Consider the following 53,290-nt stretch of genomic DNA (forward strand, 5'->3'; position numbering starts at 1 on the left):
GATAGTTGCAGGCGCATGTCAGATAATTTTTAGGATAGTTGCAAGCGCATGTCAGATACTTTGCAGGATAAATGCAGGCGCTTTTCATATACTTTGTAGGAAAATAGCAGGCGCGTTTCAGATACTTTTACGGACCATTACAGGCGCGTTTCAGATACTTTAATTTGTACGATAATTGCAGGTGCTTTTCAGATGCTTTTTAGGATAATTGCAGGCGCGTTTCAGATACTTTTTAGGATAATTGCAGGCTCTTTTCATATACTTTGTAGGATAATTGCAGTTGCTTTTCATATACTTTGTAGGATAATTACAGGCGCGTTTCAGATACTTTGTAGGATAATTGCAGGCGCATTTCAGACACTTTTCAGGATAATTACAGGCGCTTTTCAGATACTTTGTAGGATAATTGCAGGCGCATTTCAGACAGTTTTCAGGATAATTTCAGGAGCGTTTCATATACTTTGTAGGAAAATGGCAGGTGCTTTTCAGATAATTTTTAGGTTCATTGCAGCCGCACTTCAGATACTTCGTAGGATAATTACAGGCGCGTTTCAGATACTTTGTAGGATAATTGCAGGTACTTTTCAGAAATTTTTAGGATAATTGCAGGAGCATTTCAGATACTTCGTAGGATAATTGCAGGCGCTTTTCATATACTTTGTAGGATAATTGCAGGCGCTTTTCATATATTTTGTAGGAATATTGCAGGCGTATTTCGGATACTTTGTAGGATAATTGCAGGCGCGTTTCAGATACTTTTTAGATTAATTGAAGGCTCTTTTCATATACTTTGTAGGATAATTGCAGGTGCGTTTCAGATACTTTGTAGGATCATTGCAGCCGCGTTTCAGATACTTCGCAGGAGCATTTCAGATACTCTGTAATATAATTGCAGGTGCGTTTCAGATACTTTGCAGGGTCATTGCAGCCGCGTTTCAGATTCTTTGTAGGATCATTGCAGGCGCGTTTCAGATACTTTGAAGGATAATTGCAGGCGCGATATAGATACTTTGTGGAATAATTGCAGACGCGTTTCAGATACTTCGCAGGATCATTGCAGGTGCATTTCAGATACATCGCAGGATCATTGCAGGTGGATTTCAGATTCTTTGTAGGGTCATTGCAGGTGCGTTTCAGATACTTTGTAGGATAATTGCAGGTGCATTTCAGATTCTTTGCAGGATCATTGCAGGCGCGTTTCATATGCTTTGCAGAGTCATTGCGGGTTTTCCTATCAATTATTGTGAATCAGTAGCCTTATATACCCTAAATTTCCAAAAAAAATTAAAGAGGCTTACGCTTGAGTTCAAACGTCAACAATAGCTATGTTTAAAATGATTTTAGGAATAAAGTTTCTTAAAACGATTTAACTAGAATTAAGGTAAATTTATGACGATTAAATTAATAAATATCATTTATATTTATTTAAATATCTAAAAATAGCCTCTAAATTGCGTCTCGACTTGGAGAGGTTTATTTTGGATTCCCATCTTGTACTCATCTCTTACAAAAATATTAAGCTGTAATTCATCTGAATACACGCTTTTCTGACTTGCTAAAGTAATATCTGAGATGGTCCAACTGTTTAGGTACATGTACATTAAGTTCTCACCACATCTAGATAAGAAGGTCTTTTCGTCTATCTAACATCCACAACATACACACTCACAGAACGTAATCGAAAAATTCTTTCAAAGTTATAGCTAAAAACCGATTACAACTGAAGGGAAGGGTCCCGACAGGCTTGTTTTACGTCTATCCGCAACCAGGAAAACTGCTGTAAACTTATATGATAGCGCTAAAGTACTTTGGTTCGCAATTTCCTTCAGATTTCGAGCGCCATGGTGATAGTAGATCTTGTCTTAATCGGTTTCTATCCACGCTTGTTTTTCGTGTACCCGGGGCCACAAACACACACATGCACACACACACAGAAAGCTAGGTCTGGTCTCAAAAACTGGAATAAAATCACTAAAATAAACTGAAATTAATTTTATTTACTTTTTTTGGATGAAAAATTGTTTTTCTACGACTTTTTACCTCAAATAGAAGTAACTCTTATTTTATTAGGTTTTGAATCTATAGAACTTGACTGCCAACACCTTTGAAAGCTTGGAATCCTTATGTTGTTAGTATTGGATACACCTTAAACATAACTGCATAAGTTCGTAAGATGTGTTCCATAAGTTTGTCACTGGTTACTTCATGAAGTGGTGTAGGTGAAACGTCATATTCTCGTAAAGCGACGCCTGTTGAGCCATTGTCAAAGGCTTAATAAGGCTAAATAGGAAGTTGGACTGCAAAACCGAGTGTATTCAATTCTCGCGTCATTCTCGAACTAGCTCTCAGTAAGTCTCTAGCATTACGAAGTATAGGCAGTGTCATACTTATTGAAACATATCTGATAAACTTATGATAACTGTACATACAATACTGGCCCATTTATGACCAAAAAATGTTTCAATTTTCTATCTTTTATGGTGGTTTAAATATTTTTAGGATCGAGACGTGACAGTATTAGATCAAAAGATTTTATTAAGATGAATGAGTAAAGCTTTTTTAAGATGCCTTTTTAGGCCTAACCAATTCTTTATTCAAATTTTAGAAAAATAAAAGCAGTAATATTAATGCCTAACAGAAGCAGATAAAAATTTAGGGTGCGCTCGAAGTTGACTTCCCGTAAAAAAATTTTAAGCTGTAATTCATCTGCATACGCGCTTTTTTTATCGCTACCACGCTGTAATAGGTATACATTAAGGCTACATTTCTGCAGCTCAAAAAACGGGAAAATTTCACAGCAATTCTAGAACTGCAAATTGACTGCCGTTTCTTCATTTTCTGTTTGTTAACTGTTAACTGTCTAGCCTGGCAGAAATATGCAGCGCAATTCTGCAAACGCTAAGCAAAAGTAGAAATACCAGCTGTTAGTTTAAAACTGTAATTTGACCGTTTTTATAGATATGATACAGGTCTGCAAAAGTGATGGAAAAGTAGAAATCCAGCTGCTAATTTAGAACTGTAATTTGACCGTTTTAATAGACATGTTACAGGTCTGCAAAAGTGATGGAACAGTAGAAATACAGCTGCCAATTTAAAACTTTAATTTGACCTAAATTGACCATTTTTATAGACATGTTACAGGTCTGCAAAAGTGATGGAAAAGTAGAAATTCAGCTGCCAATTTAAAACTGTAATTTAACCACATTTAGAGAGATATTGCAGGTATTCAAAAGTAGGAAATTCTACTTTTGAATACCTGCAATATGTCTATAAATGTTGAATAGTTACAGTTTTAAATTGGAAGCTAGATTTCAACTTTCCCATAACTTTTGCAGACCTGTAACATGTGTATAAATGTGGTCAAATTGCAGTTTTAATTTGGCAGCTGGATATCTACTTTTCCATCGCTTTTGCACACCTGTAACATGTCTATAAAAATGGTCAAATTACAGTTTTAAATTGGCAGCTGAATATCTACTTTTCCATCACTTTTGCAGACCTGTAACATGTCTATATAAATGGTCAAATTACAGTTTTAAATAGGCAGCTTGATTTCTACTTTTCCATCGCTTTTTCAGACTTGTAATATGTCTATAAATATGGTCAAATTACAGTTTTAAATAGGCAGCTGGATTTCTACTTTTCCATCGCTTTTTCAGACTTGTAACATGTCTATAAATATGGTCAAATTACAGTTTTAAATTGGCAGCTGGATTTCTACTTTTTCATCACTTTTTCAGACTTGTAACATGTCTATAAATATGGTCAAATTGCAGTTTTAAATTGGCAGCTGGATTTCTACTTTTCCATCACTTTTTCAGACTTGTAACATGTCTATACATGTAGTCAAATTACAGTTTTAAACTAGCATCTGGTATTTCTACTTTTCTATCGCTTTTGCACACCTGTAACATGTCTATAAAAATGGTCAAATTACAGTTTTAAATTGGCAGCTGAATATCTACTTTTCCATAAGTTTTGCAGACCTGTAACATGTCTATAAATATGGTCATATTACAGTTTTAAAATGGCATCTGGATTTCTACTTTTCCATCACATTTGCAGGCCTGTAACATGTCTATAAATGTGGTCAAGTTGCAGTTTTAAACTAGCAGCTGGTATTTCTACTTTTTCATCACTTTTGCAGACCTGTAACATGTCAATAAATATAGTCAAATTGCAGTTTTAAATTGGCAGCTGGATTTCTACTTTTCCATCACTTTTGCAGAACTGTAACATGTCTATAACTGTGGTCAAATTACAGTTTTAAACTAGCAGCTGTTATTTCTACTTTTGCATCGCGTTTGCAGAATCGCGCTGCATATTTCTGCCAATACAGACAATTAACAGATAATAAACAGAAAATGTAGAAACGGCAGACAATTTGCAGTTCTGGAATTTCTGTGAAATTTTCGCGTTTTTCGAGCTGCAGAAAATGTAGCCTTAATTTATACCTATTACAGCGTGGTAGCGATAAAAAAGCGCGTATGCAGATGAATTACAGCTTAAAATTTTTGTACGGGTAGTTTTAAAGATTTTTCCAGGTTTATCTTGAAATATTTTGATTGTTGTTAGGACATGCGTCAGTTTAAATACATAGGTCGAAATAAACGCGTGCCGCTTCTCGTGGGAAAACATAAAATTTCCGTTGAACTTCAACTTAGCTTTATTTAAACGCTTCAGTAGCATTGCGCCGAATCCCATTCAACCGAAAAACCCTCACTTTGGCGGATTTACGATGCTGTCCAATGGGACAACCCCATTGCACCGAAAAACCAGCACTTCGGGTTTTTCCCCATGGAATTTAAATTAAATTGACTTAATTTGAGGCCTACGTAAAATGAACACTAGATCCAAAAATTTTCTGAATTATTATTTTAAAACTAAGGATTATAAGAACAAAATAGTAATAAATCAGCAATGTATGATATAATAAAATCAATTACTAATATTGATTTATTATTCATGTTATATTCATCATGAAAATACTTTAAGCCAGCCGTTTTACTGTACTTGAAGTGTATAACCGCCCTAAAGAGGAAGAGACGACCTCCTAACGAAACTAAACCTAACCTCACATAACATAAGAGTAATTTTCGGAAAAGGTATATTATTTGAGAAGTCAATGAAGTTAAACATCAATATTTTGGAAAAGGCGTAACATTGTTAAATGATTTATAAAAAATAAATAACCTAACCTGGTTTTGAACAAGAACGTTTTATTAGACGAAAGCAATTTTGTTTAAAGTCCAATTTTCGCGTAATCTTTAAAGCCAGGCCCTTGACAGTGCTAAAATTAATACGCTTAATGCGTAAACGGAAAACGTGAAGTAGTAAGGGGTGGTGACCTTTCAAATTTGTGATGAATTCTGACCAAGACACTCTGAAGTACGGAAGCGGAACTTCCTTGATAGTGGCCACAAAAGAAATCAAGCATTAGACATTAGAGGTTGTCAGGTTGAATAAATTGACGCATCACCCTCATTTTGTATCCGCTATTAAAAAATTACATTTTCGTTTTGAAAAGATCGCTTGCTCTTTTTAAACAGTCTGTAGAATATTTCAAATATTCAATATTGATGCCTCAACACGTACTCCCTTCTAAATAATTAATATCACGATAAAATGTTTTCGGAAAAACCAATTTTAAATCGTGTTTTAAACAATGAAAAACACAATTTTTTTTAACTAAATTTTTGCCAACACTGGCACACCTTGTAATTCCAAATTTTAGAAGCTCTTGATTTTCGTGTTTGATTTCGCAGCATATGTTCATGGTCCGTTCACCGTTGGTCTAGGGGTATGATACTCGGTGCGAGTGGTACCGGGTTCAAATACCGGAGGGTCCCGTCTTACAGCTTCATATTATAAATTTAGGAGTTTTAATTTTCGTGTTTTTCTTCTCAATACGTTTTCGTGGTCCGTTGGTCTAGGTGTATGATACTCGCTTTGGGTTCTAGTTCTAATTCCACACGGGCAATTTCTTACACCTTGAAATTTTAAATTTTTGGAGTTTCTGCTCTTTTTAAACAGTCAGTAGATTATTTCACATATTCAATATTGTTTCTCAACACGTACTCCCTTGAAAATAATTAATTTCATGATAAAATGATTTCGGAAAATCTAATTTGTTCTTGAAAAAGTGTAAATATGTTTTTTTTTCAATTAATTTGGAGCAAAAATAAATAGGGGAAAGTGTCGGACTGCCAAATTTCCCTGCCTTTACCTTGGCTTGACATGCATTTCGAGACGCTCGATCGCGCGAAATGGTATCAGCCAATCAGATTTGTAGTTGATGATGTCATTCTTCCCGAAAATAACGCTCGTACGCCACCAAACGGGAGAATTTGGCATAGGCGTATCTCAAGGAAGAGTCACAACCTCGGACCTCCGCGCTCTGTTCTATTTTCTTTAGTGTTATTTTCGCGTTTGAAGTTTGAACAAGGTTATTTTGTTTAAAACGTTAGCATGCTGAAATTAAATTAAAAATGCCGCAGATGTTCTTTAAATCATCATTTAATTAAAAAAAAACACATCGTTAAAATCCTTCAGAATTTCGTTTAAACTTAGGCCCAGGGTTGTCATTATAAGCTAAAACGTTTTAATATTAGTAAATAACATCAATATTAGCAAACTAAGTTAATACAATCATGTACATCATCAAATTAAATTGCGGCGATAAACTGCAGTGGCCATGGTTAGCCTCAGTCAAAAGCAGCTAATGTAAAATAAAACCGCACTATTTCTTCACGCGCAATATCACAAATTATCTTAGGTACGTGGTGAATAGGCGAGGGGGATGAAACAGATTTCGCGAGTATGCATTCACCCCTCCAAATGCATGTCACAGACGAAGGAGAGAGTCCGACACTTTCCCCTATTTATTTTTGATTTGGAGGGAATAAATCGATTAACAGGTAAATCAGTTGATTGAATTAAATAGGTGATTAATGATTAAATTAACATAAATAAAGAAAAAATTGCAATATCGCAAGTTCAGTCAATTGATAAACGTCACTCTCGTCGTTTGTTTTTTCTGTCTTGTCCAAACCAAGACCTTTTTTAATCAAGTAGGCTGTGAAAATAAGCGCCTTGCGCTAGCGGGAGTATTGGCTTAAATGGAGAGCCGCGATATATAATATATAGACTATTAGATTTGGAAGTGTTTTTAAACATGTTTAAAACTAGTTTTTTTGTGTTTTTTACTGGTTTTTTCTACTTGTTTAAAAAACAGTTTAAAACAACAAATCATGTTTTGAACAATAAAAAACACTACTTTTTTTTAAACTAAACTTTTGCCAGCCCTGTCCCTCAGGGAAAAAGATGTCATAGAACATTTTCGAGTCAAAATACTGTGTAGAAACTACAGTACTACCGTCCTTTTAGGAAGACCCTGCACAACGCTTTTTACTGAAGAAAAATACCGGTCTCACAATTATTTACGCGTCAGTAATAATACAAACAATTGATTCTTATACTTCAATCTCCTTGCCATGACCATAGCTAAGTCTATTATGGGGCCTGTTGAATCTTTGAAGTATGTGCTTTGATTAGCGCCAAATGTTTCATATAAGAGAAGCCTGTACTGATAAGATAAAATGTGATGGAAACAATTTGAATTGATTTAGAAAATTAGCATAAATGAAAGACACTACTAGACTACAACACTTTTAGACACTACTAAAGGGCATTACAATGCCATTCCAACAACTGTATGACCCTAGGATCGGGATGACTCCAAATTTCTCGAATTACACAAAACCATATCCATCGATTATAATACATTGAAAAACGTACTATGCATTTAATGTTACTTTTTGTACTTACGTATGACGTTTGTTTAACGCGTATTTCCATTATTTTAAATGTTATCTTCTAATCAGTATGGTTGTACAACAAACCAATGATTCACAGTCTGTAGAAACGTTCACAATTGTTTTAATTTTGGGTTGTTTTCATCAATACATCAAATACATTTCAAACGATTATCTATGAAACATTTCATAGTTTTGTATTCGTTAAATTCTCACTAAACGTATTACAAAAAGAAAGAAGAAAGAGTGAGGCAGAAAGGAGATCACGATAACCAATCTTGCGCCTTGTAATTCATGTTGCATCTCAACGAAGGAAACCATACATACTAGCGTCCAACGGAAGGCGTTTATCCCAGAGACCTGCACGAGCCGAGTTTTTCAGGCCCGACCCAAGCCCGGCCCGGTTTCAGCATTTTGAATAAGCCCGAAGCCCGGCCCGAGTCCGAGTACATAGTTGGTTTTTCGGCCCGGTCCGGCCCGGCCCGTTACATGCATTAACCAAGCCCGGCCCGGCCCGACACATTGCATGAATTGAACAGGCCCGGCCCGGCCCGGCCCGTTACACGTAGTTCAGTTGTAATTTTTATATTTTTTTTACATAAAATCAATGATTTGAATTCATATTTGCTTTAGCGCTGTGTATTTTTCATTTCTTTTGATAATTGTTCGTTACGTTTGTCCTTAGAAGCTTATACTCATTTAAATTATCTTTCATTTGAAATTTGGATTAAATGATAATCAACAAAAGCCCGGTCCGGCCCGGCCCGTTAATTTCCAAAATTTTAAAAGCCCGACCCGGCCCGGCCCGTTAATTTCCAAAATTTTAAAAGCCCGACCCGGCCCGGCCCGATAGAATTTTCAAAAGTGGAAAGCCCGGGCCGGCCCGACCCGATCGGGCCGGGCCTCGGGCCAGACCGGGCTTGAGCCCGGCCCGTGCAGGACTCTGGTTTATCCTCCCCGGTGACTCACTTTCATTGCTTTCTACGTACAGTTTTCCTTAACCATTAAACCAAACATAATTAGCGTATTGTATTGGCGAAAATGTATATTCTGTTTGCTAATGTCAAATTTTGGGAGTTAAGTTTAGGTTCATTTCTGAATTTTCGTGTAAACTGTCATTAAAGCAGGTAATTAGATCTAGAGTGTGCGCGAGAATTAATTTGTCCACACTTTCAAAACAACTTAAGCACTTTAAATATGCGAGTGGCTTTGGAGAAAATGAGTGTTTTATGGTTCTTTACAGAACTTTTATTCTTCTCTAAAGTTGGAAACGGGCTTTACAAAACTTAGGATTGCATTGCACTCGATATTGAGTTACAGAAAATGTAGATACGAGTTCTTTAAAAGTAAATAAACTCAGATTGTCAAGAAACCAACTGGGTCAACTGATGCAGGGTTATATGGAATATTCAAGTGTTCCACTCTTTCTAGGTGTATGACAAAGTGCGCTTTTCAAATGACTAAATACTTTATATGAATCTTTTAAGAAATTAGTCTGATTTTAATATTTTTCGTAGTAAAACTTAATTATAGTTTTACTTACTGTTTTGTTTTATAAATGAACGTACAGAATTTTAAAAGCTTGAACCTAAAATTTATCGAATCAACAGAATAATTTTTCACCAAAACTTTACTCTTGATTAAGATTTTGGACCACAATTTCCAAAGAATTAAGAACACCCAAATGTGCTGAAAATTGGATCACGATTATTAGATTAATCATTTTTAGATATGTTTTGAACAAATGTGCATAAAACTTCGAAAGTTCTTGATATCCTTAAGAAGTAACGTGTTTCACCGCAAAATAATTCATGAGCTGAGTATTTTAAATAAAATTTCGTATAGCATATTGACTCATCATCAAAATTTTAATCATTGCGCCATCTGCCCTTCTCCATCGACGTTGTCCAAAGAGAAAAACGAAACTAATCGCCCCAGCCTTCCTCTCGTCTGTGATTGGTGCTTTTCTCGCGAAGGCGCGAAATTCTTGGCCTAGTCGCAAGAAATTTGTATCTTCGCGAGGTGAGGACGCAAAGTAGCGAAAACCCAATGTGGACAGTAGCGCGATCTTGCAAACAAGCTAAGCGAAGATGCGAACTCGCAAAATGTGTCAGTCTGGACAGGCCTTAACTGATGATGCCAAAATTACTTAAACCGCAAATTTTTCTGTTTGGTCCATATTTAACGATCGATTTACAAGTTATTTTCAATTGTCCACACAAAAAGTTGGAACCAATGAAGCAATATATATATATATATGCGAGTCACGGAACGAAAGCAATAATTAATATTTTTCACGTTAAACACCTATTATGAAAAGTAAAACGAATACGTTTTCACTAAAACTTGTAATATTAAAGAGTGCGAGCTCGTTTAGACCAAGGCTTACCAGTTATATTGAAAATGCTTCAATAGCAGCCTATCAATTCTCTTAGAATTTATTGTCTTTCTAAAAACGTTCGTTTTTATCATATAGGCCTAAATAACGATTAAGCCAAACTTCTTCAACAAATCGTTAACTGTACATTTTTATAAACTTAACTAGACAACACAAACGCCTTCAATTAAAAAAAATGGCGTCGAAAATAAACCTCTCGCGAGCTGACCAAAACAAACCTATGACGTCACACATTCGTTGATTCCTATTGACCACCGCTTTCCTTTCCGAAAAAAATTGCGGAAAAGTAAAAAACCAATTCCGCGCTTGTCGCCCGGAAAACGCGAAATTTTGCGGCAAGTTATCTCTGAAAAAACGACGCGGAACGCGATTTTTCTTGCGTGTTGGGCCAGTGAAAACCAGGGTTTAATATGTATATGCCTTGCATACGAAATATTAAAAAAATAAGAAAATCAGTCTGAAATTTTAAGCACCGTAATATTAGAATATACAATATAAATGGTTTACAATAAGAACATTTAGGCTTTAAAATCAAACAGTATTCTAATGAACGGTCAAGCATAGGGATGATAGGGTGTAAAATTAAACCAATTGTGTGCTGCTCTCCCTATCTATAACTTCTAATAATTAAGCGTAAAACGTTCCGGGCTTCTAGTTCTTGACAAAATTTACCTATTCATTAGTGGTTTCTTTTAAATTTTTTATGTTTCCAGTACAGTAAGCTGGCTGCAATGAGGCAGGTGGGACCACTAAACGGGCTACTATAGGGTTGTAGAGCGCTTTTCAATATTCGCAAGGTGTCTGTAAGTGGGCTGAATAAACTCTAGGAAAAAAACGTAATTGTAGTGTTCCAGCCAGATTGCAACAAGGTTGCAGTTATTAATTAATTTGGTATTTTTAATTGAAGTGCGGCGCGGACATTTCAGCTGCATCTAAACATCTTGTTATGCGAGAGGCAAATTTTATTGGTGAGAAAGTGATATTTTGCTCCATAATTTGTTCACATGAAAACCGTGATTAACGATTGTCTAATAAGAAGTAAAGCAATATTTCGCATATGAGTGTGAATATTGCTGAAGCGTTTCCATATAACCAAACAAGAAAAACTTTGCGCAGAAAAGTCAAGCTCATCGGTTCCATCAAAATGGCTACGCTTTTAGGTTCGACCAGTATATTTCGAATGTAATAGCTGATCCAGGATCTCTGTGGAGATAGTTGACGGGTTTCAAATACTCTCGTTGTTCTGTAATATTTAGTAAAATTTTAATTTAAGTTTAATCTTCAGTCTCCCTATAAGATGAATAGTAAAGGAGAAGGTTTGGACATTCATGGGAAAGAGAATATAAAATTACCTTAGCTAGAACCAAGAAGTGATATCTAGTTTATAAGGGAGAAGTTATAGGATGCCTAAGTATTCGCTTGCGTCCCATTCGACCGAATCCCAATCGACCGAACGCGTTTCCCATTCAACCGAAAACAGCCCAAATGTGCGGTTTTGGGAAAATATATATCAAAGTTTAAAAAGCAAACGTTTTCACTTTTTTTAAGGCTTTTTTTTACCCTACAGTTTTCCTTGTATATATATATATATTGATGTTTGAAATGCAAAATTTAACTTTAAGAGTGATTGATAACGGAGAGAATTGCTAATAAAGGCGGCTTTCTTTACATTAATAATGGCTACTTGTTTCAATTGAATAAGAAAAAGGATAAAACTAGTTACTATAATTGTAGAAATCCCTCCTGTAAGGTTCGAATAATAGAAGTAACCTAACCTAACCAAACCAAACCTAACCTAACCTAAACCTAACCTAAACCTTACCTTACCTAACCTAACCTAACCAAACCAAACCAAACCAAACCAAAACCTAACCTAACCTAACCTAACCAAACCTGACCAAACCTAAACCTAACCAAACCAAACCAAACCTAACCTAAACCTAAACCTAACCAAACCTAACCAAACCTAACCAAACCTAACCTAACCTAACCTAAGCTTACCTAAGCTAATCTTACCTAACCTAAGCTTACCTAAGCTAATCTTACCTAACCTAACCTACCCTAAGCTAATCTTACCTAACCTAACCTAACCAAACCTAACCTAACCAAACCTAACCTAACCAAACCTAACCTAACCAAACCAAACCTAACCTGACCTAACCTAACCTAACCTGACCAAACCTAACCTAACTTAACCTAACCTAACCTAACCAAACCTGAACCTAACCTAACCTAAACCTAACCAAACCTAACCTAACCTAACCAAACCACACCTAACCACACCTAACCTAACCTAACCTGACCAAACCAAACCTGACCAAACCAAACCTAAACCTAACCAAACCTAACCAAACCTGACCAAACCAAACCTAACCAAACCTAAACCTAACCAAACTTAACCTAACCTAAACCTAACCAAACCTAACCTAACCTAACCAAACCTGACCAAACCACACCTAACCTAACCTAACCTGACCAAACCAAACTTAAACCTAACCAAACCAAACCAAACCTAACCTAACCTAACCAAACCAAACCTAACCAAACCAAACCAAACCAAACCAAACCAAACCTAACCAAACCTAACATAACAGTAATATTTTGGAAAAGGCATATTATTTGAGAAGTCAATGAAGCTAAACATGAACATTTTGGAAAAGGCGTACCATAGTAAAATGATTTGTAAAATATTACTAACCTAACATAACGAACCCAAACCTAACCTAACATAACAGTAAAGTTTTGAAAAAGGCATATTATTTGAGAAGTCAATGAAGGTATAAGACATCAATATTTTGGAAAAGGCGTAACATTGTTAAATGATTTATAAAATATTACTAATCTAACTTAACCAAACCAAACCTAACCAAACATAACAGTAATGTTTTGGAAAAGGCATATTGTTTGAGAAGTCAATGAAGCTAAACATAAATATTTTAGAAAAGGCGTAGAATAGTTAAATGATTTATAAAATATTATTAACCTAACCTAACCTAACTTAACTTACAATTTCCTTCTCTGGGTTTGAACCCGAGCCTCTGAATTAAAAGCCTGATATTCTACCATGCTGCTGCGGTGATTCGAAATCCTCACAGACATTTAATTAACTAATTCTTTCAAATAAATTCCCATTCAGCAGAAACCCGCCATTGGGCTGGAAATTTAAATATATTCTCCATAAAAAACCAAAAAGCGGTTTCGGTCGAATGGGATTCGGTCCAATGGGATAATACCAAGTATTCGCGCGCCATAGTCCCAGTCCCCTTTTCAAAATACAAGGGAGGACGTAAAAGGAGGCCGGGCTATTTCGCCTCTCCTCAGTCGGAAAATACGAAATTTTTGTCATTCGCGTCGCGCTGACGTGAGTTTTCAAGAACCAATGAGATATTGGTTGCAATTTAGAGGCGTGGATTAACTCCGGACTTACGTTTGGACTGGAGTTAAAGCTAGAAATGTGGCAAATTTATACCTACTCCCTAATACACTAGATATCACTTATTGCTAGAACTATAGAATTAGATTTAGGTTTTGTGATAAAATTATATTATCTTTGTGTCGATAATTTAAAATCATCCATTAAATGATTGGTTAATTAAAAACTTGTTTATAAAAAGAACTGCTACTTCATGGATAGTAGCAGTTCTTTTTATAAACAGATTTTTAACTGATGTATTTAACCATGGGACAAATTTTTAACCTTTACGATATGATTGGTTAAACACCAGTTAAATAATAGCCATGGTTAATTAATGTTAAAATCGCCCACTCACAGGTAGTCTATATTTTCCAAGATGCTTTTGGGCAGTCTTTTGTTGAAATACATATGAGCGTAAGTAGTTTCGTATGTCGTTTTTCCGATATACAACTTTCTCTTATTTGCAGTAAGTTGTTTCTTCAGTTTATCCAAATGTAGATAACTTGGCTCCAAAAAGGGAATTTTCTGGTTAATGATTACCGCTTTGCCATTTGCCAACCACTCCGTTACATTTGCGTCCGTAAGACCCCGAAATAGTGTCCCGCCTTTTTTATTCAAAGCCGGGTATGCACTATAATCCCTCTAAAATTCAGAATAGTTGCCCTTAAATTACATAATTTTAGACTTAACCTGCAGGATTCGGACCGGGTCGAAAATCTCAACGGAATGCGGACTATGGCCGTTAAATTAGTGCTATTTTCCATAGAATAATTAAATTAAATTAAACATTTCTCTAACTTTCATTACATTGCAGCTAAGTCTCCTTAAATATTACTACTAAGACAATCTTCACCCTATGGAACAAAATTGGCCTAATTACCTATCATGCTTTCTAAAATCCCTATCACTACACTACCTTCCAAATTCTTATTCCCAATCGAATGGCAGAAGTTCCTTGTCGATGTAACATTATTATTTTTCAATTTAATGCCGACCAAAACTTAAAAATAAACTTATATTGTGTCAATATTTCGGACAGATTTTAGTCTGTATTTTCGGCTTTTGAACGATAGCTGACTTAAAAAACGCCCATTAAACTAACGAAAATTTTGACCTTTACGTAGCTTCAGTGTATAATGGCTCGATGGCGAGAACAACAAGTCGACCCAAGGGCTCGTAATAGTAGCCACATCGTACGAGTGAATAGCCCCTCTACAGTATACCTTACCCTAATGAGTGAATAACGCTATCTTTTACAATGCTTAAATGATTTGCCGTGCATAAAATCAGAGTGAATAGCCCCTCGATGCCCTACCCTAAACAGTGATAAAAACTTCTGCCCGGTCGGTAAAAGTTTATTTAATATGATTTTGCCTCTCCAACCGCGAAGTTATATCTCCTGGCCTCGGATAGGATCATGACTCCTAGTTGAAGAGATAGAGGGAGAGAGAGAAGGGGACGGTGCCTGTGACAAACCTCTTTCTCCGAGTATAGCGCTTTATTCGAGACCGTTTCTTAACAAGCGATTTTAGGCGAGGCTGTATAGTACTGGGCTGGCAAGTGAACGGTCCGCGGTTCGATTCTCCGTGGAGGAAGGAAAGTTAAAAAAAATAATTTCTTCCCTGCACTAAGTTTAAAACTCCACCTGTGAACTGTAACGTTAACTAAAAAGGAAAATATTTTCACTCGACGTTCAAAAATGACGAACGAAAAATTTGATACTGCCAAAGGCAGGACTGTGACACCCCTACTACTACTACTACTACTACAGGGCAGGTCAAACTAAGAGCCTCATCGTAGATATACATCATACGATGTGGCTAAAAACTACTTAAAAAGGCTTCCCGCATTTATTAACCCTCGCAAAACGCTTATTCTGCTGAACAGAGATTCTGTGCTTAGGAATCAAAGATCAGTCAAGGTCGACGAAAAACATTTCCGTTGTGTTTTAGTCCAAGTGAGAATCTACCTTAAGTAAATAATTATAATTTTAGATTGTATTGACGTACCGATAATATGGCATATATTTTAGAGCTAGATGACATTAGAATTAAATGATTTTGACTCGATATCAAGTCCTCCAAGGTGTCGATTCTCGATGACTTTTCAACCATGACGGCCCCAGTCAAATTTCCAGACCACGCCCACACCAAGACCATTGTCCCCAGAATCCAAAATATACGCAGACATTTTCTCACTCCAAATTTCTCTATCAATGTAACGGCTATGTGATGAAGAAAAAACATCAAGAATTTGTTTAAATCAAGAAACAAATCATCATAAGCAGTTAGCTAAGTTGTTCGATCTTGTTAAAACCACCAAAGATTTAGATATTATAACTATGCCCATAAGCATATAATAGCACCCGTAAGTGTGAATTCACAATACGACCACGGGTAATCACCATTGTACAATAGCGCCAGAGAGAGATTTGAGGTCCTACGCCACCTCGAGGGGAATCGAAGCATTTCTCTCCTTCCCAGTATCCCCCTAGTGGGCCCCTACTATCTTTTAACTTGGCAGTCGTCTGCTTCTGAAATAATAATTGTCATTTTAAGTTTTATTGAGTGTAAATTATTTTGAATTTTTGTTCAAAATAGAAAAAAAATTATAGAGATAAGTTAAAACAGTACATATGGCTTCGGATGCATTGGATAAAAGAGTTGGTTGTAGCATGCGGTTAAGCCTTTGGAAGAAGTTTTATAATGGCCACTTCAACTGTTATAAAAATTCTGTTTACTCTCCCATCCGAGAAAATAGATGAATAATTAAATTTAAATAAACATTAACTTTGCATGCCTCCCCCTCCCCGATCATTAGCGAAGACTCGAACATCAAAATCCACGGTTTAAAATGTTTGTTACTATTACAAGTATTAATGCAGGTAGAGCATATAGTTTGTAAGAATATATTAACCCTTGTATTTGTGTCCAAGCTTCCGTTAGCATCCCTTGCGCGATTTGAAAATCGTTTCCCTTTGGTGCCACCAGGAAGACCCGTGTCGCGAGTTTTACTCGGACAACGCCTGTGGATCAATCCCCCCCCCCCTCGATTCACGCTTACGGGAGGTATGATATGCTTATGCCATGGATGAAGAATGCACGTGAGGAAATTTGTTTTCACTCTACAGGATCGGCAACTCCCTATATCGAACGACAGCTTATTCCGTATATACTCTGTTACAACATCGGTTGTCAGCACGCGCAAAGCTAGGTCTCTATGTAACCTAGCTTTGTACGTGCTGTCAAGAGACGAAAAACTCGCGGATATTAAAATCCTGAAGATCCTGAAGTTTTTTTGGTCTCTTGACACCACGTACAAGGCTACGTTACATAGAGGCCTAGGTTTGCGCATGCTGACAACCGATGTTGTAACAGAGTATATACAGAATAAGCTGTCGTTCGAGATAGGGAGTTGCCGATCCTGTAGAGTGAAAACAAATTTCCTCACGCGCATTCTTCATCCATGCTTATGCTATGCCATTAAGAGTAGTTTTATGATGCCTCACATTATCTTATTTGAAATTGCTTTTGGTGATCGGACTCACGTTTTTGAAAGAAATCCGCAATGTAAATGAAAATGAAGTTGGTAAAGAGGTTCACCAAATCCAAAAGGTAGTCTTTGTATAGAGTTTGGCGAACGGAGAACAACGATACGAAGGAGACACTTATCAACGACACAATAAAAAATCTCCATACTGAACTTTCTATTCCCTTGAAGGGTTGATTCTCTTGAGAACGCTCGGTGTTAGCAGGTACGCTCGAAAATAAGGCCACCGAATCGTAACTGACCATTGGAGACAGGTGGCACAGTAGTGGCTCATTATTCATCGCGTAAAAATAGAGCATGACCGTATCTAAAAACTGCAATGGATTCAAAAAATATACTTCAATCACCGCATGAGTCAACAATGTTTTTAATATCAATAATGCAGCTATAGTGCCATCACGTGGCAGCGAAACAATGTTGACGAATAAAACGCGTTTTGCGAGTAACGTCACAGATTAAAAAAAAATAAGAAATGGCGCCTCATATCTTCAAAAATAAATAGGGGAAAGTGTCGGACTGCCAAATTTCCCTGCCTTAACCTTGGCTTGACATGCATTTCGAGACGCTCGATCGCGCGAAATGGTATCAGCCAATCAGATTTGTAGTTGATGATGTCATTCTTCCCGAAAATAACGCTCGTACGCCACCAAACGGGAGAATTTGGCATAGGCGTATCTCAAGGAAGAGTCACAACCTCGGACCTCCGCGCTCTGTTCTATTTTCTTTAGTGTTATTTTCGCGTTTGAAGTTTGAACAAGGTTATTTTGTTTAAAACGTTAGCATGCTGAAATTAAATTAAAAATGCCGCAGATGTTCTTTAAATCATCATTTAATTAAAAAAAACACATCGTTAAAATCCTTCAGAATTTTGTTTAAACTTAGGCCCAGGGTTGTCATTATAAGCTAAAACGTTTTAATATTAGTAAATAACATCAATATTAGCAAACTAAGTTAATACAATCATGTACATCATCAAATTAAATTGCGGCGATAAACTGCAGTGGCCATGGTTAGCCTCAGTCAAAAGCAGCTAATGTAAAATAAAACCGCACTATTTCTTCACGCGCAATATCACAAATTATCTTAGGTACGTGGTGAATAGGCGAGGGGGATGAAACAGATTTCGCGAGTATGCATTCACCCCTCCAAATGCATGTCACAGACGAAGGAGAGAGTCCGACACTTTCCCCTATTTATTTTTGATATCTTTCCATTTCTAATTTGATTTTAGACCCATAACGATTTACGAGCATTTAACAGACAATATTTCCGAAATAAAAAGCATGTTGTCAGCTAAAAGCTCACGTCGGGGCGCTATTTAGTTAAAAATTCCTTTGACGCTTTTCTTCAGAAAATGAGTGTAAGGTCACGGTACTTTAACGTTAAGGTAACACATATTTATGCTTAAATAAAGGTGGTGTTTATACAACATGTAGGTCAAGTAAATCTTTAGTAAAACAATTTTTTTTTGTCTACAGTAATGGATGATTGTATGACTATACACATTTCGATTGGGCAAAACCATTACACCCAGTATAATTAAAGTTTCTATCTATTCTAAATCTATTTGCCAGTAAGATTTATAAAATTGGTAATAATTTATTCTGATATTTTAAAATAAGTTTAATTTTAAATTAAAAGCAACCAGATATAATGATTTTTGAAAAAATTTCGCATGAGTTTGAAAGTAAATGGAATTATCCTTTAGGCTGCGGGTCCCTCGATGGCAAACATGAGAGAATTCAGCAGCGAATCATTAGAGGAACAACCGAACAATGTTCTTTACTTAGAAAGTAAATTGTCTGAAGAATTTTGTGGATAAAAAATGTGTGCGCTAAAAACCAATGACAATTTTTTCACGTGGCTAAAACCAAAGCTATAACTCGATTGTTACCCAACCCAAGTACGAGTTTTCCCACCTTTGGAAATTCAGATTTTCATATATGATGCAGACAGTGTACGACTTAATATCCTCTAAACGACACGGGATGGGCTGATTTGGCTCTATCCCTAAAGGGGTTTTATTGTTCGGTAGGTAAACGCGCTCAAAATCTAGACCCATTGCTAAGCCTAACAAATTTCAAAATATTTAATTTTCATTGAAAATATTGTTTGAAAAATCTGAAGAAATAAAACACGTCACCAAAATTTCCAGCTGAGAGTATCCCTTTTAGAATAATCATGACATCTTTGAAACTTTTTAGTTTAAAAATCACGGAAAAGTTTCTAAAAAGTTTTTATCTCTCCGAGTGACGTATGTCACGGAGAGGTTCTAATTTCGACGTGTCTGTCTGTCTGTCTGTCTGTCTGTGTGTCTGTGTGTGTGTCAGTCTGTTGTTATTGACTTAAACCCCAGGGGACCGCGTTCGCAGTTTTCAAATCGGAGCAAACGTTTTCCCAAATTCCGGACCGCATTTACAGTTCCCGGAAATTTGGAAAATTCTATTCCACTTACAATGGCTATTATCCATTGCCTGTCTAACACCACTATCCTCAGGCCATTTGTCCATCTTACTAACTTCTATAATCCACCTTCATCTGCTCTTTGTCCATCCCACATGGACACCAGTCTCTACACACTGGCTTCTATTCACCACCATCTTCTGGTTATTGTCCATCTCACATGGACACCAGTCACACCACCATCTTCTGGTATTTGTCCATCCCACATGGACACCAGTCTGTACACCTGGCTTCTAACACCACCATCCTCTGGTCATCGTTTTTGTCCATCCCACATGGACACCAGTCTGTACACCTGGCTTCTAACACCACCATCCTCTGGTCTTTGTTTTTGTCCATCCCACATGGACACCAGTCTGTACACCTGGCTTCTACTCCATCATCATCGTTAAGGTTAAGACATACGCGGCGATCGGCCAGGGTTACGAGAAACGTCTGGCCTTCCAATGGCGGGGCTTCCACCAAAGGTTCACGCAATTGCGCTGTTCTTATCCATAGCTGCGATTCGACACCCTTATATACTACCTATTTGAGTAAGGCGACGCAACCGGCGTATGCTTCATTTCAAACGCCAATATTAGTCAAGTCTCTCAAGAATGTTTAATTATTCTTTTTCAAAACGATGTAACGCTCAATAAGGCGAACAACTATCGAAGAAAATATTTAATATTAATTATATTTATTTTAATATTTAAGATAATCATGTCTCTAAACTCAAAATGAATACGGAAAGGGTAAAACAGCAGTCTATGTGTTTGTCTATATGTGTCCGTCCGTTGTTACACTAGTGCGCTGCGTTAGAAGTTCGTTTTTGTTTTGATGTGTTAAGAAATCCTTTAGAACCTTAATATTCCCGTTTTCCATAATATAAAATGAATATGTGGAAATATTTTTCGTAATTATGATGCATTTAGTACTTTTGTAGCTTTAAAGCTCTATTTCATTTTGATATTCCAAAGATTTGTTTTAATATTATTATTTAAAATGGATGTTTATATATTACTTAAGCTATACTACATCTGTTTATAGCATAATCCTTCCTAAAGTGAATACAAGCGCAACGCTACAATGTTGGTCAAATGAACTGTTAATTGTCAATAGGCCTAGTGAACCAAAAAGTAAACGCTTGGGTTTGGTTTTCGTTTCTGTAATGCAGAGACACTAACGGTTCAGAGTGAGCCGAAAGTTAAATACACTTTTAAATAATTAGGCTTAGATTTTATAATCATGGTGGAAATCTGAACCGCGTTCAGCAGAGCCCAGCGCTGTTAGCAGTATCCTACATAACGGGATTTTGTTTTTAAATTTTGACGTCACGGTGCTTAGCGCTGAGCTAGCGCGGTCTTCAAAGAAAATAGGCGGCTTTTAGGATAACGTGACGTATAAGGCGTAGTTCTCAGCTTGGCGAAAAAACCATGGAGGAATTAATACAAATAGGTCTATGGGACTATAGCAATTTAATTGGCGTGAAACCAGTTGATCACGCGAGAATTTTAAGAGATATGTTAGTTTCTAATTTTAATTATAAAAGTTGTTATCTATCTCTATAAATATGTTATCATACAATTTTTGTTAAGCCTTGGTACCTTACACGCTTTATTGCGCTAGCGTCATTTATAAAATGCCCATGACCTGAGAAACGCTATGACCACAGACCTCAACGGTAAACATTTCCAAAATCCGCTGTTTTTTTTGGTGAGCTCTGCTGAACGCAGCCCAGACCAGTGAAAGGTCTAATCGTAATCGGATAATAGCTTCGTGTTTTCATGCTTTTTATGGTACGCATTTACTTTCAGTGTGTGTAGCCACAAATAAGCTTTGGTGTTATGTAACGTTAACAGTCATGTTGACAAACTAAGAAAATAGTTGAGATGAAACGAGAGGATAGTGTTTACATGGCAACCCTGTTGTGAATATGGCTTTGAACAAAGAGGGCATACAGTTGAGGAGTAGAAAATTGGGCCTTTACAAACACGTAAAGGTAATATCTCTCCAAAGTTTTATCTCTTCATTTCCCGTTTTTCCCCCATCGGATGATTTTAATGTCTACAAGTATATCATTATTGGATGTAAAATGTCGTCTGATTTACAGTATATTTGCTATGCTTTGTATACTGCTTTAATATTTCATAAATTTTAACTTAAGAAACATTTCCATATCTGGGTAAATAAGTTTGTAAGTAGTCGTCTTGACTCGGAGAGGTAATATTTTGGTTTTCCCAACTTGTGAAGACATTTTTTGGTCAAAATCGATTATAATTGTGTTGTCTGGCCACAAATTTTACCAGTTAAGAGCTAATCATGTAAAAAAAAACGTTTAGCGCATACTTAGGACCTTATGAATCACTTAGTTAAGATAAAGTTTCTCATGACAGAAGTTAAGTCTAATTTGAAAACGATTGAAATCATATTACTCTGACGTTGCCAAACTTGACGTACACGTTTGCATACCTCAAACTCAAGGTATGCTTTAAGGATAGAACCATTTCGATTTGCCACTTACTTCATTATATATTGCGTAGGAATGCTTATCGTGGTTTGAAAACCAATTGGTGATGTTGACCTCCTTTAAACGATCTTCAATGGCTTTATTGGTCATCAATTCAATTCTGTAATTTATCCGGCAATTAACAAATATCCAAAATTGTTGAACTCAAGTTCAATTGGTGCACTTGATAAGTAAATATTATACTTTCTGATACCATTAAGCATTGAAAATTTCAACGTATTTTTCCCTATCACCATAGCTGTCTACAATAACCTCATTTCAGTGAGCCGGAGCGCGAAGTGAGCGGGGTTCTTCAAGGTAATTGATAAACTCACGAGCTCGTAAGTTTATGAAAAACATTTCAGAGCTTGAGCCTGTGCTCACAATACGTCACGTCGAAGTGAAACTTGAACTGAGCCCAGGTTTCACTTTAAAATTATAGAGCCAGGGCCGGATTAAGGGGGGGCAGGGGGACACTGGCCCCCGGGCGCAAGGCTTGTTGGGGGCGCATTGAGTTTAACTATTCCCCCTTAGGGACATTTGCTGTTCCGTTTTTCCGACTTAAGGGGGCGCACACTATCTCGGCCCCCGGGTGCAAAATTGCTTAATCCGGCCCTGTATAGAGCTTATAAATTTTATGGGTTTCTTGAGCTCGAGTGGGGCCAATTAAAAACTATGAGTCAGTTCATATTGAGAGGGCGTTCAATGTTTTGATACCGAGCTCAGGGGTTAGCACCCATTTAGTGCAAAAGGAAACTGGTGTAACACCCTCTCAAAAACATTTTTAGTGGCAGACCCGGCTTCGGAAACTAGTCGGAAAAGGAGGCGTTGGAACAAAATTTCCACATTGAAGACGGGCCAGGGTATAAACCGTTGCATCTCAGTACTTCGAGGGGGTTATGGAAACGTAAATGTTCGTGGTGGAGGCACTCTTCAAGACGACTGTCCATGTCTTGCAATTTATTTGCAAGCACTAAACTCATGAAGCAGTAAGTTCAAGTAAATGTCTTCAGTGATTTTCTCATAAAAGAAGGGTCTCATAATTCGGTTTCAAGAATGTACACCCAAACATTTAACTTCCATTGCAATTTGTGGTAATGTCGAAACCAGTGAGAATTTTGTTGGCTCCAGTAATGTACGTTTTGCCTCGTCAAACAGCACCTTTCGTAAAAATAATGGATCTGCTTCAATTCGTTCATGATAAATTTGTTCTGGTTGGAATAGACTGGCATTTTACTAAGACACGAGACTAAATACTGTAGTTCAATCTTAGCTTCTACGTAACGACGAGCACGTTAGATTAAACCACGGCCTTTTTTCTCGGTGCCTTGGACCACTCGGACCTTAAGAATACTTTATGTATTCCTTATTTAGTCCAGGGTATAAGATAAGAGACGTTTTCATATTAGCCAACCATTATTGCTATGGTTTTCTACAGTATTTGTGAATTCTTAACATGCCTATTGATATAATTGTATCATTGCAGACCTTGTATTTCTAATGGGACCGGCAATACCGCAGCGTTGAGCCTAAAAACAAAGATGGTTAAAGTTTGGACCTACCGGGTCACCGCATTGGAGGTTCAAACATCCAGCGGTGTCACGTGCCGAACGTTAAAGCGACTTTCACCACAATAAACAACATGACCTGCTCAAGCCGGCAATATTTGTTCACTCAACCTTTAGATATTTCCGGTCCTTCTAGAGTATAGGGTCTGTAGCGTAGCAGATAAGTTCGAACCCCAGTATAGTTATTCTAGCGTTTTAGCAAAATTCCAGCCTATTCCAACAAGGGCATATTGGACAGGATATTTATTTTTGGTCATACCGAACGCTTTCCACATCGGCGACATCCTGTGCGAATCAACCTTCGTTATTTTTTACGTTTCATCATGCAACTACTTGAACGTAGAAGAGACAGTATAGTCTGTAATGTGAATAGAGAATTGGACATCCTAGCACGCGTTGAAACCAATCCCCATGTTAGTAGTAGAGCGGTGCCACAAAGAGTTGCATTTAGTCATTCTACAGTTCTTACCAGTTTACAAGGGTATCACTATCGGCTCTATCATATCGCCTTACATCAATCCTTAACGGACGAGGATTACCTAACACGGCAAGACCTCTGTCCCGGTCTTACCATACGTGAACTAATTGAAGCCGATCCATTATTTTGAGAAAGTACTGTTTTCTGACAAGGCTATGGCTAAATTTCACAGGGGTGGTACGGTAAACCGAAACAACGTATATTATTGGACCCAACAAAATTCTCACTAGTACTTACGACATCACTACCATCAAATGCGATTGAAGGTAAATGTTACTTGGGCATTCTTGGAAACTGAGTTAAGACATTTACATGGACTTCCTGCGTCATGAGTTTCTTCTTCCATGAGAACATCACCGGAGACATTTACATGGACTTCCTGCGTCATGAGTTAGTGCTTGCAAATGTATTGCAAGATCTGGACAATAGTCTTGACAAGTGCCTCCATCACGATGTTAAGTACAGTGAACATTTACGTTTAGGTATTTACCAAACAGAGTAGAGGTTCCAATTTGAGGCCTAAGTTCTAAGACTACTCATAGAACTGAGTTTTAGAATTTTTTGTTGCATTCAACATATTCCCCATTTATATTATTTATATTTATTTTATACCTTCTCAATTGAATATAATTAAACCTGAATTTCAAACTTTTATTTACATCCTGTATTAGAGAATTATAATTTAATATAATGACGTCATCCGTTAGCAGTATTGGGGGTTGTACACAAATTAAGTGTTGGTCTGATTTGTCTACACTGTATGATTTCCGTGGCTTGCTTTTCGTCAAAACTTTCATAGAAGCAACCCCTGTTGAAGCAGATTCAATAGCCATAAACACCAAGGAGTTTTGCAATAAGTGTCATATTGTTACAAATGGCGTTTCTTAGAATTGTCTACGTTTTTACCGTCGAAATGTTCTATTGATTGCTTACTTGACATTTTTTAAGCTTCCAAGAACGAGTTTTGCCATGGAAATTCCATATGGTAGATATGGGTCATAAGGCGAGTTGATGAACGTGTTAGCGTAAGGCTCATGACCCTATAAATACAATTAAAAAATTCATATCCAAAGAATGTGCAAGTGTTGAATAGGGTTGCCTTAGATCAGAGAAAATCTGGATTCTTACAGAAATTTAAAATGGGTCAAAAATATCGGGGAAAAGTCAGATAATTTGGTTCTGGTTGGAAAATGTCTAGGAAAATTGCTCTTTACAATAAACGTGATTAAAAATGACTCAAAAAGTTGGTTTAAGAATAAAAAAATAAATCATTTGGCCTTTTAATAAGGTCACGAAAAACTATCGGACATTTTGGCAACCCTGTTGGAGCAAATTTTAATTCAAATATCAGCAATGAAGATTTTGTGTTATTAAATACAGCATTGTGCGTGTTTGGGTTTCCCATAATCCAAAACGACGACGTCACAATTGCTGTTAACGTAATTGGACAGGCAATAAGCAAATATTCAAAACGGTGCAAGGGAGTGTCAAATGTCTAACTACCGCTGCTTCTCACTCTGCAACATTACTTACTCACCAAGGGAAAATGAGGCAGTTCATGAAAGCAAAATTTTTAATTCTTGCGGAAGTACTTACAATTGGAATTACTTTCTCACCTTGGTTTCAAATGAAAATTTCAGGTGGTACGGATGACTTGAATTGTAAGTTATAACTTCCATCGTACACAACTCCGATTAATTCATATTACGCACTCTTGCACAACTTCTTCTTGATCCTGCAATATGAAGCGATATTTGAATTTTCTAAAATGAAATTCATTACGTAATCTGTTTGAAATACTGGATTTGAAAGAACCTAAATATCAAAATCCCTTATCTTCTATGTGCCTGGCAAACCTTTACGTAGGGATTGGGTTGAAAGACTGACCACTCACTGTGAGTGAGAAACACTAGTGTATTCTTAGCGACTGTACACGGTTTTAATTCCTTCTATTCCTTTAAAAGGAAATACGAATTCACAGTAATTGTCAGGTATTCTAGAAAATCCCAGCTTCTGACTTTTACATCCAAAGGGAGTCAGTACTTTAAAGGAAAGCCCCACCATTGAAAATCTTTTTAAACAAGAAATATTATACGTGAAAAATACGAAAATAAATAATTTGTTTATAATTACTTTTGTTTTTATTTTTAACATACCAAATAACCGATTCAGATTCGAGCCATCGTGGGAAATAAGGCGGTGGCGCAGGGCAAATGACCAGTTTAAAAATTATATCCGAGGGGGTAAAATTTAAGGGTATCCAGAGGTTAGACATTAACTCAAATATTTTAATTATCCCCTTCTTTAGTTTACCAGACGGCGTGCCCTGGTCAATGATCATGGACCAGTTTCTTATTCCAGGCAACGGGGGGGGGGGTCGCTGGCACAATGTTCAGATTCAAAAATTCTTATTTCTCACCCTGCTAGAGCCTTTATTCTAATAATTTAAAGAGACTGTGATGTCACACGAAGGCAAGGTTCTTAAACTCGCATCCGCTTATATAGGTTGGCTTATAATGGGGGGTAATTTTTCGGAGTTTTGGAACGGATGGTGGGGGGGGGGGGCACGACACCTATGTTTTCCCTAGGAGAGACGTCACTGAATGTCTTAAAAAATAAAACAAGACGTAGCGTTTTTGCCCTCGATTTTTCCCATTCCCCTCTCCTCGCCTCTCCCATCCTCTACCCGAGAGTCTCGAGTAGAGTACCCGTCAGCTTCGGGCCTTCGGCTCGGCCTCCGCTCGGGTTCATGTCCGTTGCATTTCATAGATATTAAAATATAATGATTCACAGAGTTCAACCAAGGTAAATAAATACCAATTAGGCTATTATTTAGTATTTATTATTTAGTTTTCACACTGTCCATGTCACGCCTTAATTTTAGACTGACAACCAATGTAATCTAATTTCTAAAGTGTAGTTAACCAAGGCTTAATTCTTACAGGTAACAGGTTGATATTTTGTATTTGATTGGGAATTTCCTAAGGCAAATAATGCCGGGTTTACACTGCGCTGTTTAGAAACTTCAGTTGAAGCAAATAAATTTTTAAAATATCCATGGTTGTGTTTTATTTAATATAGTAAGGTATCAATTCACTTTTAATATCTCAGTTGAAGCAAACACCCTTTTGAAGTCCTAAGCTCAATAGAGACAGACAAAGTCATACATACTATGAGCCCGCCTTACACGTTTTGGAGCTAATCCTAGACATTCAGCTACGTCACTCACCCCATGCAGGCTCGAGTGCGACGAATTTCGGAAGAAAGCTCAAAGTTTGAGAGAGATAGTCCCCCCTTGACACGAAGGTAGCATTTGGATTCGCTAGCACTTGGTCCAATGACAGGAAAAGAGCAAATAGCTGGATACTTTCTGACATGCTGCGGCAGTCGCCGTCTCGCGGCTTCGCGTCGAGTCCAAGAGGCTAAGCCTCTGTTGCTTTCTATCGAAAATCATATCCCTCCACTCTCCTACCTCAATTTCTATTAATTTTGTTTTTTTTTTTGTCTCGTCTATTTGAGAGAAAGGTGTATGATGTACCAGCTGTTGATATATAAAGAATGGGTAGATTTTACTGATGACTAATATTTTTGTACCACCCAAGGAGCGAAGGCACTCGGAGTTGCCCGTCAACCCGTCGGGACGTTTTTTATTACTTTTCATGCGGACATTATTCCATAAAGAAGGGTTTTTAAATTTCTGGCCGCCATTTAAAAAGATCGAACCCAAAAGACCATTCAGCCCGTCTATAGGTTAAAGGTAAACAGTGTACTAAATATTTGTGAAATCGGTTAAAACGCGCGGACGTTGTTGCATAGAGAAACTTTTTTCCATTTCTGGGCTCCATTTATTAAGATGGTGGCTAATTGGAAAAATCTTTCTTAGTACGCACCTACTACTTATGAGTAACGTTCCTGCAAATTTTCAGCTTTCAGGGGCAAGCTGTTTGGGCTGGGCGTTGGTTACCAGTCAGTTAGTCAAAACTTTGATTCATATAGATATAGATTTTGGTAGAGAAGTATTACACCTCTTCATAATATAAGAGAACACAATTTTTTCTACGTAAACTTGTCCAACGTATGTTGGCGAAAACCTAATATCCCGTTTAAGAGATTTAGAAAATTGCCACTGTTAAACGGTAATTAAAAACAATATATATTTCGTCTATATAGATTATCGCCGTTTTCGAGAAAAAAGCTGCAATCAGAAGTAATATAAGAAACCTCCCTACGGGAGGGAAGTATACAAGACGCCATAGGCACAACGTTAAAACACGCGAGACATCCTCGAACCGCCAAATACCATATTCAGACACTATTGCTCATGGACAATGTAAGTAGTGTTAGTCCTTTGATATGGTCGTTGGAAAGGGAAAGAGGAAAAAGCGCTTCAAACTAGTGTAGTCTTCTTAGCCGTCTGTCGTAAAGAAATTGAAGATTCCCGATTTTGCTAATAAATATTCACATACGGTTATTTCGAAACGAAAATCTAGTTTGTTGTGAAGCCAAGAAGAAGATGAAAATTATGAATACAAGAACAAAATTTCGAGATAGATAATAACACCATTTTAAAATCTATCTATGTATAGTGTTAGTCATATACCTTGGCAAGGTAAGGGTTTAATTCAAATTTTATGCAAAGACCTATGAAAATCCTATAATCGAGTCACTGCCTGTTTATTAATGATTGATTATCATCAAAATCTAAAAATGCTGCATGAATTATTTCATTGGAAAAGTTGAAAATTACAACGAGTCTGTGAAATTGACTTAAGCAGCCGACGCAATCGCGAGATCAGAGAATGTATTCCATTTCCTACGCTCTACGCGGCGCGGCCCTATTTTTTAAACTTTGTTTACGGCCGTATAAGTGCGCGGGGACATTCGCGGTACGAGGATGTATCGGGAAAAATTTGCCTTTGTATACTTTCCTCCCGAAGGGAGGTTATTTATATTTCTTATATTACTTTTGGTGTCTGGAAAAGTTCTCACTGGCAGAGAATGTCGAACCCATAATTATCACGACAGTATTTTTGATACGGGCGCATTTGTAACACCAATTCAGTCAGTCTGGAGTTATTGTTAAAGAGTATGGGAATTTACAATTTCATATCATATTTTAGCACGAAAGTGGTATTTTATTACAGAAGTCTCTACTTTCAAAATATCAAGTTTTTAATATAATTGAACCAAAGTTTCTATTTTTAAAATCCATTGAAAAATCACGAAAACTCAGTTTCGATATATCAACAATGTTATTTTGTCGAGCTTGTTCACCTGCTTGATGACATCACTATGACGTGAGGAAAAAAGCGCGGGAATCCTACACGCGCGAGGTATACGCGTCTCGAGCTTTGTCCATGCTTCTCCCCTGTCTAAACTCTGAGTCTGATGTACCAATTAAAATTATTTAATGTTGACCCAAAGAGGAAATTGACCTGTCCCTGGAGTTTAAAGGAAAGCGCGGCTCCGTTGATGCCCCTTATAGATGGCTTTTCTGCTACACAGTGGCTAAGCTTGCTGAAGGCTAGTTAAGCCAAAGGCAGGAACCAATGGGAACTAGTGCATTAGGTCTGATTGGTTCCTGCCTTTGGCAAGGTAAAATTCGTGTCCAGAAGATTAGCCAGAATGCTAGGGGTGATCATGGAGCCGCGCTTTCCTTTAAACAAGTGTATATGCAAACAATACGAACTAAAAATAGATGTCCATAATTTCCATAAACATGTTTTGCAATCGGAAAAAGTAACTTAAAAGTGTATTGGAAAAAATGGTGACCTATATTTTCAGTTCAATGTTAAACATTCGCGGAAGAACAGAATACATAGGAATAAACGTTAATTTTATGCCTATTCTTCGATTCTAGTTATTCTACAAGCTCATGGCCACAATCGAAGCCCAGTTCCTTAGTAATTACTTGTAACCCCACAATAAAAAATCGTTGGAAAGGACTCTAAGAAGTTCTGTTAAGGTCTTAATAAAATTAAGAAAAACTGTCTTTGTAGACAAAGACGCGAAAAGTAAAAGAAAAGTAATTGCCTGAGTAACAGATATTGAAGTTTTCAGTTTTAAAGGCATGATTATAAAACATCAATTATTAAAAAAAAATCTCCTACTATTTTCGCCAAAATTCCACTAAAAACTATTTTATTATGAAATAAGTGAATCATTTTAAAAAATAGTGTATTAGTTTTAGATTATCTTAAAGGGAAGGTGAAATGAAAAATAAAGTGATTTTTTATCGATACTTCTACTAATTATAAGACCATTCCGGAAATATCTCCGAATCATTTTAAAATTCAAACTAGGGGGTATTGTTAGGGTGGGTTTCACGTGTTAAGTAATAATTTAGTAAATTACGACAACTCTTTAAAGTTAAAGGTAAAATAAAGTTTATTCCGTTCCGTTTACAATCCAGTCGTATTTTCCTTTTTCCCGCCAAAAACTAAAATCTCTCCAAAACTACCTCGACCTTTCACTCTCACTTCCCGCGCGCTTCTCTCTCTCCTTTCCCTTTTTTAATCCTTTCTCTTCTTGACCCATCGAGGTCCCCTGCTTCCTTCCCCTCTCTCTTGCCCTCGCTGTCCTAGGTGTCGTTGATCTCGCATTTCCACGAGCTCAATCGCTTGACAAAAGCGCAGGTGTTGTTATTGCCCGTGAGGTGAAAGGTCGAGCCTAATATGAAGCGTATCGATTATCATTGTAACATTTCTCGGCCATCCTGTAATACGAATGCCCTCATTCGCGAGATTATCAATTAAAGCAAAACTAATTATACAAACAAATAATTACAAATAAATAATTACAAACAAACAAATATTAACACATTAATTGTATAGTCTTCCAGTCCTTAGGTGGGTAATAATTAGAATAACATGAAGAGCATTAACACGCATATCGTTACCATCAGCGTTTGTGCTGACCAGCATATGGGGTTACCATAGCGAGCTATTGGGAACTTTCGTCGTTGCGGCCTGTTTGGAGTCGGATTAGGCTTGAGGGGAGGCATAGCAGCGCCCGCTTGGCCATCGGGGAGGGTGGTTTTGAAATCGCGGGGGTCGTAGGTAATTGTGTCGTCGGAGCTGCTCTCACTTTCGCTTTCATCATCCCAACTGTCGTCCAGCGCGTCTCCATCGTCGTCAAGGTTACGGACCCGGTATGGCTTCATATGGTCTACGTGAACGGCAAGAATCCTGTGTCGTCGTTTTGTCCTCAAGTATGGGGGGTCTTCCACCTTGTAGCTGATGGGTCCGGTTTTCTGTATGACTTGGAACGGACCCGGTACTTGGGTAGCAGTTTTGCCGTTCTTCCCTTTTTTTTGGCGAAGTTACGAGTGAGGACGAGGTCTCCGACGTTAAACGCGCGAATACCCTTTTTCTTAGCATCGTAACGCCGTTTCTGATGGGCTTGACTCTCGATTATTCTTTTCCGCGCTTCACTCCGGATGTCTTCGGCTTGTTGCGGGAGAGTCTCAACTTCAACTGGCTCTTCTAGTGGCCTAATTATTTTTCCTTCGCCTGGCAGAACCGGTAATCTCCCATAGACTAATTCGAAGGGCGTTTTCTTTGTGGTCGATTGTACGGCAGAGTTACTCGCGAAAATAGAGGCTTGAAGGTGTTTGTCCCAGTCAGTGTGCTCGCGGTTGACATAGTTATATAAGACGTTAGCCATTGTACGATTCGCTCGCTCGACTAGCCCATTGGTTTGGGGATGGTAGCTGGAGCTAAACGCCGCCTTTATTCCCCATTTCTCTAACTCGGCTTCCGTCTCCCGGGAGACGAAGGCGCTCCCACGATCGCTGATTAACAAGCGAGGACTCCCGTGTCGGAGTACGATGTGGTTCCTAATAAAGTCTGTGACGTAAGACGACTCTGTACTCGGTACCGCTTTGGCCTCAATCCATTTTGTTAAGTTGTCAATAGCTATTATAATGTGTCGGTTCCCGGATGTTGATTCTAAGAAAGGCCCACAGTGGTCGATTCCAACAACCTCGAAGGGTTTGGTGGGGGGTATTATCGGATGCAGTAACGCGTCTGACGTGCCTGGGGGTACTTTACGGAATTGACAGGGTGGGCATGATTCGACGTACCTTTGAACCATTTTTATTTGTCTTGGCCACCAGTATCGTTGTCGGACTTTAGAGAGTGATTTCTACTCCCATGTGTCCTCCGGTTTCTGAGTCGTGGGCCAACTCGAGGATGGTTTTTCGAAGGGATGGGGGTACGACCAGAAGCTTGGCCCGACCTTCTCCGAAAGGATTATCTCTGTATAGGATCCCGTTCTTCATTGTGCACTCGGCTATTCGGGGTTCGGCCTGGTTTTCTTCTTCTTGACGGTATAGCTTCATCATAATCTCCTTTAATTTAGGTAGGCTTTGTTGAGCAAGGGCTAGTTCATCAACGGGGATGGCTTCAAAGTTCAAGGCACAGGTGGGGATTTGACCCGCAGTGCTTTCGGGATCGTGAGGAAGGATGGGAGCTCTTGAGAGGGCGTCCGCATTTAAATGAGTTTTTCCGCTACGGTGGACGGGGGTGTATTCGTATTCACCTAAGCATACAGCCCAACGGGAAAATTTAGCGCTATTGTTTTTCTTTCGTTGAAGCCACAATAAGGCACTGTTGTCAGTTACGACTTCAAAGCGGCGACCGTGTAGATATGGACGGAAATATTCGATCGCGTGGACTACAGCCATAATTTCTAGTTCACTAGAGTGTAGCTTTTCCTCGGATTCGCTAAGTCTCTTGCTGAAATACGCTATCACTCGCTCCTTCCCCTGGGGGTCGATCTGGACCAGAACGCCCCCAATACCATGTCTAGAGGCGTCTGTATGTAGTGCTGTCTAATCTCTCTCCGAGAAGTGGCCCAGAATCGGAGGTTTTAGTAGCGCCCCCTTTAGGTCTTCGAATGCTCGTTGCTGGGCTAGACCCCAAAACCAAATATTATCTTTTTTCAACAAATTAGTGAGTGAGTGCGATCTTTCACCGTAGTTTCGTATGAAGCGGCGGTAGTATGAAGTAAGTCCTAAGAAGCCACGTACTTCGCGAACCGTTTGAGGCGTGGGGTATTCGTGTACGGCGCGGATATTATCGTCGTTGGGCATAATGCCTTGAGCGCTGATGACGTGACTGAGGTAATTAATTTTTTCGGACGCGAAAACACACTTGGATGGCTGTAGCGTCAATCCGGCTGCGGTGACAGCCGAAAGTACCCGTTTCAAATGGTCCATATGCTCTTCGAAGGTTTTCGAAAAAACAATAATATCATCCAAATATACAAGCGCCATGGTCCACTTTAGACCTCCGAGCACACGATCCATAAGACGTTGAAAACTAGCGGGGGCATTGCAAAGGCCGAACGGCAGCCTCGTGAATTCATACAGGCCTTCGTGGGACGCGAAAGCGGTCTTTTCGATATCACACTCGGCTACTCCCATTTCCCAGTAGCCGCTTCTTAGGTCTAGGGAACTAAATTATTTGCTCCCGCCCAATCGATCCAGGGTATCATCGATACGGGGTAAAGGGTGTACGTCCTTTTTCGTTACATTGTTTAAGGCTCGATAGTCAACGCAAAAGCGCCACGAATTGTCTTTCTTCTTCACCAATATGACGGGACTTAACCATGGACTGAAAGAGTCCCTAATAATGCCGGCTTCTAACATCTCCGCAATCTGATCGGAGATTACTTTTTTTTCATCCGGGGACACTTGCCGAGGGTATTGTTTTATGGGCAGTTGGTCCCCCGTATCTATGGTGTGTTCCGCTAGGTTAGTTTTCCCTAGCTCTTTTAGGCTAAATGCGAAGGTCTTTCGAAAACTACTTAAAAGAGAGAGGACCTTCTGTCTTTCTGATTCTGTTAAATGGCGACCGAGTTCTATGCTTTTAATCTCGTCTAATATTAGCGTCGCGCTGGCTTCACTTATATCCGGGTTGTAGTCTTCGAACTGGATGGCGGAAACGGCAAAAGGGTCGGACTCCCTTTGAGATACGTTAGCTAAATCGTCGGCTTTACTTAGCTTTTCACCACGTTTTAACGATATCTCTTGGTCGTTAGGGTTTACTACAAATACACTGACTTTGCCTCTTTCTACCTTAGTTACATTTGCTGGTACATTCAATAATCTCAAAGGGTCTTTGTTCGCGTGTGGGTGAATAAAGATCTCTGTTCATATGGTTCGAGTCTATACCTGGTATACAGGCGCTAACAAAAACACCCGACCGAGGGGCCACGGTGACAGTATCCTCATTAATGATATTAAATTATTGGCTCTTTACCTCGACTTCCGCCACGGGATTGCGCGGAGGTAGAACTCCCAAGGGTTCAAATGGATTGGCTTCTTTCTCCTGCTGTTCGTCAGCGCGGTCTACTACTTGAGGTGCGGGGTTGAGATATTGTAGGCAATGATTATTATCCAGATAAATCAGATGAAACTGTCCTTTGTCGAATACAATTCCAGCTCGTCGTGACGTGAACCAGTCCACACCCAGAACGAGGGGTAGGATGGAGTTTGGAAACACAAAACACTCTACGCGCGTCGCGTCAAAGCCGCTTACTTCAACCATAATATCTATCACTCCTTTCGGCATCGCGAGTCGCTTGTCAAAACCGATAACAGGGGGTCCGTCCCATGGCTTCACATTTCCGAGTAAATTGTTTCGCGCTACGTAAGACTCGTCGATGACCGATTTTCTGACGCCTGTGTCCAAAAGAGTTTTAATCAGGCCGATGTCTCTTACCGAGACGTCCAACACAGGCACGACAGAGGCTTCGTTTCTAGCATCTAGTGAGGGGTCTGGTATGTATGCGGTTGACAGCTCCGAGCCCCTCTGTACGAAGCTGACCTCTCGTTTCCCGAACTAGGGGCGTTGTTCCGCGCGGCACTATTCGGCTCGGTATTCCTGGGTTGTCGGCAGTCACGCGAGATGTGCCCTAGCCGGCCACAGTTATAGCATTCTCAGCCCCGGGGAAAGGGGTCTTGCCGGTAATTCCTGGATTGTGGGTAGCTCCGGTAATACTCAACTTCCCGTCTTTCCTTCTTCTGGTTTAGCGCCATATTTTCGATCATAGTTTCTAGCTTTTCAATTTTTTCGGTTAACTGCTTGTATTTTGCATCATCAGACGGATTGGTTGGGGCGTCCGCTTTCTGGGCGCTGAAGGGCTGCGGATGGGCGACAGGGGCCATCATCGGGAAGGGCTGATAACCATACGCTGGGAAAGACGTCGGCGCCGGACAATAATTGTACGGTGTGACCATGTGCGGCGCGAAGGAGGCGGCCGGGAGGGCGGCACGTGGTGTACACGGAAAAGGCGAAGCTAGTGCGGTTATATTTCCGTTATGAAAACGGTCAGATTTCTCAAGATCCTTGGTCAGTTTCAAAATTTATCCAGACGTTTTGGGTTTAGACGAACTAATTACCGCCGCGTGGTTACGATTTGCGAGTCCAGTTAAGACTTGTCGGATTGTTTCCTGATCGTCCGGGTCGAGACCGCTCCTTTTACACAGATCGAGTTTGGCGAAAACGTAGGCTTCAACGCTTTCGTTCGGCTGCTGTCCGCGGGCTCTCATCTGTACGCGCCATTCCTCCTCTGAAAACCGATCGGGGAACGCTTCTAGGAAACTCTTTTTCCATTCGTCGAAGTCCGCACATTTTTCTCCCCAGACGCGATGCCTGTTATATGCCGTACTGTTCGGTAGCATATACCCCGCGGCAGCGCTGAGCTTTATGGCGGCCGTCCATTTTAGTTGGGTGGCGAGCATCTCATATTGAACCAGCCATTCGGCGGCTGATTCTCCGAAATCGGCCGAAAAGTATTCAATTTGCAGACTAGGGTTACCGTTACACGACATTGTGGCCGCGTGGTCTTCGTCAAGGGCCGGAATTTCGTTGTTTGCAGTTTCAAAGAGTTCGGTATCGTAGACTTCTGTAGAAATGTCCGTTTCGTAGTCCAAGGAATCGTCCGTTGGATTGGCTAGCATTAGTTAGTTAACACTTCATTCAGCTCCAGGCGTAGCAAAGCACCTGTGTCATACCCCACTTCTGACACCAAATGTTAGGGTGGGTTTCACGTGTTAAGTAATAATTTAGTAAATTACGACAACTCTTTAAAGTTAAAGATAAAATAAAGTTTATTCCGTTCCGTTTACAATCCACTCGTATTTTCCTTTTTCCCGCCAAAAACTAAAATCTCTCCAAAACTACCTCGACCTTTCACTCTCACTTCCCGCGCGCTTCTCTCTCTCCTTTCCCTTTTTTAATCCTTTCTCTTCTTGACCCATCGAGGTCCCCTGCTTCCTTCCCCTCTCTCTTGCCCTCGCTGTCCTAGGTGTCGTTGATCTCGCATTTCCACGAGCTCAATCGCTTGACAAAAGCGCAGATGTTGTTATTGTGTTGTTATTGCCCGTGAGGTGAAAGGTCGAGCCTAATATGAAGCGTATCGATTATCATTGTAACAGTATTTAGTCCGTATACCATAAAAATGCGTATTTAGAGGAAATTAAGGGAGAGATATAATCCACTTAACTTGGATAAGTAATATTTCGTTTTCTCAACTTGTTTTCCATATTTTCGTTTTCACTCAAGAATCAAGATAAAAATTTACTAGCTTTTTTTCTTCTTGAAATTCTCAGGTAACCCCATTTTTTAGACGATTCCCAATCCGATTTGAAGAAAATATTTGATATATCAAGGACACACTAAATTTCAAAGTTTTGTTAAAACCTCCACTGTTTTCAAAAATTGATTATCATATTCAATTCTCTGAGGTTGGTGTTTAAATTTTAGTCAGGATTACTTTTTCAAAAACAGACTAAGGGGAAAAAGTCTCAAAAATGAAGCAAAATGAATTCTAATCCTAAACAAAATGGGGAAAGTCAAACAAACCAGAAAACTACGGCTAAAACTTTAACTGGATGTTTCTGGGGATTTATTACCTTTAATAAATTTAAACCTACATTTTATTTTGAAAGAGATATTTTTTACATCCTCACACGCTAACACAACCAGATCCCAGCATGTAAATCAGTTATTGACCCTATCATCAAAGGAGCATCATATTTTCAAAAGACAAGTTACAATGTCTTCAGATAAACATGATTCAGAACACAATCGCTTCCTAAAGAATAAAACATTGTAGGCCTATGCCTTATGAACATCGGACGATGCCAGTCGAGCTCTCGCCCAATCACAGGCAGTTTTAGCTACGTCATTTTAAATAATAGATTTTTTGAGTCTACACTTATCGAGTAGAGCAAGTGAATCAGTGATTGCCTGCGTACTCTACGCGAAATAATTTTTTTATGCGTAACGATTTTAAAAGAATTCAATGTGTCCTTTAGAAAGATTCGTTAACCTAAGGAAACGCGATTTAACTTCTATTTATAAAACAACCAATCCTAAATCTATGAAAACCCAAGTTTACTAAATAAGAAACATCTTGATTATGAGACAGTTATATTTTCTCTCGGTCCATCACCAGAATTTAACGAAATACATTATCGCTTTCTTCATCAGTACGCTGAAAACCGCAGAGTAAGTAGGCCTAGGTGTAACTCTCGTGACTGTCCGCCACTCAAAACGGGGTAGAAAAATGGGGAAATAAGAGTTCTACAAACTTTCGCTTGTTTTATGGAGAATTTTTGATTTAATATATACTTTTGGTAATATAAGTTTTAAAAATAATACGCCACAACTTTGAGCTTAAATGTGCCAGATTTAAGTAGTTAACTTGAAAAACTTGGCGTGTACTTACGATCAGGCTTAGTTTTAAAGGCGACGAAAAACCAGCTAGAGGGTAGTAGATGAGAAACACGCACAACCTACAGTAATTTGCTCTCGACTTTCGCGTATTGAAAAAACATCTGAATTTAGATTCTTACTATTTACATTAGTTTTCTGAAACAATGGTTCTTTGTTCGTATTGTTAGTAATATCCAACTATTAACTTTATTACATTACTGTTAATGTTCTCGTAAATTGCACTCACACTATTTTTTTAGAAACTTTATTCGGTTTACTTTGCACTAAAAGCCCAGAATCATAAAAATTGATCGAAACACAGTAGCTATATTTATAATATTACTAGTTTAAGAAAATATTCAAGGCCCGAGTTTTTAGGCCTAAATCATTTATTTCTGATGAAAATGCTAAAATAATAATTTTTATTCTCAAATATGGATGGTTGAAGTTAACAAATCCTGGGTACAGACATTACCCTAGTAAGATTCCACTTTGTATAAGCAATGCTTTTGGACTATCAGCCATAGAGAGGACTGCAAAGGCATTGGGAGAACTTCAACTCCTTTGATATCCAAGGACTACCTAATTTTTGGTCATAGTTGAATTGAGTAAATAGGCCTAACCAATTTGGCTTTGGGAAGAATATCCGTGAATTTCAAGGTAGGAGGGAGTTTATACATTTTTATAACTAATGCAGAAGTTGGATGATATTGGACTTTTGTTGGATTTAGGTTATAGGACTGTAAAGGCTTTGGGAGAACTCAAAATCTATAAAAATCCAAGGGACTCCCTCATTTTTGGTCGGAGTTGGAGTTGAGTAAAATAAATAATTAGGCTTTGGGTGACTTTGGGAATATTATCCTTGAAATTAGAACGGAGTCGGGAGGGAGTGGCAATATTTTTAAGACTAATACGGAAGTCGGTTGGGACTGGATTATTGTTGGATTCTGGTGGCTTTGGCTGGCGTTGGCATTTATAGTATCGAAATGGAGTTGGTGGCATCGAGAACAAGACATTTTATTCAACCGGAGTTGGGTGCCATTAGTGAAATTACCGTAATTTTTAGGAACGGTAACTTACCGATTAAAATTTTGGGAAAACAAAAATTACAGTTCAGTCGGTAATTTTTGGTAATTTAAATTTTACCGTGCTTACAATCCATTACTTTTAAACAACATTTAATTGTGAGCACTATCTTGAGTGATTTACACGTATTTGCGGCTTTTGCTACCAAGGCGGCAGCCGAGGTCTTTCTAATCTGATCTCTAACTAAAGATTTATTAAAAGACTAATTTCTAGCGGAACTTTGTAAGTACTGGCTAGCGAGTAGCACGTGGTGAGTCATTTAGGAAGAAAAAACAGAAATAATTGATCATTTAAGTGTAAAACTAACTTTAAATGTGTATCAAAAATGTCTGGTAATTTACCACCGAATTTTTTTATTGATATTAATTATTTTAATGGTCAGTATTTTACCTTAGTTCTAGTTAAATTGTTTTAAGAAACGTTACTCATAAAATCATTTTAGATTAGTAAGAAAAAGCGCAAATGCGTGAACCTTTGGTGGAAGCTATGCCATTGGGAGGCTAGAGGTTTATCGTAGCCCTAGCCGATCGCCGCGTGTATCTTAACACTAACGATGATAATGGAGTAGAAGCCAATGCAGATTGGTGCCTATGTGGTAAAGACGAAGGATGGTGGTGTTACAAGCCAATATTTACAGATTGACGTGTACAAGTAAGACTAGTGCATGGTGTATGTAGATAGCGTAATGAAGTACAATTTTCCGAATTTCTCTGAACTAAGAACGTGGTCCAGAAATTGCGAGCACGTTTGACCCGATTTTCCAACTGCGAACACGGTGACAGACACACAGAGAGACACGTCGAGTGTAATACCTCTCCGTGACGTTATCGTCACTCGGAGAGGTAAGAAAAAACCTTTCTGACATACCTAATAACCATCTTAATTCAAAAATTGAATTGTATTGTATTTACAATTAATAATTAGCTAATAACGAAATACATTGGAATAATATTATAAATATGATACTAGCCCTTTAAGTTTAACCCTATCCCCTTAAAATAAACTGAAAAGAAATTCACGGTCTCTCAAAATAACTACAATAAAAGAAGAAATCGCCCATCAAAATTGACAGTGAACTTTCTAGAACTTTCTGTATCTACCTATATCACAATATCCACAAAGCATATTGAAATACCTGGCCACTAACGTGTTTTCCAAGAACCTAGAAAAATGCCTCACTTAGTTAGACCCCAAGCAACAAGACCTTGAGTCATCTTCCTGGTACCTGGCCAAGAATCTTCAAGAACCTTTTTTGACCTTGAAAATGACAATCCGTCTAAAGGTTTTGCCTATTCGTTGATGATCATGAATCCGCCCGGCTACGTCATGACTATGGTCCTCTATTCGCCAAACCAAAGTCTACCAACAAAAGTCATTATCCCATAGGAGCTTGCAAGAAACTAGAAGTTATAAATACATATAAGTCCCTCCTGTCCCACAATCAGTCGATACCTGAACTGCTTAAACGAAACTCTGTCGGCTCATCCTTAAGAAATCATAGAAGTACGGAGTATTGTTGTTTTTAAATCGAAACTACTAATTTTTAAAAAAGAAGAGAAGGAGCGCGAGTGCGCGAAATAAAAAAAAATTAATAATAATTACCCCTTAAATCGCGTAAGAAGGAAAGAAGAACCCTTAACCCCTAATAAGAATATGGAAGAGGAGCTACTTGGCGTAAGAAATTAAAAACTTGAAATTATTTTTGATAAACTGGCTTGAAACTATGGTTAAAGAACTTAGATTATGGTTGACGGATTGGTTCAATTTTAAAAGCTTAATTTTTCTATTTTTGAACATTATTATTTTAGTACATAACTATTAAATTTTAACCTAAATACGCCTAAATTTAAATTTAAAACTTAAAGGCTGTAGGAGGTACTCCGATTGAGGAGACATTCCATAGAGGTTCACTTTTAAAACTCATGGGTTGAATGAGTTGGGCTCTTTGAATTTTAACTACAATTTGGTTAAAAAAGAACCCAGTAGCAGTTGAAAAAATATTTCCTGGTAGTTTGGGATGCGGGTTGTTTCAAACCCAAAAAAATACGGTTATTGCAGTAACCCAAATTGGGTCATTTGCAATTATAGGCAAACCAAGCATACAAATACAAGGTATTGTACACTAGAGGGATGTTTTGAAAACTTTGCTATACCAGTTATTTAAGTAATGTATAAACAACCATTTCAAATAGTAATATAAAAAAGATTCTTGGAATATCAAAATGAAACAGAGCTTTATAGCTACAAAACTACGAAACCTTTAAAAATAACCCTTATCCATACTCGGACATTTATTCTAATACTTTTCATTCGAAAACTGTTATTACCAAAAAGGATATATAGAATGAATAATCTGTCTTTCAAAAACAATGCAAATGTAATTTTGGTGAAAAAAACGAAGATAAGTATTTTTTTCAAATAATTGGTGTTTTATAATCATGTCTTTAAACTGAAAAAATTTAATATCTGTTACTTAGGTCATTCCATTTTGTTCTCTTATCATTTAGTTTTTCTAGTCTTTGTCCACTAAGACTTTTTCTTAATTTTAAATTCGTTGTGCGGTTCACTCGAAATATTACAGCCGTCAAGTCAATTGGACCGCATCTCGTTAGACCGAATGTCCCATTGGGCCGCATCTCGTTAGACCGAATGTCCCATTGAACCGCATCCCGTTGGACCGAATATAGCCAAAATATGCGCGTGCGGGTTCATTAACTTAAAAGTTTCAATGCTATTAAACGATATATTTTTAACTCCGTATTTTCGAAACGAATTAGAAAATACGTTTTTGGTTTTAAAAAAATACCCTTGTCCTTAATCGTGCGTCTATCAATACACTTTAAAATAATGATACTGTGATTTTAAAATCCCTAGTTTAACAGGATGCCTCTAATGTAACCAAGCCGAATCTAAGCTCATCTGACCTGTAAAACAATCAATATTTTGGAAAAGACATATATTTATTGTTCAAGGACCTTGATAAATGTAACGTTTACTTTTCCAGAATCTTTATAAACAGAATTTGTTGGAAAAGGCCCGCTTTTAAAATGCAAGGACTTCAATGAAAATAAAAATATTTTGGAAAATTGGTGATCTAACACTTCCAAACCTAACCCTACCTAACCCAACCAAACCTAACCTTACCTAACCAAACCAAACCTAACCTAACCTTACCTAACCCAATCTTACCTTACCTAACCCAATCTTACCTTACCTAATCCAACCTTACCTTACCTAATCCAACCTAACCTTACCTAATCCAACCTAACCCAACCAATCCTAACCTTATCTTACCTAATCCACCTAACCCAACCTAACCTTACCTAATCCAACCTAACCTTACCAAATCCAACCTAACCTTACCTAACCCAACCTAACCTGATTTAACCTAACCTTAACCCTCTAAAATATTACCGTCATTTTAATAAAATTTACTCAAATTATTTGAAATACTCAATGTCTTTATTGCAATAGGTGTATAATTTGATTACTTTATAGTTGCTCACACTGTCTAAACGTAAATGCAATTAAGTTGAAATGAAATAAATAATCAATAGCAAGCAACTAAAAGTACGTAATTTACTTTTTCTTTTGGGCATTCGATCCATGGACTGTTTCACGATAGTCCGATAGTCTTCCACTCGGCCACGGTGAGACGAATGATCCTATCGCTAAACTAACTTATGACGATGTATTATATAGCACTATAACCAGTATTTCTAATAAAAAAATCCAATAGGCAGAAACCACACAAACGGCGGGATTTGAAATTATATTTCAGATAAAATTAGTCGATTGGGAATTCGGTCGAATGGGACTCGATCCAATGGGAGGATACCCTTTATCGTTGACAGATATTTGAATAAATTAAGAAAAGGACAAATAATAGAAATCTCCAGTTTCGTGTGAAGGAATGGCACACTATTATGTATTTTCCACTTAAAATAATACTAACTCGTAAAAGTTTTTATAAAGTAAAATGGAGTGCCTATTTATAATTAATGCCGCTGTACAAAAGTTAATGACGAAACCATATGTGTGCTGGCAGCTGTGTTTTTATCGAAATTGTCTATAAAGCCCAATTATACGTAAATGGCATTAGCGTGACTGTAATATCACGAGCTCATTTAACGCATGAGAACGTTGAATGTTAAATACGCTTCAGTGCCTTGATTGAAATACTCTATATTTCTCAGGCCGTATATGGGTTCTTGGATATATTATGGACACATTTTCTGTTTACGTCCTTTTTCGAACACATAAACACGAAAAAGGGTTCCTATGCTTATTGATTTATGTCGCAATGTTTTTCACGTATAATATTTTAATTTTTATTATTCATAACTATACAGTTGATTAAGGTATACGGTTTCCATGTTGTCGATTCTACTGTTTTTCCTGTTCTGCCTATTCGTTTTCAAGCTCAAAATAATGGTAAAGTTTATTTGACAAAACAGAGAATTTTGAGGTGCGTTAATCTTTAATATATCAATATGAAGAGGAGATACCTTTGATAATGCTTTAACTTTTACCAACTTCAATTATCACTTAAATTTTTTAATTAATTGCACTCATATCTGCTACCTAAGCATTGGAGTGCATAATTTATTATATCTGACGGCCTTTTATTTCATCTTTAAAGAACACCAACGTATAAGTCGGTGATTCTATGAGAGTGGTAGCTCCCTTAGACAAGACTTGACACTGTCTTTAATCGGAGGTCGCCCAAAACGGCACATTTTTGTTCGCCACCCTCCAAAAATAGATAGCTTAAAACGGCACACTTTCCGACAACCAAAAACGGCACACTTTGAAAAATAAAATAAAATTTTTATTTGGTCTTGGATTATGGTTTACAATTTAAAACCTTTAAACCTGTGTCCTAGCACTTTAATATATTCTTGTACATCGATTTCTCTATTTTTTAGCAATAAATATTTTTCTTCGAGAAAAGCTTCTCTCTCTCGGTCTCTTTTTCTTTTAATTTTTTTAGCGCCACTTATTTTTTCTTTTTTCTTTAAGTCTGTCGTTATCTGAATCTCTATTAAAACTGTAATTAAAAGCAAAACGTTTGGATGTGACTTATAAAATTCTTTGCTTAGCTGGAGATGGTAATTTTCGGCCCCACCGACTTTCTTACGCTCGACATATCACTGGCCACCAAATCCGAATTATTGTCATAAATTTGAACCTCTCTCCGTATTAGTTTCGAAGGCTGGACAGAAAAGTCTTCAACAGCTTTCCTTTTGCAGTTAACACGAAGCTCTTGTCGCTGTAGGTCATTTGTCTTTAATTTGTCATGAGCATGGTCCATGTTGTTGTTACCTTTTATTATTGATTTTTTAACGTCGGTTGTAATAGTTACGTTACAGTTCTTAAATGTGCATCGCCATACAATATCGCTACTTTTCTTTAGTGTGCGGAACAACTTAAATTTAAATTGGTCAAATATTAAGCACTGGCCACCCTTATTACTAGCAATTAATTTGAAGTCCATTTTTCTAGTCTATCGGCTTACAACTTGTCCAAATGAGGCTATAAAAATATGACGTTTTGGGCTACAGTAAACAATAAGATTTCAGAAAGCCTACGAAAAAAATGTGCCGTTTTTGGTTACAAAAAATGTGCCATTTTAGGCCAACATTTTTTAATAATGTGCCGTTTTGGGAAACCTCGCTTTAATCTATAAGGGTGGTGTATTGATTGGATATATTTTTTACCTCTCCGAGTGACGTATGTCTCAGAAGCGTGTTCGACTTGATCATATAACGACCTTTTTACTTTAAATCTTAACTTTACATATGTTAGGGTCTAGCGTTTCCACTTAAGTAAATGTACTTCGGCTCATAGCTAGTCTAACTGTCGTTATAAAGGATATATGCCCGGGCGACTCAATTAACGATCACTATTGGGGTTAGTGAGATAAATTAGAATTATGGTCAAAGTTGTCTAGGGGATTGTTTTAAATAATAGAAATAATTATGTTAGGGAAACGTATTTGGAGTTTGCCAATAAAAATATATAATTAACACTAATAAAAAATAATAATAGCATGCACACTGAATAGGACTGGTAATTAAAAAATAGCATGCACACTGAATAGGACTGGTAATTTAAAAATAGCATGCACAACAATAATCAGGTCTGTTTACTAAATACGATATCGTACGGAACACGGAAGGTGTTTAAAAATTATAATAAACCGCATAAGGGTTTTAACTAACAATTATAAAAATATAATTCACCACATAAGGGTGTTAGCATAGCTTTGATCTTGTTAACCACAAAAGGGTTTAGAGTTCTAAACAAATGTCTCATAAGGACTTTTAATAAAAAATTTTGTACGTTACACGTTTTGAAGCGGGAACATCCTCATCTCCACGGTGCGGTGATCCAGAGATCGGTACGCGGCGCAAGGCCTAACGATTAACACGTGGCGTGGATGAACTAGGGCGAAGGCCCAACCAATTTAATGTTCATGTCAAGGTTGCCTTTGTCTCCAAGTATACCGAAATTGATTTTAAAGTTTAACGGTAAGGCGTACTTAGACGGGCGCGGTTTTCTCATACGTCGGTCAGGACTCAGGAGCATTAGCGGCAAGGGTTCGGACATCTGGCGACGTCTCCGGCATAAGCGTCCTCGGTGGTGTAGAGTGGCAAAGAATTAATTTTCATTGTTCACTATAGCTTATATAGGTTTTTGGTGGTCCAACCAATCCATCCATCAAACCAATCATCGTCGATCTTCCTGTGGTAAAGGTCTCTTAGACCTACCTGCTTGAGTTCCGTTTGATTTTTATGACGCACTTGTTTGTTTGCAGGTGTTTGAAACGCGAACGCGCCCTCTTATTCCGTGACCCAAGAGGTCAGAGTTTTTATTCATGGTCCGAGTAGAAACTAGTTTCTCCCGCCCTCGTTACAATAATATACTACGTCACTAATAATGCACTAAAACTATCCTAAACTACACAATAATACATTTGAAAAACACGTTTGGCAAACTCCATTCATTAGGTAAAGGGTTAAAAATATGTACAAGAAAAGGGACTCTCACAAACCCCCAGAGAGAATTGTAAGCCTAGAAAGCATGGTCATTAGTATTCTATTTCCCATTGAACCGTGGTTCGCGACCAGCGCTGACCCCAACTCAAGGAGAATTATTGAATATTGAACATCAAAACTTGCAGAGGTTAACGGTAACAGTTAGTATAGGGCGCTGTAGGTTAGCTGTGGCATAGGGGCTAGCCACCACCCCCTCTATGCAATGTAAAGGGACCCACCTGTAAATAAGCCACTGGCTTAGTGTGGAAATCCCTTCATAGACAAAGCCTAGATTATTATTATTATTATTATTAAAGGGAATATAACTAATTTTAAAGGGAAGATAACTAATTTTAAAGGGAAGATAACTAATTATAAAGGGGAGAATACTTTTTATTAAATTTGGCGTTACAATAAAAATTCAAAATGAATCTTTTACTATCCTCTCAAGGCTCTCATTGTAAATTAGGTGAACCACTGACAACATTATTGCTTCAAACCGAACACGAATATCTGATTTGTGAACCGAACAGATCAAATATGTATGCTTCACTTCAGTTCTCGGTTAAACAGTTCAGTGCCATTTTCTGTTCAGGTCAGATGCCTTTTCTTAGAAACACATTTGGATCACATCGTATTTGTGATAAAAACGATGTTGTAGACATTTGAAACAGACATCTGTGGCATCGAACGTAGGTTCGAATTAAAATCACTTAAGAATGTATTCTAAACGCTTATACTAAAAAAAACATCCAGGCAAATTATTTGTTTGGCATTGGATGTCGAGGGAAACATTGGAGAATATTTTCTAAAACTTGGTACGAGATAAGCGTTGTTCCTAGAAGCAGTCGATAATATGTAATTAATTCAGAGGGAAAGGACATTTGATTTGAAGGACAAGGATTTCGACCGAAGCTTTCGGCGACCGATGTCCATTGTATTAATAAGTAAAGAAATGTAGGAATGTAAAATAGGTTTCCGTGCGGTAAACCTAACCAATATTTCCGAGTATGCGGGATATTTGTTAGTCACGTTCGTAGTGTGCAGGTTAATTTTTATAATGGATCACATTGTCGTTCCACCCATATTACCATTAGACTTACAGTGTTTATGGTTAATAACTGTAATGGAACTATTACTAAGAAAGAATAAAATTTAAACTTGGAGAAAGGTTTCCTACGGTCCTTTTTCCCGCTTTCAAGAATGTTTCTGCTAGCTTTGTTTTTAATATGAATAAAAGATTATCACGCAGTCCGAATTGCAAACCAAGTGCTACTTAGTTGCTTCAGTTCAAGCCTAGTACTTTATGGTAACGAGGTCGTATATGTTCACCAAATAACTATTTATTTATAGGCTTCGTGAAACCGTTCAATAGAATTATCGTTAAAGTTAACGCGTAAAAGTTTCTTGTTCAATAACGCTCCCATAGATGCTGTAAGATTGTCTTTTTAATTTGAAGAAAAACCGCAAGCACATATAAGAGATTGGGAAAGAGAAACTAACGAGAATTTTTCAAATCATCAAGAAACGAGTGGGTATTTTGTTCCATATTTCAATCTATTTCGCAATACCTTCCATGTACGCATTACCAGACTATTTGATATGCATTATTATAATGAAAATACCCTGATAGCAGGGATAGATTAATTTTTTTAAGACGGAATGCACAACGTTTGGCCTTTACTTCAGTCCGACTCATAGCTGAGTATATAGCCCCGTCCTTCAACACGTAACCAAAAAATTAAATTTTCTTATTGGCTCACTAAAACTACGTATTGGTGAAGTTGCTGACAAGGAGGGCCAAAAATACGTAATTCCTGTTTACCTCTGTCGCTATGACTACGACCCCTCTTGCGTTGTACAGATAAGCGGCTTCACAGGGGTTCAAAATGGAGCCGTCTAAAAGCGAAGGTCTGGAAATTGTCATAGATATGACTTAAGTTTATTAAGGCTACTTATAATAATTGAAGATCCAACTTAGAAAAAATCAACAAGTTTTATTTCAAGAGAAAACGTTCATCCTTATCCATGTAAAGCAAGAAGTCAACTGACTCTTTTAAAATATTTCTTACTTTTCAATACAATAAAAAAAGGGAGGGAAAACCCCAGCTAGGGGGCTCCAAAATATTTCCATCTTATATTCATATGGCCCGGTGTTGGCCGATATACCCTTGCACCTGAGCAGTCCAACAATACAAAAATCCTTGAAAACGAAGAAACATTTTTCCCGAAATATATTAAGCAAAAGTTATTTTCCCAATTTCCCAAAAGTATATTAACTGCTACGCTAAGTTGCGACATACTGCCCGCCGATAAGTTTACTATAACTTATCGCTTTGAAGTTACGTTATCCATAATCCATATTTAAAGTTACATAATTTTATCAATCAAAAAAAAACATTTTTTTTTCAATACTTTTAAAGATATCCATATCAATTAAAATCGTTATTATTAATTATTCAAATAAATCAAAAAATTATAACTTTTCCTTTAAATGGAACATTCTAAAGGACACAAAAGTTGAATTGGTCTACGTAATTTGTTTCCATTAGCCAACTTAACCACACAAGATCTTATTTTCTTATCTCTACCTATGAAAACTTCATCTATCCTAGCCATTTTCCAAGTTAAACGTGGGGCTAACCGCTCTTGGATTAAAACCATATCCCCTACTTTTAGTTCATGAGTTTTCTTTAATTGTTTTCTTTCGTTGGCTGTTCTTAATTGTAGAAGATACTCGTTTCTCCAACGATTCCATATTTGATCAAGTAAAGACTGACGATACTTTAATCTCTTATTAAGTTCTTGGTTTGTTGCGGACGTGGGTTCTGTTGTTTCAAATTTTCGAGAAGGTAGTGAAGTTGTTCTTGTTCCCAATAAGAAATTGTTCGGCGTTAATGGGGAGGGTTCATCAGCGTCATTGTAAACAAAGGTTATCGGTCTTGAGTTTAAAATAGCCTCCGTTTCAATGAGTAGCGTTTCTAATTCTTCATACTTTAATGAAGCTCGACCTAGTACTTTTTTAAGCGCTAACTTAGTTGACTGTATGAGACGCTCGTAAAAGCCACCATGCCATGGTGCCTTTTCTATTATTGGTTTCCACGTAACTCCGTGATTACCGAAATAATCTAAGACTTCTGGGTGTTTTAAATTTTTGTAAATTTCTTTTAAATCAGATTCTGCTCGTTTAAACGTTTTAGCGTTATCGGAGTAGATTACACGTGGCATGCCACGACGCGCTATGAAACGCCTAAACGCCATTAAAAATTTCTCTGTAGTTAAATCACTAACTAGTTCTAAATGTACTGACCGAGTAACCGCGCACGTTAGAAGCGCGATATAGCACTTTATTGTAGTTCTTTTGCCCGTTTGTACGTAAAGTGGTCCTCCAAAATCTACTCCTGTTATTTCGAAACTTTGTGCTTGGGTTATTCGGTCTTCTGGCAAAGGTGCGACAGTCATCTGTGCTGGTTTTGCGGAAAACCGCTTACAAGTTCCGCAATGCTGAATTATTCTTTTAGCCATTTGACGACCTCGCGTTATCCAATACTTTTCGCGTATTGACGTTAATATGTCGCTTACGCCTGCATGCAACTTTGACTTATGATGGTACCACGCTATTAGTTCAGAGAGACGACTTTTTTCTGGTAAGATCCAAGGGTGTTTTTGGCGATACGCAAATTGACTTTTGTCAAGACGACCTCTCAATTGCAAAAGTCCGTCCTTGTCCAATTGAGGTCCTAAGTTCAGAATTTTCGAATTGTTTGCCAACGGTTGATTACTTGTCAATCTGCTAATTTCATCAGCGAAGTATTCGCTCTGTTCTTGTTTAATAAGTATTTTCTCGCCTCTTGCAATTTCCTCCGCATTCAGTGGACCTTTTACCTTTTCTTTTGGTTTTCGACAATTTTCAATAAATCTCCAAATCCAAGCAACCGTCCTAAGAACCCTAAGTAAGTTACTAAATCTTGATAAATCAATTAACAATTCCTTTGGTTTGCAGATCAGAGGAGCTTGAAAACTTGACAATATTTCTTCTTTGACGTCTTCTGAACTTGGTTCTTCAAAGCTTGACATAGGCCATTGTTCTTCTTCTAATTTTAGCCAGTTAGGTCCTTCGAACCACAATTGGTTTTCTATTAATTCCATAGCTCTTTTTCCTCTGGTAGGCATGTCCGCAGGGTTCTCTGATCCTTTTACGTGATTCCATTGGCTAATTTCTGTCAAACTTTGAATCTCTGCCACTCTATTTTGCACGAAAGGCCTATAAATTCTAGAAGAGCCCCTGATCCAATATAAGGCGATTGACGAGTCCAACCAAAAGCATACTTTATCTATCTTCATATTTAAATTTGTTTGTAAATAATTCGCCAGCCGAGCACCTATTAAAGCTCCCATTAGTTCAAGTCTTGGAATTTTCATCTCCTTCATTGGGCAACGTGTGATTTGGAAGAGACAAATGCTATATTTATTTCTTCGTTTGTTGTTACGAATCGCAGATAAGCCGCTGCTGCATATGCCCTTTCACTCGCATCGCAAAACACGTGAAGCGATAGTTCTTTAATTAAGCATTCTTCAGTTCCATTAAAATAATGCCTGCCAATTGATATCGAGGATATGTCAAGTAGCTCTCGGCACCACTTGTCAAACGTGTGTGCAAATGTTGGATTCAGTTCTTCGTCCCATTTTTTATCTTCCTTCCACAAGTCCTGAATAAGCAACTTTAGCCTTATTACATAAGGAGACAAAAATCCAATTGGATCAAAAATCCTGGCTACGGTCTGCAATACACCTCGCTTGGTTCTGGGTACATTGCTTATGAATTCCTTTACCGTCGACTGATTAAAATCGGTGGTTGAATTTTCCACGTAGTCCAGTCCTTCTTCACGCCATTTATTTTCTAATTCCTTTGAATTTGTGGTCCATTTTCTAATATTCATTCTTGCTTCTCTTAAGATTAGCTTCACCTCTCTTGCAATTGTTGCAGCTTGTTCCACATCTGCAGCGCCAGAGACCAAATCATCCACATAAAGTCCATCTTTTAATTTCTTGCATATCTCTGGTTTACTTTCTTCATACTTTGCAATGTGATGTCGGAGAGTTGCCGCAAGAAGAAACGGACTCGATTTTGCTCCAAAGGGAACGCGTGCTATTCTCATCGTTTGAAATTCAATTGATTGCAGGTCATTCATCCAAAGAAAAAGTACAGCATTACGATCTTTCGGGTTCAGCGAGATTTGGAGAAAAGCTTTCTCAATGTCTGCTGTAAAAGCTACCTTGTTTTCGCGAAACTGTAACAAAACCTTCAATAAATCTGGGTTGAGATTTGGGCCTGAAGAGAGGCAGTCGTTTAAACTGGGCGCTCCCTGCGCGCATGACGATCCATCGTGTACGATACGTAACTTTGTGGTATCATGATCGGGCCTTATTACGGGTTGGTGAGGTAAATAAAACCTAGGTCCATCTAGATTTGTTTCTTCATTAACTACCTCTATGATTCCTTGATTCAATTGTTCCTGAATTACTGCCCGGTAATTTTCATACAGTCCAGGGTCCGATCGAAAGCGTTTACGTAATTTTTCTGTGCGCCGTACCGCAATGTCGTAGTTGTCCTTTAAATACTCCAAATTTTCGTTCCAAGGCAAACATACTTTGTAGCGTCCTTCGTCATCTTGTTTAATGGTATTGGTGAAATTTTGCAATACTTCGCCATCTAAAATTTTCTTAGGCTCAGTTTCTCGTATGCCTAACGAGTCCAGCTCCCAAAAGGCTTTAATTTGACTGGACGCCTTTTGTGCTTCCGTTATGATTAAGGCCGTTGTTACAACGTTTTCTGCGATACAAAGAGAGGGTGCGGCACCCCTCCCTTGTATTGTCCACCCAAAAATAGTTTCAACCGCTGCTAATCCCTTTTCCAATGACTGAACGTTTCCAGTGTTTATTTCCCAAAGAAAATCCGTCGCGAGAAGTAAATCTAACTCTCCTGGTTCCTTTCCTACATCTTTGGGTTCTTCAGCTAGCTGATATCCTAGTTCTGTTAACTTGTTAACTTGTCCCTCATCTGGTAACGTAATTACACCACTACAAATGTAGGGTATTTCGCAAGCTTGTACTGTTATTTGTAAGGATGGGTGTTTTGTATTTCGAAGGTTTACTTCTACTACACGCGTTACTTTTGTAGTCGGGTTAGGATCTCTCCAGATGTAGCGTGCGGTTTTGATTCAGTTGAAGACGCATTACTTTCTCGTTCGATTTCTCTGTTAGACGCATGAACTTGAGCCTCTTTCTCCCTCGTTACTTCCCTTTTTTCACAAAGAGTAAAATGATGTCTGCGACCGCAGTATTTACAAGTTCTACGCCAATTTTTGCACCTTCTTGAAAAGTGATTATTTCCGAGACAAATAAAACACCGTTTCTTTTCATATATTTTACTCGCTCGTTCTTTTGGGGTGAGTTCTTCGCAGGTATTTTCCCCGTGTTCTTTACTCTCACAGTATAGACAGGCGCGTTTTTCTGTTATCACGTTCAAATTTGCCGCGGTTGGAATTTTATTTTTGATGCCGCTAAACGCTTTTGCCTTTACTCTCGTCGTTTTCATCCCAGTTTGATCGTGACTGCCCGCCGTTTCTAGTGACTTTCCTAGTGCATAAGCTATTTCTCTGCTCTCTAATTCTCGTTCTATAAATTTTAGCAGTTCCTCGCCGTCCATTGTTAGCTTTGCTGCCTTTCTTTGACGGGTGTAATCTAAAGCTATATCGCTAGGAATCCGTTCTAATAAGATATTCCCAGGGGTGGATTAGGGGAAGTTACGAACGAGATAAAATTTGTGGATGGGCAAGTGAAATATAAACGAGTTGGGGGATTCTCTTCTCGTAAAAATAATATCCCCCCCCTCAATCGGAGTGAGGTTTCGCAAGGCTCACTGGGTAACGATGCCGCCACCAAACGAACGGAGAAGCGGCGTCTGCTATAGCGTATGTTAAGGAAGTCTTGGCGTTGGCCTCGGCCTACCGCGTTTGAAAATGGAAGAACTTTCGGGAGACGCGGAACTAAATATAACAAGACGGCCCAAGGGCTCGTAATAGTAGCCATATCGTACGAGTGAATAGCCCCTCTCTACCCTACCCTAATGAGTGGATAACCCCTCTATACCTTACCCTAATGAGTGTATAGCGCTATCTTTTTCTATGCTTAATTGATTTAGCGTGCATAAAATTAGAGTTAATAGCCCCTCGATTCCCTACTCTAAACAGTGATTAAATTA

The 53,290-nt window shown here is 38.0% G+C and overlaps 3 protein-coding genes and 2 long non-coding RNA genes across 6 annotated transcripts; 2 read left to right on the forward strand and 3 right to left on the reverse strand.

The window, feature by feature from the left end:
* Positions 1–9,704: 9,704 nt before the first annotated feature.
* LOC149619077 (uncharacterized) lies at positions 9,705–26,085 on the reverse strand. Its single transcript, XM_089854089.1, has 8 exons — positions 25,989–26,085; positions 25,790–25,908; positions 25,107–25,213; positions 22,143–22,248; positions 17,175–17,490; positions 15,637–15,851; positions 13,983–14,269; positions 9,705–11,455 (listed from the first exon to the last, which is right to left on the reverse strand). The coding sequence occupies exons 2-8, from the start codon at positions 25,850–25,852 to the stop codon at positions 11,230–11,232; spliced, it is 1,320 nt and encodes a 439-aa protein (XP_089710215.1). The 5' UTR covers positions 25,853–25,908; positions 25,989–26,085; the 3' UTR covers positions 9,705–11,229.
* A 584-nt stretch (positions 26,086–26,669) lies between these two features.
* LOC149619078 (uncharacterized) lies at positions 26,670–27,467 on the forward strand. Of its 2 annotated transcripts, none has more exons than XR_016375436.1 (3): positions 26,670–26,978; positions 27,118–27,258; positions 27,323–27,467. It is a non-coding gene; the product is annotated as an uncharacterized LOC149619078 (long non-coding RNA). The 2 variants fall into 2 exon arrangements; XR_016375437.1 differs by having other exon boundaries at positions 27,118–27,253.
* A 9,643-nt stretch (positions 27,468–37,110) lies between these two features.
* LOC149619079 (uncharacterized) lies at positions 37,111–41,214 on the forward strand. Its single transcript, XR_016375393.1, has 3 exons — positions 37,111–38,560; positions 38,632–39,637; positions 39,707–41,214. It is a non-coding gene; the product is annotated as an uncharacterized LOC149619079 (long non-coding RNA).
* Positions 41,215–48,516: 7,302 nt separating this feature from the next.
* Positions 48,517–50,370, reverse strand: LOC149619080 (uncharacterized). The gene has a single exon (XM_089854557.1). The coding sequence runs from the start codon at positions 50,368–50,370 to the stop codon at positions 48,517–48,519; it is 1,854 nt and encodes a 617-aa protein (XP_089710683.1).
* An 83-nt stretch (positions 50,371–50,453) lies between these two features.
* LOC149619081 (uncharacterized) lies at positions 50,454–52,735 on the reverse strand. Its single transcript, XM_089854558.1, has 2 exons — positions 52,267–52,735; positions 50,454–52,138 (listed from the first exon to the last, which is right to left on the reverse strand). The coding sequence occupies exons 1-2, from the start codon at positions 52,733–52,735 to the stop codon at positions 50,454–50,456; spliced, it is 2,154 nt and encodes a 717-aa protein (XP_089710684.1).
* Positions 52,736–53,290: the final 555 nt, after the last annotated feature.

Source organism: Phalangium opilio, unplaced genomic scaffold, assembly GCF_054372755.1.
Source record: "Phalangium opilio isolate 3A_F unplaced genomic scaffold, DU_Popi_V2 ptg000209l_1, whole genome shotgun sequence".
NCBI lineage: Eukaryota > Metazoa > Arthropoda > Arachnida > Opiliones > Phalangiidae > Phalangium > Phalangium opilio.

Bases quoted from the DNA above. Each gene is read 5' to 3' on its own strand.
- LOC149619077 (XM_089854089.1), bottom strand. From the start codon at position 25,852: ATGGAAGTTATAACTTACAATTCAAGTCATCCGTACCACCTGAAATTT. The intron at 15,852-17,174 runs GTGAGTCCGATC...TTCATCACATAG, and splicing joins TGCGGATTTCTTTCAAAAAC to CCGTTACATTGATAGAGAAA. The intron at 14,270-15,636 runs GTACGTCAATAC...TCTGAATTTTAG, and splicing joins AAATATATGCCATATTATCG to AGGGATTATAGTGCATACCC.
- LOC149619080 (XM_089854557.1), bottom strand. From the start codon at position 50,370: ATGAAGATAGATAAAGTATGCTTTTGGTTGGACTCGTCAATCGCCTTA.
- LOC149619081 (XM_089854558.1), bottom strand. From the start codon at position 52,735: ATGGACGGCGAGGAACTGCTAAAATTTATAGAACGAGAATTAGAGAGC. The intron at 52,139-52,266 runs GTAATGCGTCTT...TACAAATAACAG, and splicing joins CAGAGAAATCGAACGAGAAA to TACAAGCTTGCGAAATACCC.